General features: G+C 48.9%; 1 protein-coding gene across 1 annotated transcript; it reads right to left on the reverse strand.

Moving 5' to 3' along the window:
- Window positions 1–339: 339 nt before the first annotated feature.
- On the reverse strand, window positions 340–59,620 carry DLGAP3 (DLG associated protein 3). Its single transcript, XM_070404688.1, is given in 13 exon segments — window positions 340–1,212; window positions 1,911–2,054; window positions 2,286–2,377; window positions 3,184–3,668; window positions 20,715–20,800; window positions 21,209–21,522; window positions 21,791–22,004; window positions 31,558–31,630; window positions 32,291–32,496; window positions 36,597–37,457; window positions 37,459–37,755; window positions 39,219–39,301; window positions 59,515–59,620. Coding segments are annotated over 11 exon segments (2,940 nt in total). The 5' UTR covers window positions 37,705–37,755; window positions 39,219–39,301; window positions 59,515–59,620; the 3' UTR covers window positions 340–993.
- Between the last annotated feature and the right edge of the window lie 4,015 nt (window positions 59,621–63,635).

Raw genomic sequence — 63,635 nt, forward strand, 5'->3', positions numbered from 1 at the left:
GAGGGAACACCGGGCCCTCAGGGGAAGGGAAACCAATATTGGTCCATATCGAAGAATAACCACACTCCCTGTTTATTGAGCACATGCTGTGTGCCAAGGCACTGGGCTCTGGGCTCCCCTCCCTGGGCGCCCTGGAGGACTGGGAGGCAGAAAGGGAAAGGCCTGCAAAGGTGGAAGTCCTCCTCTCTTCACCTCCAGGAGGGCCGGGACCTTTCCCCAGCTGGCTCAGGCGATCTTTGCTCTCCCCTAACCGAGAGCTTGGCTCCCCGCGTCTCCTCCCTCCACCCCCAGCCCCCATGCACAGTGCAGAGGTGGCTTCTTCAGGAGAGAGCGGATGGCTGGAGTGCAGTTCTGCCGTTTTATTATTTCCTGGGATACTCAGGGGATGTGGGAACAGCCACAGGTGTGGTGAGGGGGAAGCCCCCAGCTCCCCTCCCCAGCAGCTGGGACAGGGGAGAGGCCCAGGCGCCCCGGTCCTGGGTTGGTCCAGCCACTGTGGTCCCTGGGCCCGGTGGGCTGAGGGCGGAAGGTGAGCCCCCGGGAGGGTGGGGCGGGCTCCTAGGCGGGGTTCGGGATTCTTCATAAAAAGCCACGAAGCTGATCCCCACGAAGCCCAGCCCCGCGGGGTGTGGGGGGGACGCAGAGCCCAGATGGGGGACCTGGCCCGGCCTGGCCCGTGGGGGAGTGGGCGGGGGGAAGGAATGGCAGAGATGGTGCCCGTGGGAGGAGGTGGGGACGAAGCGTCGGACCAAGAGAAAGGAGGGTCCAGGTGGGGGCGCAGGGCGGAGAGGCACGGCCCCCGGCCCGGCCCGGGCGCCTTCGCGTGGGGTCAGGAAGGTAAAAAACCCACGAGAGAGCGGCGGGCAGGAGGGGCCGGGGCGTGCGGAGCCGGCGGGGCGGGCGCACGGGCCGCCCGCGTTCACAGTGACCTCGACGCTGGGTGTACAGTACGGGTAGAAAACCGCGGCCGGGCCGGGCGGGCGGCCGGGCGGGTCACAGCCTGGTCTGGGCCTCGGGGATGTAGATCTCGATGCTGTCGGCGCTCTCGGTGGCCGAGCTGTGGCGGAAGGAGGCGGCGCGCTTGGCCGCCAGGAGCCGCTTGCGCGCTTCCTGCCGCTGCCGGTCCACCGAGTCCAGGGAGCGCTCCTTCACCGGCACGCCCCGGCCCCGCGACGGCTTCTTTGGTATCGGCGGAGGGACCTTCTTCTCCTCCTGCGCGACAGGGGCGGGGCGGGGCGGCGCGGCCGCTGAGTGGGGGGCGGGGCCCCACCGGGCTCCCCAATTCACGCCCCTCCGCTCCGAGGAGGAACCCCGCCCCCGCCCCCGGGGCTCGGCCAGGTGAGAGCGGTTACTAACCGTTAGACGCTGCTCTCTGTGCCTGCACCCCAAGCCCCGTGTGTACCTGTTCCCACAAGGTCAAAACGCACATTTTTCTTTTTAAAGAAATATTGACTCGAACGCCCCTGGGTGGCGCCGTTCGAATCAGTGTTTGCTTCACTCCAGGTCCGGAGGGACGCGGGCAAGGCAATGGGGGGTGGGGGCGCTCACACACCAGGCTTCTGGGCCCATCAGGACAAGGTCTAGTGGGATGACGGCTGAGGGGCCCCTCTAGGTCAGCCCGCCCTTCGGAAGCTCTAGGTCTGCGCCCTCAAACTGCAGCTGGCCCAGGATGGCTGCTGCCCCCTTTGGGTTGGGTTCTGGCAGCTGCCGCAGCGATGAGCACTCGGGCCAAGCAGGCAGCAGTGACCAGGGCCGTCATTTTGGAAGAAGGTGGTCACCAGCACCTGTCCAGGGCTGCCTTTGCTGCGCACGGGTCTCCTCCTGGCCTCCTACCCCCACCCCCAACATGCCTCCATGGAGAAGGGCATTTTCCAGGGTCTGCCTCTTGGCTTTAAGGGACCTGCCCCCACCTTAGGCTCCAGGAGTTTCCAGCTGTTGGCCTTGAGTTGCTGTAGCTCCAGGAACTTGAGGGTCACATCCTCGATAGAGAGCTGCAGGAGGTCCCAGAAACCCGCCAGGTCCTGGAAGGTGGGCACAGGGAACGCAGTGGGGTCCTGCAGAGGAAGGAGACATAAGAGAGGTAGCCAGTCAGGAATGTCTGCGCCCCAGCCAGGACCCGGGAAAGCCCTGCCCACCCTCACTGTCAGGAAGCTCAACTTGGGAGAGTGGGGTGGGGTGGTGGGAGTAGGAGACAGGGAGGCAAGAAAGCCTTTGGGTACAAACGCCTGGTCCCACCTCCAGGCACACACACACGTCTGATAGGCTCTGCGCCCAGGGGCACTCACCATGCTCTGCTGACACAGCCTGAAGAACTGCTGAACCTTCTGGGACAGGAGAAGCTGCGTGCTGCCCACAGCACTGCGGATCTTCTCCAGGACTGGGGAGCAGAAGGAGATGCAAGGAGGGGAATGGTGACTTCCCTTCCCCCGCCTCCAGGAAGTCTGCCCTGATTGACTCTTGCCCTTCCATTACCTGACATTTTCTATGTGTGTCTCCACCTGTCCCTCCCCATCCTATCCTCGGGTTCCTAACAAGCAGCTCCTAGCCTACTTCACCCTGACATTTCTTCCTTCATACAACCTACATTTCTTAAGTGCTTATCCTTCCGGGTCAGAGAACTGAGAACACCAGTCCCAGGCTAGCCCGGCAGCCCTATGGCAAGCAGGCACTCGCTCCATGACCACCAGTGTGCGGTCTCCTTGACTCCTTAAGAATCACTACATTTCATGTATATGACTCCTGTCTCACACGTCACTATCCCATCCTTGGGGTTCTGGGGTAAGACTATCTCCCCTCGAATTGAACTTGCAGGGAAGGACCATGTCTTCCTGCTTAATCTTCAGGGGTGCCTGAGACATGCCCTGACATTGTGCACGGCCTGCCCCTGGCTTACGTCCTGGAGCAGGCCCAGACCCCCACACCGGCGCAGATGGGGAGAATTCCCTTGGCTGCCATGCGCTGCCAGCTGTCGCCTAGAAGGCCCGGCCTGGTCACTTTCCCCAGTCCCAGCCCTGGCCTCTGAGCTGCTCCCTGCTTCCTTCCAGGAGCTCCAGGAACGCCCTGCTGCCAACAGGGACCCTCCAAGGTTTGGTGCTAGAGAATCGAACCCTTAGGACGGCACCCTCACGTCCAACCAGAGAGCTCCCAGCCGTGGATCCCTCCACGCAGAGGCCTCTCACTCACTCTCCTCGGGCAGCTCATAGTCCTCCGCCTCGCGTTCCATCTGCTGGCACCAGTGCTCCAGCTTCTCCACTTCCGCCCTCAGCATCTTGATGAACCACTCGCCGTCCCGCGGGCAGGGGGACGTGCGGCCTGAGTCGGGGAGGCTACGCGAGCCGCGCTCCATCCAGGAGTCCCGGCGGCCTGCCCCGGGGCCTGGGGTGGGGGCCGGGGCAGGGCCTGGTGACCCATCGGTGGCCGGCGGCTCGTACGGCAGTGGGTAGCCCTCGCGGTAGGCCCACTGGCCCTGCGTGTGGACCGTGCGGAAGACTGAGTAGGTGGGGGCCCGGGGTCCGGGCTGGGGTTCAGAGGCGTGCCTCTGGAAGGAGCGTCCGAACTGCAGGGCCTTGTCTTCTGTGGCCACCGAGGCCAGGCCGGCCAGGCCCTCCAGCTCCAGGTCTGCCTGCACGCCAGCCGTCACACTGTTGGAGCGCTTGAACCTCGCCCGCCTGGTGAGAGAGGTGGCTGTGATCTCTGCCCTCCCCCCCCGCCCCCCCCGGCCTTTACCCCCACCCCAGACTAAAAGGAAAGGGGACGAGAAAGGAAACCTACATGACCTTTAACTATATTAGTCCTTGTAACAGGTGGGCACATAATATACCTACCTGTGGCATCGCCTCTGGACAGGGTGATACTTACAATAGTTCATCTGTACAGAATAGCTGCTGGCATATGCCCATGAAAACAGACACAGCCCCCGTGCTAGAGCATCTCCCTGCAGAATCGGGGTTGGGGATGGGGTACCAAAGGGGCCAGGGAGGAGCTAGGGTATTTGCCAATGAATAGAGAGGGATTTCAGCACTTTAACAAATGCTGCGTCTGCTTATTTACACCAGCTGTACAGGTAGGTCCTCAGCCCTGCAGACATGAGTAAATTACAGCCCAAAGAAACCCATGGGTCCCCAGCTGTAAAGAAGCAGAGCCAGCATTTGGACCAAGGGCTGCTGCTTGCTCCACAGCCCAAGCACTTCCCAAGGCACCAGCTGCTGGAACATCAGGAAGAACTGCCTTGAGCAGCTGGGGGGAAGGGAGGTGGGAGCAGCTGGGAGGACTTCTCCTCCTCTAGGGACCCCATGGCTCAGCCCAGAGCCTGGCCAGACACAGCCAGCCGGTGCCAATGGAGTTGAATTAAGTTGTTGGCAGGAATGGCATAAGGCCTGGAAATTTCTTCTTTGAGTTAATAAGCAAATCATATGCAAAACAGAAAGTCAGTTGGTCTTGTTCTTTTCCCACTCTGGGTTCTATGAAGAAATCCGTGGCCCCTGAGGTGCGTGAGGCTGGGGTCGGACCATACTTGAAGTGGGAGTCAGGAGATGTAGGGGTGGGTGGAGAAGTGAACAGAAGTTTGAGGTCTGGAATTTCAAGGATCACAAAAGAAAGGCTCTTGTGTCCTAAGCAAACTCTACTCATATTATCAGGAGAGAGGGGCTGGGGACCAGCTCTAGGGGCCCCTCCAGCTTCCCAGGAAGGTCCCCCAACCCCCACAACTTCAGCCTTCCTCTTGCTGCCCAGGCCTTCTCTCCCTGCCTGCCTTGCCTGCCTGCTTTCCTCCAGTTGGCAGGCTGCCTGCTGGGAGCTGTTGCCATAGAAACCAGGCCCAGAAGGATGCTGCAGGACCCAGGAAAAAGAGATGCGCTCATGTGCAGTCTCCAACAAGCCCTATGTCCCAACCCCCACCCAGAGAGAGAGAAAGAGAAAATATATCACATTGCCTCTCACATGGTCTTCACCTTGGTGTCTGCCCTGTCCTGCCCTGGTCAAGACTGCTTCACTCTCTGCCTTGACTGTTGGATCAGCCTCCTTTCATACATCTCTGCCTCTACTGAGTAGGGCACAGAAGAGCACTGGATCAGGAGTCTGACCTGAGTACTAATGCTGGTACTGGTGTTGTTGCTATGTGCCTTTGGGAAGCCACTCACCCTCTAGCTAGGCCATTTAACATGTGTGCGTATATAAAACATGATTATATATGATATATAAATACACACACATTATATAAAATGATAGGAATGGACCAGTAATTGCCAAGGTTCCTCTTCTCTCTAAAATTACACCTTGCATATTTTAAGATCTGGTACTCAACACTCCCCTCATCAATCCACCCAGGACTGGAGTAGTCTTCCTAAAATTGACCTCTGCTCAATTCATCCCCCTGCTCAAACCTTTTCCACAGCTTCTTCATGCCAGCCAGGTATAGTTCAAGCTTCCTGTGTTAGCATCTATCCTAATGCTAGCATATCCTCTGGATGCAGTTCTCTTCAACCTCATCTCCCCTGCATTCTCCTTGTTCCCCACGTGATTATACTGGCCCTGACTCTAAGCCTTTGCCCATGCTATTCCCCTGCCTAAAATGGCTTCCTCCTCCTTGCTCCCTCTCCATTCTCTGCCCAAGTCTCCTCTTCCTCTGTGAACCTCCAGACTGCCTCCAAGACCATCCTCTGTACCGTACCTCCCTCAGCAACCTTCTTGCATTTGGAGGCAGCCCCACTGTTTGGTTACACTGTTCTCTGTTTCTGGTGAGTCTTATCTAACTGAACTGTTTGGCTTCCTTTGAATATTTTTGTGCCTTTGAGCTCCAGGTAGCCTTTGGCTCCTTCAGAGCTCCAGCTGTTGCAAACTACACGAATAAAGGTGGGGTTTGCCCCAATAAACACAGTATTGAAGACATGCCTTCCCTGCTTGCTTTCCTGTTACTCCCATGAAACATGGATCTGTCCTTTGGCACCACTGGGTTTGCTGCCTTTCACCTGTCCTCGCAGGGGTCCTGAAAGGACCACACATTCTTGATGGAATAGGCCACACAGTCTGGAACGAAAGCATAAGTGCCCCAGGCTTCATGGTTCTCAAGTCAGCACCCACCTGAAGGAGCTCTCTCATTGGGTCTACTTCAAGAAAGACCAACGAAGAAGTGTGGGACAAGATCACCCAAGAGAAGAGCAATGGAACAAAGATGCAAAGCCCCAGGGAACACGGACATTTCATGGGTAGGTGGAGACAGTGTACCCCCTAAGGTGCCTATGCCAGAAAGAACAAGGAAGAAAACCAGGACAAAGACACTTAAAGGCAGATAGGGGACAGATGGGTCTCAAGAAGGAGTGAGCAACCAACATGGAAAATGCAGCCGGTTAAGAATGAAAGGTGTCCATTGATTTGGCAACATGGAGGCCAATGGTGATCAGGGCAGGTCGGTCTGGTGGAGTATGGGGGCAGACGCAGATAGCAGGTCGTCAGGAGGTGGAGAAAACAAGCCAATACAGCTCTTGAAAAGAGCTTGTTGAGAAGGGAGGAAGAGAGAAGATAGTGTACCAGACCTACCAGACCGCTGTACCGATTTTTAGGTAATTTCCACACAAAAGTGGAATATTGGTGCTAGATGAAAGACAGATGAAAGGTAGACCTATTTTCTACAATGTCTCCAAGTTCCATCTTATTCTAACCACTTGTTTGCATGTAACTAACATTTTTCTATATCATGTTGGTTTTTTCTCTTTAATGCTCGGGAGCCCAGGTATAGGGGACAGTTAGGTTCAGGGCCTCAGGACTGAATATATATATTCTTATTGACTTGAGAGAGGAAGGGAGAAGGAGAGAGAGATAGAAATATCAATGATGAGACACAATCATTGACTGGCTGCCTCTTGCACACCCCTACTGGGGATCAAGCCCACAACCTGGGCATGTGCCCTTGACCGGAATCAAACCTGGGACCCTTCAGTCCACAGGCTGATGCTCTATCCACTGAGCCAAACTGGCTAGGGTGACAGTGTACCTTTAAGGGAGAGATATTTTTCTTATTTGTCAATTACATCTCAAAAATCTGGGGAAAAGAAGGGAGGGGTATTTTGTTTAGGATGGTTCTCACAAGCCATATCTCAAGTGGGGAGAACTTTGGCGGGGGGGGGGGGGGGGGGGGGGGGCGGGGATAAACAGAATAATGGCTGTCCAAAGAGGTCCATGCCCTAATTCCCGGAAGCTGTGGATGTTACCTTCCATGGCAAAAGGGACTTTGTAGATTACTTTAAGGATCTTGAGATGAGAAGAGACTGGATTATCCAGGTGTGTCTAATTTAATCACAAAGGTCCTTATACATGAAAGAGGGAAGCGGGAAAGTCGGAGTCAGAGAAAAAGTTGGGACAATGGAATCAAGTTGGAGTGATGCCATGTGAGGACAGCCTGCCATTGCTGGCTTTGAAGACAAAAGTGGGCTACAAGCCAAGGAACGCAAACTATCTCTATAAACTGGAAAAGGTGACTAAATGGATTCTTCCCTGTGTCTCCAGGGGGATCAGTCCTTGATTTTAGCCCAGTGAAACCCAGTTCAGACTTCCAACCTCTAGAAGCGCACTGACCACCACGGGGCAGATGCTCAACGCAGGAGCTCCCCCCTGGTGGTCAGTGTGCTCCCACAGCCAACCTCCCGGGGCCCCTCCCCACCGGCTGGCCAACCTTCCGCAGTCCCTTACCTCTACTGGCCACCCCCACCCCCCCATAGGCCCCGATCAGAGGGCCAGCCAGCCAAACTCCTGGGCCCCTCCCCCCAGCCAACCAGCCTCCTGATAGACCTTGATCACCAGCTAAGCCAAGGGACCCCACCTGTGCACAAATTCGTGCACCGGGCCTCTAGTAAAATAATAAATATGCACTATTGGAGGCCACTAAATTTGTGGTCATTTATTAGAGCAGCAATAGGAAATTAATACAACTTGTAAAGAGAAATCAATTGAAGGTAGAGAAGAAAGTAGTCCAAGGAACCAGAAAATAGGGGAATCCTATATAATAAAAGCCTAATATGTTAAGTGTCCAACCATTTGTTCAACCAGTCTCTATGATGCACACTGACCACCAGAAGGCAGACGCTCTGACCAGTAGGTTAGCTTGCTGCTGGGGTCTGGCCCACCAGGACTGGGCGAGACGGGCTGGACATGCCCTGGAACCCTCCTGCGGTCCCTCCCTACCCCGATCGTGCACCAGTGGGGTCCCTCGGTCTGGCCTGCGCCCTCTCACAATCTAGGACCCCTCAGGGGATGTCAGAGAGCCGGTTCGGCCCAATCCCTGCAGGCCAGGCCAAGGGACCCCACCAGTGCACAAATCCGTCCACCAGGCCTCTAGTAGATAATAACTAACACCCAGTGAGCACTTGGTATATGCTGAACACTGTACGTGAATAAACACGCTCAACCCTCACAAATAGTCCCATGATAAGGGTGTGAGTACCAACCCTACTTACAGATGAGAAAATAGAGGCTTAAAGAGGTTAAGTGACTCCCTAAGATCAGACATTTATCAAGTTAATACAATATGGCTGAGAGGCCAGCTCTCAAACACTCCACTGCCCACCTAGGATTGATGGAGAGGGGAGGCTTTAATCAGCAAGAGAGATGACTCCCCCTTGAGGCAGGACTGGTGGAGAAAGAAAGGGAAGAGATGCAAGTAAGTTAGGAGTTGGTCCAGAAGTGGAGAGAAGTCCCACCAGATGACCTCAGCCATTATAATAAAGTGAGCAGAAAGAATGCTGGATACTTGGGGGTGGGGAAGAGGGGGAAGGAATGAAAACAAGCAGCTTTAGGGGAGTAGCCTAGCAGAGTGGTTAAGCACCCTACTCTGAAGCCAGACTTCCTGGGTCCAATACCCAGCACTATGGCTTGTGCCTCACTTTCCTTACATATAAAGAAGAATGATAATAGTACCTGCTCCTACGATTGTTACGAGACAACAAATGTAAGAAACTTAGAGCAGCACCTGGGCTGCCCATTGTAAATGTTAGCTACTATACGGAGAGGCAGAAAGGATTGCAGCTCTTGCTGAAAAGAAAGGAAGCTGGACAAATAAAATCATGGGAATGTAGCACTGAGAACCCAGCTAGGGCATTGTAGTTATTCATTATTATGATTGCTGTTGATCATTTCCATCTGTTCTCCCACAGCACTCTGAATAAAACCTCTTTTATACTCCATATCACATTGTATTGCAGTAAGTTATTTGCATATCTATCTCCCTTACTAAATAGGGCAGTTACTCATCCTTAAATGTTAGCTGAACGGTTGGCTGAAAGAAAGGATGGTAGAGAACACTAATAATCCCCACCATCCATTCTTCCTAAGTAATAAAATCCCACGATTTTAGGAAGGACACATGGCCACTCCTAATAAAGATTTGTTTACCAATCTCCCTTGCAGCTAGATGTAGCCACATATGGCTAAGTTCTAGGTCACAGGATATAAGCAGAAGTTGTATGTGCAACTTCCAGGAAATGTTCTTCTTTTTTAAAAAACATTTTTTTTTTTATTGAGAGGGAGAGAGAGAAACATCAATGATGACAGAGAATTATTGATTGGCTGCCTCTTGCACCCTCCACACTGAAGATCGAGCCCGCAACCCAGGCATGTGCCCTGACTGGGAATTGAACCGTGACTTCCTAGTTCCTAGGTCGATGCTCAACCACTGAGCCACGCTGACTGGGCCAGGAAATGTTCTTAAAAGGAGAACATGCCCTTCTTTGTTCCTTCCTCCACCCTGCTGACCAGAATGCAGATGTGATGGCTGGACCTCAAGCAGCCATCTTAGAACATGAGATGGAAATCAGGATGGAGGAGCAATAAAATAGTGGGAGCCTGGGTCCTGACACTGTAGAGAACCTAGCAGCCCCTCTGTTGACTCTCTCTCCGGACTTCTTCTAAGCAAGAGAGAAATAAACTTGTATTATATTTAAGTCACTGTCATTTGGGGGTTTTCTATAACTCATAGCCAAATCTAATCCTAACTAAAATAGATGCATTTTCAGGGTAGTGAAGTTCAGGGCTTATGTCCCTATTTAGTTTTGCATTTGGCAGTATCCGCTGTGGTCCTCACCAATGCTGCACACATAGAATAGAAACTGGCTTCAGTTACGATCTGTCACTAATTTATAACAATGCCTTTTCCAATATTTTCTCCCCAAGCCTTTTGACAAAGTTGAGGAGGCTTCCTCCCCTCAAGTTTTTTAAGGTCACAATGATCACATTTCTGATTATTCTGGAAGTTGCTATCATGGTTACTTCAGGGAGACATTTCTACTGTGATTCTCTAGGGGAAAACACAAGAGGCTCTGGGAAAAAAACTGGCTCATCCCAGGAGACACAGTGTCTAATGCTCAACATCCAGGAGTTGTCAAGAGGTTTTGCCAAGACTACTTGGCAGCAGGCTGACAGGGGGTGTGGGGGAGTGGGCAGGGAGGAGTAAGGGCAGAGACATTTCAGCAAGGCGCAGCCATTGTGCTGGCTCCCACTTTGAGAAAGCATCTAGGAACTTAAACATAAAATCAATTGGGGTCCCTGAGTCCCCCCACTCCATCCTGGGGGGCTATGATAGGGTGGGAGGTTTAAGTAGAGTCATGATGGTCAGTCAGAAACCATCTTGGAGTTTGAATGGAGGCAGTGTCCATTCTTCAGCGATCAGGGCTTGTGGTCAGTTAGCAACTCATTGTTTCTGCAGGACTGTTATTGGAATATAGCTTCATGAGGATGCAAGCTTCCTTCCCAATGCACAAGGGGCTCTGTTCTTTCAGCACACTCCCTTCTCAAGGTCCCAAAGCCACAAATGACCATGATCCTAAGGAAAGATCATGAGTATAAAATGGCTTTCCTACACAGAGTTTTCCAGACGGCCCTGACTGGGCACAGTGGGTAAAAGTAGGGTTGTCAGAATAAATACAGGACTCCAGTTCAATTTCAATTTCAAATAATAACAATTTTTTTCCTACTTCATCTATGAGGTTCTTAGGTGAACATGGCCATAAGTTTCACAGGGCAGGGGCTGTGTGTTCTGCTCACCTTTGTATCCTCAGTGCCCAGCAGAGTAATCCTATATAATAAAAGCCTAATATGTAAATGACCACACAGCAGAACAACAGGCAGAACGACGGGTCGCTAGGTGCACACTGACCACCAAGGGGCAGGCGCTCAATGCAGGAACTGCCCCCGTCTGCAGGCCCCAGGCCAGCCAAGGCGGGTGCTAGCAGGGGCCCCCCGGTTACCCCACAGGTCGCTCCACAGATGGGCCCTGATCACCAGCCAGGCTAGGGACCCTACCTGTGCACGAATTTTGTGCACCGGGTCTCTAGTTGACCAATAATAGGGTTATAATATATACTTGGGTGGAGGTGCAGTGGAGATGGAACTGAAGGAGCTCCAACTCCCACCCCTGTGTATTTCTAAGCCAAGTCAACACTAATGATGGACAACTGGAAGGACCTGCAGATGACTTCCAGGTATCAGAGGCAATAACTCTGAACTCCTCACCCAATAGGTTAGCAAGGAACAGTCTGAAAGGCAGAAATAGAGACCTTTCCTCCCTGGCAAGTTTTAAAATGAAAGGGGACAAAGAGAAAGGTGGGGGGTGAGATAGAAAGAGATAGAGATAGAGATAGAGATAGAGATAGAGATAGAGATAGAGAAAGAGATAGAGATAGATACTGGGACCAGTGAGACAGGAGCAAAAACCAGAAAGTCCAAGAAAATGGGGTTGGCAGCGGGTGCAGGGAGAGGGGCAACTAGTCCTCAATATTTGCCTAGAAAGGCTGTTGGTATTCATGGCTCCCTTTTATGTACCAGTTGGGGCATGGTGTGTGGTAAGTCAGACTGAAAGCGCCAGGGACATAAGGGACAGAAAGGACCGTGCAGGTGTATAACTAAGGATGCCTTCAGCAGACAAGCAAGGGAGCCTGGCCAGAAAGATGTGCCAGATTTCTTCTCTCCCCACCTGTCACCCCTGAGTTTCCAATGTGATCACCGCAAGTAACTCAGTTCTTTACACATTTACCCAACACCATCTCACTGGCCCACCCCACCAAGACCTCCCTGAATACCTACACAAGAGCAAAGAAGAACTCATTGCCTGTCCCTGCCCTTCCTGAATTCACTCCAAATGCTTCTCACATTGGTCCACTTCTCCCTGGATCTGCTGCTATCAGCCTAGTCCAGACAACTGATCAATATTGTAGATGGAACCAACTTGGGAAGCTCCTTCCCACCCCTTAAACATACAGAAATGCTGGCTAACATAAAGTGGGAAAGGTGGATTTGCTATAATGCCAAGCCTGAAATAGAAAAGAGAAATCTTCAGGTACTAGAAACAAAAAGGCAATTCGAAACACGAGTAGTGAGAGGGGATCTAAGCCAAATGAGCCACAGGAATATCAGGTCAGACATAGGCTAGAGGCTGGATGGTGACACCCAGGGAGAATAAGAGAGAGACCCCAAACCTGTGCATCTGGGGAGCTGGAAGGAGACCCTATGCATAAAGCAAGCCAGCAGCCAAAAACGGTCATTTCATTTAAAATTTGGACTTGAAAACTCACATCATGATTCAGGAAAGTGGCTAAGAAGTAAGATGCTGAGAAAACAAAACATTAAGGCAGCTTTTTGTGTGGGTGTGGGGTTCGAATGAGTACTACCAGTGAAATATAGAAATCTCAAGCTGAGATACTAACTCTAAAACTGGTCTCAAGCTCAAGAAGTACTTCAGCATAAAGGAAATTGAACCCATGAGGAAGGAGTGGGCAGTAACAAACAATAGTGAACACATAAATTGTTAAAACATGTTTGTAAAACTAAATATTAAACCATAAAAGATATAACAACAACTGATTTAGAAGGTTTTTTTTTTTAAAAAGGTATAATCAAAATACTAGATAAATATATAACATGGAAGATGGGAGGAGAGAGTTAAAAAGGAAATTAAAGTGTTCAAGGTACTTGTTTTGTACCTAAGAATGATAGAAATAATGACAAAATTTAGACTATTAGAAAAATATAAATTAAGCATATTTGTTACAATTTTGAGAAAAATTATCACTAAAATGTACTTCCTACCCAGTGAAAGGGGGAAAAAAGACATATAAAATAAATTTGATCACTTCAATAGAAGGCAGAAAAGTAGGAGAGGGGCACAGCAAAGAAAAGCATATCAAATGGAAAATTTTTAAAGAGATGACAGAAATAAATTAAATAAATCAGTAATCAAAATTCATATAAGTGGATGAAATATGTCTACTAAACTCTAGGTCCATACTGCTTACAAGCAACACATCTAAACAAGGATATAGGAAGGTTGAAAATAAAAGATGAAAAAGATAAATTGGAAAATGAACCAAAAGAAAGCAGCCATAACAATAAAATCAGACAAAACAGAATTCCAGGCAAAAGCCATTAGTAAAGATGAAAAGCAGCCTATCTATATATATAAAAGCCTAGTATGCAAATTGTCCCCTCAGGAGTTCGACTGGGAGACAGGGAGTCCGATTGCTCGCTATGACATACACTGACCACCAGGGGGTGGCGCAGAATTAAGGAAGGCCCCGGCCACCAGCCAGAAGACCCTAATCGGCCCTGATCACCAGCCAGGCCTAGGGACCCTACCCATGCACGAATTTCATGCACTGGGCCTCTAGTTTCATAATAAAATGGCCAACCTACCAAGAAGATACAACAATCATAAGCCTGAATACTTCTAAATAGCACTTTATCAAACTAAAAATATTAATAAAATTACCAGGAAACATGAAAAGTAATGGAGTCATTTTAACACATCTTTCTCAGAAATGGTAGCTCAACCCCCCCCCCGCCCCAAAAAAAAATTAAAGATAAAGAAACCAAAAAAATTTGAGGATAAACATTTGAAAAATGTTTACATGTGTGATCATATGTACTTATATGTGCATATGAGGGAGGAAGCCTCACCAAACTCTACGGAATAAATATCATACAAAAGGCATACTATGACCACAATGTAGCAAATTTAGAAATCAACAGTAGAGGGAGAACCAAGATGGCGGCATAAGGTAAACACCGGAGACTGCTGCCGCAAACAACCACTTCAAAAATACAACTAAAAGACGGAACAGACATCACCCAGAACCACAGGAAAGCTGGCTGAGGAGAGACTCTTCAACTAGAAGGAAAGAGAACAGCAAACCGAGGCTCAGAGGAGGCGCAGTGTGGAAAATACAAAGGTACCGAGGTGCGCGCGCAAAGCGGGCTGGTGGCTGAGGGCGCGGTTGTCGTTTTCAGTCGGGAGGGAGTCTCAGACTCTGGGCTCCAGAGCCGGGCGAGTCTCTAAGGACTCAGACTCAGACGGGAGAAGCGGGAGAAGCGGGATTGTCCGGCATCAGTTGGAATCTGAAGGCAGCTTTCTCTCCGAGGTTTGCAGCGGCTGCCGGGGTTCTGAGAAGCAGAGCCTCTGGGAAGGGACTGAGAGCAGCCATAACTGCTCCCTCCACCCACTCGCCCTGTTGATCCCGCCCCGCCCAAGCCCTGCGCAGAGCCATCTGCCGATTCGCCTCAGGCAAAGGCTAGATTAGCACCTCCCCAGAGGACAGAAGTTTTCCACACAGCAGATTCTCACAGCCAGTCAGCCTGGTGGTCAAATCCCTCAGTATTAACTAAAAAAATCAAGGCTTAACTAGAGCAAGACTGCGCACAAAGACCACAAGGAGGTGTACCAAGAAAGCATAAAAAATGCAGAGACAAAAAAACATGACAGAAATGGAGGATATGGAGCTAAAAAACGCAATTTTGAGGACTTGCAATAAACTTGTGGAGAGCCTCACAAAAACTAATGAGACCCTCGATGCTACGAGAAAGAAACTAGAAATTAAGCATACACGGACTGAAATAAAGAATATTATACCCAATAGCAGACCAGAGGAGCGCAAGAATCAAGCCAAAGATTTGAAATTCGAAGAAGCAAAAAACACCCAAACGGAAAAGCAAAATGAAAAAAGAATCCGAAAATACGAAGATAGTGTAAGGAGCCTCTGGGACAGCTTCAAGCGCACTAATATCAGAATTATTGGGGTGCCAGAAGATGAGAGACAGCAAGATATTGAAAACCTATTTGAAGAAATAATGACAGAAAACTTCCCCCACCTGGTGAAAGAAATGGACTTACAGGTCCAAGAAGCGCAGAGAACCCCAAACAAAAGGAATCCAAAGAGGACCACACCAAGACACATCATCATTAAAATGCCAAGAGCAAAAGACAAAGAGAGAATCTTAAAAGCAGCAAGAGAAAGAGACTCAATTACCTACAAGGGAATACCCATACGATTGTCAGCTGATTTCTCAACAGAAACTTTGCAGGCCAGAAGGGAATGGCAAGAAATATTCAAAGTGCTGAATACCAAGACCCTACAACCAAGATTACTTTATTCAGCAAAGCTATCATTCAGAATTGAAGGTCAGATAAAGAGCTTCACAGATAAGGAAAAGCTAAAGGAGTTCATCACCACTAAACCAGTATTATATGAAATGCTGAAAGGTATCCTTTAAGAAGAGGAAGAAGAAGAAAAAGGTAAAGATACAAATTATGAACAACAAACATGCATCTATCAACAAGTGAATCTAAGAATCAAGTGAATAAATAATCTGATGTACAGAATGAACTGGTGATTATAATGAATCAGGGACATAGAAAGGGAATGGACTGACTATTCTTGGGGGGGAAAGGGGAGTGGGAGATTCGGGAAGAGACTGGACAAAAATCGTGCACCTATGGATGAGTACAGTGGATGAGGAGTGAGGGCGGAGGGTGGGGCGGGAACTGGGAGGAGGGGAGTTATGGGGGGGGGGAAAGAGGAACAAATGTAATCTGAACAATAAAGATTTAATTTAAAAATAATAATAATAAATAAAAAAAGAAAAGAAATCAACAGTAAAAAGGTAGACCTTCTCCCCCCAAAATACAGTTAAAAACTAAAAAAAAAAAATGCCTAAATAATTCACAAGTTAAAAAGGAAATTATGATGAAAGTTACAAACCATTTCAAATTGAACAATGAAAACAGTGCATCTCAAAACTTATGAGTGGCAGCTATAGCAGTTAGTTATAAGGGAATGTATAGCTTTAAAAGCACATGTTAGAAAATTATGTTCAAGAGGCTGAAAAAAAGACAAAGATGGCAGAAGAAAGAATATAATAATACTGAAGTAGTAGATGGCAGGAAATATTAATGATAAAATAGAAACAAACAATAGAGATGCTCACTGAAACCAAAAGCTAGTTTTTTAAAGACTAATAAAATATAACCTAATAAAAATATTTAAATGATAAAATATACAAACCTCAGACAAGATTGATCAAGAAAGGGAGGAAGGGATGAAAAGAGGCATAACCTTTAGATACAGTAAAAGTTTATAAAATTGTAATACTATAACAGAATATTTGTGCCAAAACTTTTGAAAATTGTCAATTTTTGTAAATTGGTCCATTTTTTAGAAAAATATAAATCACCAAAATTAACTCGAGAAGGAAAATGAAACCAGAACAGTTCAATAACCACTAAAGAAACTGAAGCTGTGGTTCAAAAAGTTTCTCCTGCCTGGCCTGTGTGGCTGGGTTAGTTGAGCAGTATCTCATGCACCAGGAGGTTGCCAGTTTAATTCCTGGTCAGGACCCATGCCTGGCTTATGGGCTCAATCCCTAGCAGGAAGGCAGCCAATGAATGTTTCTATCTCTCTCACCCTTCCTCTCTCTGAAATCAATAAAACATTTTTTTTTTTAAGTTTATCCTATTCCCCAAAGGCATCAGGCTGAGGTAGTTTTATGGGCAACCTTTACCAAACCTTTAAGGAATAGATAATTCCTACTTTACACAAATTGTTTCAAAGAACAAAACACAGAGAGTGCTGTCAAACTCATTTTAGGAATCTAGCATAAGCTTAATACCTGAACTAACAACAATAAAAGCAAAATAATAGGCCAATATCACCTATGAACACAGATATAAAAATCTTAAATAAAGTAACAGCTATTCAAAAATCCAACAAGGCATCTATAATAATAAAAGCATAATATGCTAATTAGACTGGATGTCCTTCCGTCCTTCCTGACGAAGCCGGGGCTGTGAGGGAAGCTCGGTCCCGGGTGCTAGAGGGAAGCCGCTGCTGGCAGCCGGGGGAAGGAAGGCCTACTCTTGCACAAATTTCATGCATCGGGCCTCTAGTATAAAAATAATCCAGCAAGTCTGTGACCAAAACTGCTAGAGTTCAATATATCCATTCTTCTCTTTGTCTATTCCACAGCCTCCCTTGCAGCTAGATACCACCAGGTGATGAGGTTTCAATGTGATGTAGGTGAAAGTGTTGTGTGTAACTGTCAGAAAGTCTTATTAAAAAGGAAAGATTGCACTCCTTCTCCTTCCCTCCTACTGCTCAGAATGCAAACAGACTGTCTAGAGCTTGACCTACAGCTCCTTGAATATGAGCTGATACACAAAGGATGGAAATGCAGCAAGATAAAAGAAGCCTCAGGTCTGACACTTCACTTCTATATCCAGACTTTTAAAAAATAAATGTTTTTTATTGATTTCAGAGAGGAAGGGAGAGGAAGAAAGAGAAAGAAACATCAATGATGAGGGAGAATCATTAATCGTCTGCCTCCTGCACATCCCACACTGGGAATCAAGCCCAAAACCCAGGCATGTGCCCTAATGGGAAATCGAACCTTGACTGTCTGGTTCATCGGTCAACACTCAACCACTGAGCAACACTGGCCAGGCTGGGTTTCTTTTTTTCTTTTATATCGAGGAAAAACATTAAGGCACTATTGAGGCCCTATTACTCACAGCCAAACTTAATCTCAACTGATAATAGTATCACGTAGGGTTTATCCCAGGAATGAAAGAATGGGTCAACATGGAAAAATCTATTAATATAATTCACCATGTTACAAAGAAAAAGAGAAAAATCTATGATCATCTAAGTAGTTTCTGAAAAAAAGCATTCAATAAAATTCCACTCTCATTTTCTATTTTTAAAAAAATTAAAATAAAAACTCTTAGCCAAATAGGAATAGAAGGGAATTTCCTCAACCTGACAAATAGTACTCATCAAAATCTGTAGCAAACGTCATCATACTTATGAGTGGGAACTGAGAAGATATCCACTAACATCAGGATTGGGACAAGCATGGTACCCTCAACAGCGAACTAGAAGTCCTATTCAATGCACTATTACAAAAAGAAATTTTTTTAAAAAAAGATTTAAATAAATGTCCTTATTTGCAGAAAAAAAAATAACTGACTATATGGAAAACCCATCATGATTGTCAGGTAAACTATGAATCCTAATAAAAGAGAGCAGCAAAGTTGCTAAATATAAAACCAATATATAAAACTTAACAGTGTCCCCATATACTAACAGTGCCCAATTATAAAGTACAATAGAAAAAAGATCCCCAACACAAGATCTCCCATAATGCAAAAGACCATCACCTTTCTCCCTCATATCCACTATTACTTCCCTCAAATTCATTCTCCACTCAGCAGCTAGTGATCTTTTATAAACATAAATTAGATCATGTCACACTCCTTTAACCTCTTAATAGCTACTCATTAGTTATCATTAAATTCTACTTCTTTATCATGGCCATGCTCAGCATGACCTGGCCCCTGCCACTGCCCCATTCCACACCGGCCACAAAACCTTCTTTTAGTTCCTGATGCAGGTCAAACTCTTTCCTGCCCCAGCACCTTCACATATGCTGTTCCATCTTCCAGGAAAGATCCGCACCGCCCGCACCCCTCATCACCTGAGTGTTTCTAGTCAATCCACAAGCCTCAGCTTAAATGCCTCCTGCTTAACTTAAATAAGGTCCTTTCTCTCTCAGCTCCTGCTTCTTTTCTTTCATACTCCCACCATAATGTGAAATAATACCCCATTATATGTTATACTGCAATGAGTAATCATATTTTTATTCATGGATGATTTATTCATTGCCTTGATTCCTCTCTAGACCATAACTTCTATGAGGGCAAGAGTAAGGTCTTTGATATTTCCCTGAGCATTTAACAGGAGCTGTCATATATTTAACAAGTATTTTCTGAATGAATGACTCAATGAATGAATGACAGAATTTGCTGGTTTAGCCAGAGTCTCAGTAAAATGCCTCCTGCACTCTTCCTAGGATTCAGGCTTGTTAGGAGGAATAGGAGGACCCCAGAGATGTATCTGTGTGAGAGACCAAGAAGCCTCATTAGGAGTGAGGAGCACATGGGCTTAGTTTATGATCCATGGGGCAGCATTAGACGGGGGCAAGGGTTCTGAACACAGAGCTGTACCCATCTATACCTCCTAACACACCTCTCAAGAAACTCAAGTCATAGACTATAAAGTTGGCCATAAAGTGCTACTTTTCTGTGATCTCTGTGAAATAATAAGGGTTTAGAGCAGCGGTTCTCAACCTGTGGTTCGCGACCCCGTTGGCGGTCGAATGACCCTTTCACAGGGGTCGCCTAAGACCATCCTGCATATCAGATATTTACATTACGATTCATAACAGTAGCAACATTACAGTTATGAAGTAGCAACGAAAATAATTTTATGGTTGGGTCACAACATGAGGTACTGTATTTAAAGGGCCAGAAGGTTGAGAACCACTGGTTTAGAGGATAATAGCTTTCAGGAGTGATGGGGGCAACAAAAGCAAATTTTTGCCATCCTTGATGGGGGCATTTACAGTCTCAGCAGCATGATAGAGCTGCAGGGGGAGCTAGAGTAAGAGTAGAGAAAAACACTTTATCAGGCACATACACAAGACACTCCAGGAGTTCCCAGAATAGTTGGGGAACTTTAGGGGAGGCCCAATAATGGCAACTGGAACAGCGCTGCAAGGGACTGCTACTGGGACTCTAGTTTTATTCCTCCAGTGGGTATGGCTTGAACAACACGGATTACCATGTAACTCTTAACAGCCAGCCTCAGGCAGAAACCATACTTAGGGCCACCGGCTTGGTGGCATTGTAGCCCAGAGGGCAGATGGGCCACATGGACACTGCCACCTGGTCATCAAAGAAAGCACCTTCCCACAGGAACTCAACAACAGAGGGACTTCTCCCAGTATTCCCTCCAGAGCTCACAATGCAATTTTCCCATGAGAAATTACGGAAGCAATGTTTCTGAGGCCACCTAATGCCAGAATGCTGGCTGTTGGTAATGCCACCATCTCGGGTACACCAATGACTCAGGCATATAATAGGTACCCCCAACCGGTTAAATGCTGTGTGAGCCAAGTGAAGAAGAGTGCTATATGTGCCAGGGGCCCCTGAGAGGCAATCTTCAGATTTATTTGCTTTTCTTTGAGCTCACATACTTGTACACCACAGGAAGTTAACAAGGGATTGGCAAAATCCTGTTATCCCCTGTAAAGGACAATTGTTGGAGACCTGCTCGGCACCTACCTGTTACCTCTCCCTACCACTCCCCGCCCTCAACCTCTGTATTGCTCCTGTCCACCTCAGACCACCGGGGACAGGCACGGGTACAAGGAGAATCACTTTAGATTGGATGACTGCCCATTCTCTGTGGATAACCTAGTGGCTGCTCTGACTCCTCCCCATTAAAAGGGCTTGGTCTCAGCCAGGAAGAGAGGGTGCCCAGGGAGACCGGGCCAATGAAGTCCATATGCAGCCTTCTCTCCTCTTCTCCCCCAAGGAGGCTTAAGATGGCCCCACTCAGACCTACCTCTTGTCCTCTTCCACCTGGACGCCTATGGAGTGGAACTCTCTTCGACTCCTGTTCTCCGTGTCCGAGTCAGAGATAGTCTCCACCTGGTGGCAAAGTAGGGGAGTCAGGGCGGGGGCTAGACCAGGGACGCAAGCCCTTCCCAGGGAGAAAGGCCAGCAATGTTGGACCCCGCCCCCTCCCCAGCCAGCTGGCAGATCCTGCAAAGACAATCTGCCTGAACAAGATGAGAGACTCAAGAATCAGCGGCATCAAGGTGGCAAATTCTGGGAACCACTCTCCACTCGCCAGTAGGGATGATGGTGCCAGGAAGAGGGACAAGGGTGTGGGCTCCGGCTGCTTGGAGCAGCGCTGTCCATGACCAGGCCCGGAGGCTACCTGCAGCTCAGAGTAAGCCAAGGAAAAGGCCTATGCATCCAGAAGGCCCCGATGGCCCACTCCACCCATCCCCAACCGACTCAGCCGAGTCCCTGGCTGCCCGCCTCCTTCCATACCTGCACCCCAATGGACGGCCGCCACTTCCGCTGCCGCGCCAGGCTCCGCAGCTCCTCCCTGCCAGGAATGGTCTTGATGATGAGTGTCGGGGGCTTGGGGCTGGCCCGAGGTGGCACCGGCGCCAACTCCAGAGTGCGCGCGCCCATGGCGGGGCCATCCAGCCCATCGGCGGAGCTGCAGCGCCGGGCGGGGCCCTCGGCCGCCGTGAAGCTCTCGTGGGCAGAGTCGGTGCTGCTCTGGGCGGTGATGGAGATGCGGGGCGGGGCCTGGCTCCCCGGCGGGATGGGGGGCGGGGCCTTTCTGAAGTTGAAGGCTGCGGCCAGGGACGCAGAGACGCAGCGGGTGAGAAAGGCGTCCCGGCTACCTACCGTCCGTGTCCCGCCACCCCACACACTCACGCGGTGCCCAGGACTCCACGTGCTGCCACGGAAGGAGCCAAGGGTTGTTCTCCCCACCATCCACCCCAGAGGGGCCAGCGACCTGCCCAAGGTCACAGCGCACGGCTGCGGCGGGGGTCAGAACCAGCACCCAGGGCTCTCTCCGACCTAGGGCCCAGCTGGGGGCAAGCGAGGCGTACTCACAGGAGCCGGGCCTCCCTGAGACAGAGGCAGGGGCAGCAAGGAGGGGCAGGCAGTCGTCGTCTTGAGAGCAGCCGGCCTGGATGGCCCGGAGGTAGCTGTGGCTCCGCATGCGGAAACAGCCGGGCAGGTCCAGGGCGTCCACGGCTTGGGACTCAAGCTCCCCAAACACAGACCCGCACACAGCCTCCAGTTGCTGGCTCAGCTCCTCGCTGAGCTGGGGACAGGGGCGAGAGGAGAGTTACCGGGGTGGAGGGGTGGGGGTGTCTCCGAGGCACTCTGCCATAGGACTATGTCTAGATCTGCAGAGGCGGTGTCTCTGTGCGACTCTTCTACATTTGGACTAAAAGAAACCCTCATTCTCTGCAAAGAAAGATGAAGACGCCTCTGTCCTGTGCTGTTCCCCAAACTGCCTTAAGGCCAGACTTAGGGGTCCAGTCTTGCCTCTAAATACTCCTCCCTTTGCCCCATCTATGCCTCTCCCAGATGTGTGGCTGTACCTCAGCCTCCAGACCACCCCATCTTCCTCTCCACCTGTGCTCTGGGTGTAGGGCTAGCCCCTCACGTTTCTCTCACCTGACCCTGACGTGACAGGCACCCTCTTGCCCACTATGGGGGTGCAGGGCTGCAGGGAAGGCTAGCTTTTATTTTATTGTTTATGATCCACGATGTTTTAAATCTGATTGAAAGCAACTTATAGAGAGATACACCATGTGGCAGGACAGAAATAACAGGTAAGGGATGGAGCAAAAATTATTAACTTTCAGGTTTCCAGGACTCCCCCACCTTCTGCCCACTAACTAGGGCTCTGGTTTGGCCTACTGGTTCCTTCCCTGCCCTCCAGCTCTAAGGGAAGTTCAGCCATTGTTGAATGAGGTTCTTGTTTTTATTTTTATTTTTTTAATCCTCACCTAAGGATATTTTTCCATTGATTTTTAGAGAGAGTGGAAGAGAGAGGGAAAAACAGAGAGAAATATCGATGTGAGAGAAACACATTGATTGGTTGTCTCCCGCACGAGCCCCAACCAGGGCCGGGGCCAGGAAGGAGCCTGCTACTGAAGTATGTGCCCTTGACCAGAATTCAACCCGGGGCCCTTTGGTCCGCAGGCCAATGCTCTATCCACTGAGCATTGTTCTTGTTTTTATTTCTGATATTCTGTGGTGCAGAATCCATAGTGTTACCAAAAAAAATTAATGCAACTAAGAAAAGAGCAAAACAAAAATGTTGTTCACAGAATCCTGTCACACAACACTGCACTAAGACTAAATATACCACGGAGGCTGCAGCTTCGTTTGCGTTATATGAGCCAACTGGCTCAAAGGAAAAAAAATAAAGGTAGGAAAAGGAAGTGGTCCAGTGGTAAGCTCTATATATCCAGAGCACAAAATGGGTGCACATTTGACCCTGAGCTTCAGAGCAGCCAAAGCATCGAGGGGTACAGCCTATGGGTTGCCCACACCAGTTATGAAGTGAGACCAGCTGAACTCAAGTGCTGGCCCTCCCTATTTCTTAGCAGTGTGGCCTGAGAAAGTTAGCGTTTTGGGGCCCCTGTCAAATGGGAATGCTAATGGTACCATCTTCGTGGTCTGTTTGAAGGAGTAAAAAACAAAACAAAACAAAAAAACCCTGTGAGGCACTATGTGCAGACACTGGCACACAGTCAGCACTCAGTCAGTGGCAGGCCAAGGTCTCAGGGCCTATCTGGTAAACACAGGCCCTAGCTCATGAGAACCACAACTCTTCCTGTCATGGAGCCCAAAAGAAATTCCCCCAGGAGTGATTATGTGGAGGCCCTGGAATGAAGCCCTGGACAAGGGCCTCAGTAGCATCCACATGGTGAGTGTGAGAGCAAGTATCCCATGGCGGCCACTTGTGACATCTCTCAGCCTCGTGGCATCATATTTATGTGCAGTCCACAGAGGCCCAAAGGAGTGGCTGATCCATGTGTAAAATACAGCTCAGTGTTTCCATAACTTAGCCTCAAAAGCATAATATGCTACCACAAGATTCTACATCAAATGGAGGAGGAATTTTTCATCCCGTTCTACCAATGGGCAAACTAAGGCCCAGAGAGGGCAGATGAATTATCTGAGGATGCCCGACTTGTACGTGGTAAAACCAGTGAAGTGCCAGGTCTCCTGGCTCTCATGCCAGGCTGACTGAACCGCAGACTCTCCCAGAGAGCTTGTTAAATTGACATGAACTCAGGCCTGCACCTCAAGGGTCTGACCCCAGGGCTCTTTTACTCTATGCCTCTCTCTGCTTCGAAGCTCAGAGCCAAATTAACTGGAGATCCCAAACTCAGTGGTTCTAACGTGGGGCCAGTCATTTAAAAAAGGACTGTCTGGACTTCTTCTGGCAGCTTTTTCTGAAGGAACTTTATTACAAGTGTACAAAAGTCATAGGCCATGGAAAAATCAATCCATGATCCTGGGAAGTTCGCCCACATTTGACTGGCATAAGCCCCACCCCTGGGCAGCTGTGGCTTCACCATGACTCTTATGAGCCTCCCTCTCAGTTTCTTATCTGTGGGCCTCTGGGGTACCAAGGACCAGCAGTAGCAGGGTATTTCCTGAGGCTCAGGAGCTGATCTAACTCCTGCTACTTCTAGGCCAGGCTCAGGATACTCCCCCACTAGAACCAATCCAGCCCAGAGGGTCCCTGGTGGAGCAGAGAGCAATCTGGTCTCCAGTCAGGAATCCAGTGATGGAAGAACTCTCACTTAGCGGCTTATCTCTGTACCTCCAGCCCTCTTCTGTGTGTAAAGCACTAGGCATAATAACTGACATGCAGCAGATGCTCAGTGAACATCAGCTACTATTATTAGTAGCAGGAGGTTCTTAAATCGCCATGGAAATACCTCTGGGAGACCTCTCTTTCCCAGGGGTTCTGAAGCTCTTGAAATCCCAACCATATGTTATCCCCACAATGAACTCTATGGCAAGGCAGAGAGAGAAAGGGCGAGAAGCTCCCTGGGGCCACACACCTCCCATCTGTACAGGCCAAGAGGAGTTTCTGGAGTTGAATAGGAGACCAGGACCCAAGGGAAATACAGAATCATATAGCCTCTCAGAGGAATATTACACCTCAAGTTGGTCTTTACTGTATTACGATTATGAAATGGTAACATTAGTCTTGGAATTCTCCTATGATTCCTGGACTGCCTTCCTCCCACCCTGTTCCTTAGCTCCCACTTTCAGAAGAGTCAAGGTCAAAAGAAACCTCTTGGGAAATAAGAATCTGAGCCTTTTCTCCAACCCAGATTCAGACTCAATAAACATTTCCATGGGAGTGGGATATTTAGAAGAAAATACTTTGTTGGGACTCATTGAAAATTGTCCGTGGTAGATTGTCCAATTGGGGGCTAGGCTGTATACTTTATATATGGCATATAGTTTAGATAACCTTGAAAAACCCTCCCATTTCAAAACACTCTAAAACACCGGATAAAATATAACAAACGTTGCTTTATATGCATAGCTGAGCTCGCAAGAAAGCAAGATAAGTCCCCAGGGGACAAAAGCAAAGAGGAAACTGGAAATTCAGAATATTAACTGTGTGAGCCAATGCTGCAAACAGCCTAGTGGAGGTGGAAGGGGAAGGGGGCGTTGCTGGTCTCAGTAATCAAAGGGCTTAGGTTTTAGCACCCACTTGGGGGCAGCTGTAAGGCTCTGGGCCCACATGAAGCACAGAACCAAATGAGAACCTGCATAAAAGTAGGAAAAGAGAAAACCTTTGATGAAAAGTAAACTAGGGAAAAATATTATTAGCACAGATGGATGAGAAGGAAGCTAGCCCATAGTCTAGGCACTGTGGGAAAGGGAAAGGAAGCAACCCTTTTAAGAATTTGTACCTACAAGCTAATCTTCTCACAGACACAGGCTTCTGTGTCTGCATGGGCCTGCAGGGGCCAGACCCACCTAAATTAAAATTTAACATAAAATGGTCCCAGACCAAGAATTGTCTAATTGTCTAATAGAAGCCCAAAATATTTTCTGGGGGAACTACTCCTAACCCAGGTTCAGGATTCTCACAGATAAAGCTCCATTGAAGAAGAGCTAATTTTTTTTCTAAAGATGAGCTAATATTAAACTGAGAGACAGACAACCTCTGACATGGCCCCTAATGATTTCCAACTGCTGGCATTCACACCCTTATGCATCCCCTCCCAGTGAGTGTGAACTAGACTTATTGGCCCACTACTAATTAATAGAATATGGCAGATACAATGGAATGTCACTTCAAAGATTTGATTACAAAAAGATTGTGGCTTTCATGTTGGATACCTTCTCTCGCTCTCTCTCGGAGCCTTTGCTCTGGGGAAAGTAAGCTGTTAGGTTGTGAGTAGCCCTATGGTGAGTCCCACATGTCAAGAAACTGATGCCTCTGGCCAACAGCCTGCAAGATCTGAGGGCTGTCGACAGCAAATCTTCCTCCAGTCAAGCCTTAAATGACTGCAGCCTTGCTAACACCTTGACTGGAGCCTGTGAGACACTGACCCAGGTGGCACCCAGCTATGTTGTGCTCAGATTTCTGGCCCACAGAAACTGTGAGATAAGAAATACTTGTTGTTCTAAGACACGGTGCTTGGGGTAACTCATTATGTAGCAATATATAACTAATACAAACTATGACACAAACAAGAACTAAACTTCCTGAGAATTCAAGGTTTACCTGTAACAGCAGCTAGTGTTACCTTAGCTCAAACAGATTAGCTTTTAAACTATGCTTAAAATTTCTAAAACTTAAAAGATAAAACTGAAAATATAAGAAGAGACTAAAAGCTTTGGGAAAAAAACTATGAAGATTTAAAAAGGAACCAAATCAGATTTCTAGAAATGAAGAAAAAAAAAAAAGACAGTGAAATTAAAAATGCAATGAGTTAAACAGTAGATGAGACACAACTGAAGAAAAGTTTAGTGAACCAGAAGATACCTCTGAGAAACTTACCAGATGGAAGCACAGAGAGGCAAAGAGGTGGAAAAAATGAAGGAGAGGTTAAGATACGTGGAGGAAAGAATAAGAAGTCCCACATACAACTAATAGGAGTCTCAGAGGAGAGACCAGATAGAATTTGGAAGAGGCAATACTTGAAGAGATAATAATGATGGTAGTTGAGAAATTTCTAGACTTCCAATTTCAGGCATGACAGAGAAAGGAGAACACCAAATCCTATCCCACATGGAAAAAACTGCCAAAAACAATTATTTCATCACTCTGAAAATCAATCAAAGAAGCATTTATCAATGAAAAGTACTGAACTTTGGGTAAGAACAGCATGAATCTGTGGTATCCTTGCCTGGAGCTGCGCCCATTACCCCCAGCTCCCAGCTCTATTAGTTGCAATAGTTCAACAAGGGTGGAGCAGGCTGTGAAAACTAGCTGTTTCAGTGCTAATGGCGAAGGGACCTCACCTAATTGGAGCATCGTCCATAGACTGGAGTGTCAAAAACAGGAATAGCCAGCAGCATTGGGAGGCTGAGGTTTTGGCACTGTTTGGGGCAAGCTATTGACTGGCAGACTAACCAGGAATTTAATGGGGAGTTCCAGGTGGGGGGTGAGATAGCCATAAGCAGTTTGATAAGCTCTCCACATATCCTGGGTTAACTAGAGGCTGGGTGCATGCACACCAGAAACCAGAGAGGCCCTGAGTCAATGGAGTCTTGTGCACATGTGCAAAGGAAACACAAGAGAGCCTGGTGAAAAGTAAAAGCCAGGGCAGACCTGAAAACAGTCTGGAGATTATACTTCCCAGGCCATACATAGAATCATAGCAGAGAGAAGAAGTCTTACTGGCGTGTGGTTTTGAGCATAGGCTCTCACCAATTTCTGGCTGAACAGTAAGCTATGCAGACACAGGGGCAACCCCTGGGAAACCAGGTTTAAAAACAAAAACAAGAATAAAACTGATGGAGACAGGAGAGTTTGCATTTGGCAGGGAAGATGGATTTTACATATTTAGTCTTGAGATTAACAAATAAACGAAACAATAACAACTTTCGAGAGGTAAAGTAAGAATCTAGAGTTGCTATAATATATTACCTAAAATGTTTAGTATTCAACAAAAAATTATGAAATATTCAAATAAATAAGAAAATTTGCCCAAATGTTTGATTGATCAAAGACTACAAAGCAGCTATTATAAATATGTTCAAAGAAGTAAAGGCAGTCATGTTGAAAGATTTAAAGGAAAGCACTGCAACAATGATTTAATGAACATAAGATCCTAACAAAAAGCTAGAAATTATTTTTAAAAGAAGAAAAAAATAAACAAATGAAAATTCAGAAGCTGAAAAGTACAATAATGGAAATGAAATAATTTACTAGGAGAGCTCAGAATAAGAAATAATCAGTAAACATGAAGCTTGATCATTATAAATTACCCAATCTGAAGAATAGAGGGGAAAAACACTAGAAATGAACAGAGACTCAGAGACCTATGGGACAACATTAAGTATACCATGTACATGTAATGAGAACTTCAGATGAAGAGAGAGATAAAGGGGAAGAAAAAATATCTGAAGAAATAATGGCCCTGGCCAGTTTTGCTCAGTGGATAGAGCATCGGCCTGCGGACTCAGGGGTCCCGGGTTCAATTCCAGTCGCGGGCATGTGCCTTGGTTGCGGGCACATCCTCAGTGGGGGATGTGCAGGAGGCAGCTGATCGGTGTTTCTCTTTCCTCGATGTTTCTAACTCTCTGTCCCTCTCCTTTCCTCTCTGTAAAAATTCAATAAAAAATATATTTTTAAAAAAAAAAGAAATAATGGCCAAAGAAGTTCAATGAACCCAAAGTGGGTTAAACCTAGAGATCTATATCCAGGCAGGCACATTACAATCAAAATGTTGAAAGTTGAAGACATTAATAGCAGCCAAGAGAAAAACAATTCATCACATACAGAAAAGCAATATGATTAACAACTTGCTTTTCATCAGAAGCTATGACCTCTGAAGGCAGTAGAATAGTACAAAGTGCTAAAAGAAAAAAACTGTCAACCAGGAATTCTAGATCAGCAAACTATCTTCCAAAAATGAAGTAAAAAGACATTGCCAAATAAATATAGAATAATAACTGCCAGCCACTGTGATATTTGGTGGGAAGAAAAATGAAGAAAACTCAACTGACCCAAAAGAAGGCAGCAAAGGAGTAAAGAAGCATCGCCCAGGCCGGCCGGCCAGCGTGGCTCAGTGGTTGAGCGTCAACCTATGAACCAGGAGGTCAAGGTTGGATTCCGAGTCAGGGCACATGCCCGGGGTTGCGGGCTCCATCCCCAGTAGAGGGCATGCAGGAGGCAGGCGATCAATGATTCTCTCTCTTCATTGATGTTTCTATCTTTCTCTCCCTCTCCCTTTCTCTCTGAAGTCAATAAAAATACATTAAAAATAAAAAGAAGCATCACCCAAACTGCAGGATACATAGAAGGCACAAGGTAAGATGACAGAAATAAATCCAAGCATATCAGTAAATCACAATAAATATAAATGTACTACACTCTCAAGCAATTGTCAGAATGTAGATAAAATAAAATCTAGCTATGAACTATTTACAAAAGATATACATAAAACATAAGGAGACAAAATTCTTTTGAAATATAGAAAAAGAATGTTCTGGGAAAATACTAAAGCAAAACATAGACTTAAGGGCAAAAAAAATTATTATAGATAATAGAATGACATCTCTAGTGTGTTAAACCTGTTTCTTCTTCTGTAAAGCAAAGATTATAAGCTATACCTCCCAGGAGAAATATGAAATGTATACACAAAGTGCTAAGAAGAAAATAAAAAACAGAGAAGAGGAATAGGAAGTTTGGGGGTAGGAGAGGACTAAAATTTAGATTTTACAACATTTGGGGAAATACTTGAAAGAACTGAGAGAGAGATCCAGGTAGAAAGACCAGTAGATGCAAAGGCTCTAAGACTGGTGTCAGAGGAGCAACAAGGGGACCAGTATGGCTGGAGTAGGTGAGGGGAGGGAGCAGTGTGAGAGAGGAACTCAGAGGTAGCAAGGGCCAGATTATGCAGGGCCTTATATGTCATAGTAAAGTCCTTGAATTTTCCTCTAAGTAAGGTGAGGGTTTTGAGTGAGCATAATTCTATTTTTAAGTGATTGTTCTGACTATATTGACAGAGAACAAGTGCAAGAGACACACTAGAAGGCAGTGCAACAGTCCAGACAAAAGAACATGGTGGCCTGGACCGGAGTGGTGACAGTGGAGGCAGTGGGGAGTGGTGGGATCCTGGGTGCACTTTGAGGGTGGTACCAAAAGGATTTGCTGCAAGATTGGATGTGGGATGGGAGAAAGAGAAGGAAGTCAAGACTGACTCAAGGTTTAGAGCAGAGCTCCTGGAAGGATAAAGTTGCCAGTACCTGAAATGGAGAAGACATTGGATGGAGCAGGAAATTTGGGGAGAAAGGGTCTCAGCAGTTTAGTTGTAGACATCTTGATTTGAGATGTCTTCTAAATATCCAAGTAAGATTTTAACATACCATTAGATATACATGCCTGGCATTGATAGGAGGGTTTGAGCTGGAAATATACATTTGGGAGTTATCAGGCTCTCGATAATAATCAAAGCCATGAGCCTGGATGACAGGAGCTCACCTATGAAGTAAGTGTAGAGAGAAATCGAAGAACTAAGCCCTGAAAAACTCCAATGTTCAGATCCTGGAGAGTTGTAGGCACGGACTGAGAATAAGCCATCAGAGAGAGAAGAACCTAAAAGGTGTGGTGTCCTCAAAGCCAAGTGAGTAAGGTATTTCGGGAAGGAGAGAGTCATCAGCTGTGTCAGATGTTGCTGATGGGTCAAGTAAAACAAGAATTGTGCATTAACTAGCGGCTTTAGCCACAGAGGCTGGTCTGATGTGAAAAGATAGCTGTGCCAATCAGATTCCCTGATTCAGGAAATGTAACAAAGAGACGCTGAGAGACTGCAGCAGCCGACAATAGGAGCCAATGGGACAGCCTTTGGCATTGCATTGCCTTGGCATTGCTTTCCCCCCCAGCAAACAGTAGAAACAGCTAACCTTTATGGGCTGTTGGCTCTGTGCCAAGAACACTATTATGATGTCTATTTTTAAATAGGAAAAATGGGGCTCAAGAAAGTCAAGTAACTTGCCCCAGGTCACTCAGCTTGGTAAGTAGCTGAGCTGGAATTCAAACCCCTCTCATGCATTTAATTACTAAACTGCATTGCTTCCCTTTAGTCAAGGGAAAGTCTACACTTAAATATAGAACTCAAAATTATAAAACAGCAATTTGGGGCCAGGTACCTTGGGTTTGCATACATTTTCTCACTGAATACTCACAAAACCCCTGCGAGAGAAATACCACTACTCTTGTCATTTTACAGATGAGAAAACAGAGGCCTTGAGAGAACGTCTTGCTGGTAGTCCCACGGGGGCAGGTGGTGGGGAAAGCACTCAAGCCCAGATCATCTGAGACTGCAGCTCTGCCTGTCCCATCTGTACAACCAATCCTGCCTTTTGCAGGGGGTGGGCTTGGAGCAACCAGGCCAGGGCAGGGCTGGAGAACTGAGAGAACTGAGGGTGCTCTTACATGCTCATCACTTTGAGGTCACTCGGTTTTTAAGAGTGACTCTGAGATCCCCAATCTAAGTCAGTTCCAGGAGTCCCAAGGCCAGCTTCCCAGTTCCCCCAGAATCAGACCTGCACTCTCTCCTTGGCCAGACTTCTGATTTTAAGGCCAAGGCTGAGCATGGACGGAACCCCCTTCCCACCCTTTCCTCCAGGCATGCTGGGCCTCCCCTTACCTGTCCGGTGGTGAGGGAACGGCTGTAGCCAGGGATGGAGCTCCGGGGATGGATCCGGGGTGGGACGCAGCAGCTGGGAAAGGTCAAAATTCCAGATTCAGAATGGGGGTCTGTGAGGAGGCAGGGGAGGGGAATGAGAGGACTGGGGGCCCTGAGCAGGTTCTACCCCTCAGAAACCCCCAGACAAGATCCCACAGAAGACTCCTGGGTAAAGGGACTCTCCCAAAGAGGCACCCAGATAGCGGTTATCAGAAGGACCCCTTCTTTCTTTTCTTAGTATAATTATATATTTTTTAATTTAAATTCTTAATTGTTTAAAGTATTGCATAAGTCTCCTTAGAACAGTGGTTCTCAACCTGTGGGTCGCGACCCCTTTGGGGGTCAAACGACCCTTTCACAGGGGTCGCCTAAGACCATCGGAAAACACATACATAATTACATATTGTTTTTGTGATTAATCACTATGCTTTAATTATGTTCAATTTGTAACAATGAAATTGGGGGTCACCCCAACATGAGGAACTGTATCAAAGGGTCGCGGCATTGGGAAGGTTGAGAACCACTGCCTTAGAAGGACCTCTTCTTTCTATGGAGCAGACGGATACTCCCCAGTTGAACCTTACACAGGGAGCAGACTGGTACTCACTCTACACACACCTCCTGCAGGGACCCAGGATCAGCTTCCCACTCCCCCTGCCCACCACCCCACCCTCCCTCCCCTCCCAGTCCTTACTTGATCCGGGCCTGGTCCACACTGGAGGAGCGGCGGGAGGCAAAGCGCCGGGCCAGTGCTTTGGGAGATGTCTTGGGACTGCCATCCGAGTCTCCACTCTCCTCATCCCCCATGGCTTTGATGTAGCTGCCGCTCCGCATCCTGCGACAGGGGATCTCTCCATCCTTGCCCCCAGTGGGGTAACCCCCCCAATCATCTTGCGGCACCTGCAGGAACAGGGGCCTCTGTCTCTCAGACACATCCCTACGGAATCTGAGGCCAGGACCCTCTTCTCCACTGCCAGTGGGAGGCGCTCTACCCTGGCTTGGGCAGGCCACACTCGGGAGCATGCAGACTCAGAGCAGGAGGCAGACCTCCCTTCCAGGAGATGCCTCGTTATCCTGCATGGACCTGGTGCTACTTAATTGAGGGCAACCTAGAGCAGCGGTCGCCAACCAGTGGTCCGTGAGGTCCGAAAGGTTGGTGACTGCTGCCCTAGAGAGTCTGGGTGGACAGTGACATGTAGGTGCCAAAAGGTCCAAGATCAGAGGCCAAAGTGACCTCTGTCAACCCACCCTCATCAGCGAAGTGTCACCTGACCTCCTCAGTCACCTTTCACCTTTCCTTGCCCTTCATCCTCATAAGCTGCTTATATCCCCAAATCTCCATCTCTCCTCCCTTTCCTCTGTGAGGAGCCATAGAGGGTTTTACGGAGGGGAGTGACATCAGATTTGTGTTTCAGAAAGAGCATTTTAAGAGTCCAAACAGAGGATGGATTGTGAGGGCCAGGAGTAGGGCAGAGGCACAAGTGGCAGAAGAGACCCATTAGGAGGCTGATGCTGTTCTCCAGGCAAGAGATGATGAGGCCTAAATTAAGACAGTGGCAATGAGGGGAAGAGGAGATGGAACTGAGAGGTGTTGAAGAGCGTCAGTGAGCCTGATTAGATGTGGGGGATGAGGGGGCAGGGAAGAGTTGAGGATGACTGGAGGCTGCTGGCTGAGGACCTGGAGGATGGTGCTGCCGCTCACTGAGCCACAGAATCCCAGAGAAACAGGTGGGGGAAGGTGAAAGCTCGGGGTTGCACATGATGACTTTGGCAGAGGACTGTCGAACAGGTGGTTGGATGTTTGGTTCTGCAATTCCATGGAGAGATCTGGGCTGGCGGCAAACGTGTGGGAGTTGTGGGCAGCAGCTAAATCCACAGGAGTGAATGAAAGTACCCAGAGGGGAAAAGAAAGAGCTGGGGAGGAATTGCTGACATTTAAAAGGGGGCTGCAAAGAAGGGAAGAGGAGCCTGTGAAGTCACCTGAGAAGGAGTGGGCAGAGGGGTAGGAGGGAAGTCAGGAGAATGACATGTCATGGAAACAGGAGACATTTCAAGAATAAAAAGAGTTGATAATGTCAAATGTCAAGTGCATTCAGAGGTTAGTAATTCAAGCTCAGGAGTTAAACAGATCTATGTTCAAATTCTGGGCCCGTGACTTGCTAGCTAGGTGACCTTGAGCAAAACTGATCAATCTCTAGGCCTCCGTTTCCTCATCTGTGAATTGGTAATGATAATTATGCCTACATCGCAGGGTTGGTGGGAAGGATAAATGAGCCGTATGGAATGCCAGCACATAGTAAGTGTTCAATGTGTGTTAACTATTATTATTATAAGCATTGGAAGATACCTTTCAAGGAAGGCTGGCAAGAGACCACCGTCAGGACATTTGAAATCCCTTTTTAGATGTCAGTGGATTCCTCTCCAGACTGTAGTAAAGGAGAGGATGAAAAGAAGTGAAGAAGTGGGGTCTATGGTCTCATAACCTGGATATGAAGGGAAGTTAGGAGATGGAAGGGGGAATAATGCTGATGAAAAATGTGTGGTTGTTTTTGTGTGTGTTTTTTAGATGAGAGACTTGACATGTTTTCAGGACCAGTGAAAAAGCCAGTAAAGATAGTCTTTAAATGTGGGGAGAGGGGGGACAGACAGTTCGGGGATGGAGGGGACCCTAGGGAGACTGGCTTAAGCCCACTAGAGGTATCAGCCCGGGATGGGTGGTCCTGGCGTCTCTTGAGCCAAGAAGGAAGGGATGAGGGTGGCTGGGGATCTACATGAGTGGGCTGACAGAAAAGTGAGGGAGTCCATGATGGTTGGCTTACACTGTGAAGAATGAGTGTAAATTAAGGTGTGGAGGAGACAGCTGGGGCAGAGAGGGAAGATTTAAAACACCTATTATTTAAAAAAAAAAAAAAAAGGTTAAATTGGGGTGGGACTGGAGGTCTGAGGGGTCAGGGTTCAGGGGAGGGACACAGACTCTGGGATGAAGTTAGGTGAGGGGACAGAGACCAGGGATGGGATGGGACCCCATGAAGGAACCCACGCAGAGACGGGGTTGAGGGAGAGCTGGAGACTGGTGAGAGGAACAGGGTCTCAATAAAAGGGCTGGGAATCCATCAAAGACACCTACTCTGATGGGGTCAGCTTCTCATTTTTGTGTCAGGGGAACACCAAGCTGTCTGGAGGGTCCCTGCATCTCCTTGTCCTCCCCAAAATGAGTTCAGACCTCCTAGTCATAAGATGCCCTAGAACCCCAGACCCTGATGGATCATTCACCTTCTCCATACTCTACAGAGAGGAGCCACAGGCAGGCAGAGAGAGGCAGGCTAGCAGATGGGAAAGCCAGGGCGCGCTCTGTCACACTGCAGGGCTCCCACTCCATAGCCGCTGCTGCAGGACACTGTGAGGTGCATATTAACAAGGAAGCCCCCAGGGAGGTCAGGGCAGCCCTGAAGTAGCAGCAGGGAGCAGCGGAGTGGCAGTGAGGCTCCAGAAAGGACGAGGGCTCGGTTAAGGGAGAAGGGTCAGTACTCCCTCCTTGGCCCTTTTTGTTGGACCCTTCAACTGCAGCTTAGAGAACCTCTCTACCCAGGGAGGGGGCAATCCAAGGCCAACCCAGAAGTCCTGAATCCTAGCAGTCTCCAACCTCCCTTCTGCCTCCCACCCCTTCTGGCTTCCACTGTGACCCATTTGTTCCCTTGAGCTTTCATGAGCTCTCCACCCAGGAAAGTCCTAACGTGTGAACAACTTACCAGTAAGACCAGTGACACCCAAGAGACACATGCAAGCTCAATTCCCATCCCTCTGACCGTGCTGTGGCTTCTTCCTGAAATACCCTCAATCCACTTCTGCACTGAGATTCAGCTCAGAGGACATTCTTCCCAGAAGCTGCTTGGCCACCATCATCCCGGGGCAGGTGAGATGCCTCCTCTGTGCTCTCTCCCATCCCAGCCTTCTTTCACTGTACGCTATCTGCTGCCTTATCTGTCCCACCTCTAAACAGCTCCTCGCAAGCAGCAGCTGTGTTTTCATCTTTGTCTCCACAGGAAATGCTCACTGAATGAATGGCTGTGGATTAACTATATGGAATGTGGGCTTGGGAGGTAACCCTAAGACTGCTGGACTTCAGAATTTGTATTGACTTTTCCTCCTAAAACTATTGGAAGGCGCAAGAAAAGAGCTCAGGTGTTATGTGAGGGGTGTCTGAGACAAAAAAGAACAAGGTTGATGGTGAGATGAGCCCTGACCCCATCTCAGTAAGAAGATGGAGAGTAGACAGTCTGGGATGGATGAAGGCTCCATAAGAAGAAGGGGTCAGAGCTTTTAGCCTCATCTGCAGAGACCATGGACAATGGTGAGATGGGATGGGGACAGCAAGCCAGCTATTAGCTACACCATCCAATCCCAGGAAGCCTTGTTCTTGGCTCAGACTCCGGTGTGTCCCCCAGCCTAGGAAAACCCAGGGGACAGGCTCCCAGAGCTCTCCCACAGCCTCACGGGTATCCTACCACAGGCACCCCAGAATGACAAACTCCACAGAGGAACATTCTAGAAATGACCTTCATATTCAAACAATATCTGGACCACCCAGATTTGAGAGAAGGCCTGGGGCAGGAGAGCTACTTTCCAACTGCTGACCTCCAATCTTAAGGGAAGCTACAGCCAGGGAGCACCATGCTGTCCTGTCCACGGCCTACCCTCAACCTCATTCTGCCTCCAACCTCACAAAACAGGCCAGCACAGCTTGTCCAAAACAGCAAGTCAAGGGGAAGCCCTCCTGGCACTGCCACACATCATCAAAATCAAAGCGCCCCTTCATTGCACAAATGGGGAAACCGAGGTCCCAAAAGTGGCTCAGGGTCTTACAGAATGAAGCAGGGCAGAACCTCCCTGCATCTAGACGCTCTATCATGGCAACAGCTGGCTCCCATCCAACCCTTTCCAGAGCTTACTGGGTGACAACACTATGAGGGCATTTGTTCCCCACCCCCACCAAGCCTCACCTGCAGATAATGATAAGTCCTGGTTTTGGCCTTGGCCTCTGGACCCAGGAGCCCCTTGCCTGGCCCAGCCCCTGGGTATCCATCCCGGCCCTGGCTCACCATCATGGTATGCCAGGCATTTCGCTTAACTGATTGTCCATCCAGTGACATGGACATGCCAGTGCAGGCCAGACAGCGGCCTTCCGACCCGCCTGAGCGCCCCTTGAAGCTCAAGTCCCGGTAGGACCCATCTGGAGCCTCCAAGCAGAAGGGACCACCTGGCTCCCCAGGAGGCCGCCCACCCGCTAGGAAGCCGCTATCACTGTCCAAGTTGTCGTCGGAACTCCACCAGCCCCCGGCCTTGGCCTGGTGCCGCCCATCACCCTTGCGGTCCTTGCTCTTGCTCCTCTTGCCATGCCGGGACTGGTGGTGGTGGTGGTGGTGATGGTGGTGGTGGTGGTGGGAGGTGTGGGGGCCTCCGGAGCCTGGGCCAGAGTAGCTGTCTCCCCCAGAGCCACCTCTTCCATCAGCCTTGGGCCCATTGTAGTCCCGCTTCCCCGGGGCCTCCAGAGAGTGGGACTTGGCAAAGAGCTTCTGCACGGAGTGAACAAGGTGCCGGATGCGGCTGGGGCTCTCGCTGCGGGCCTCCGGGGCAGAGCCAGACCCCGGCCCAGGCCCGGGCCCGGCCCCTCCTGGACCTCGCTGGTAAGGTAGAGTGTGGAAGCCATCTTGCTGAACTGGCAACTGCTTTTCAAACTGGTCCAGGAGTGTAGGAGGCAGGCGGGGGGCACCCTTGCCCTGTGGGTGGCCCACACAGTCTTCACAGGTGTCGAAGGGGCCCTGGCCGGGGTACATCCTGGGGAAGGTGCTGCTACCCCCCCCCAATTCCAGTCCCCCCTGGCCCTCCCTCAGGGCCTACCGATGGCCCCTCACTCAGGCTCAGGGGCCCTTCCGGAGAAAGGTGTCCCAGGCCAGCTCTTGGGGCACAGAAGCGGGGCTCGGTGGAGAAGGCCTCCCCGGAGCCCAGCAGGTACGGGGCCCTGGCAGCTGGGCCCACGTCCATATGCTGCTGGTCAGCAAAGCGGGTTGGGCGGGGATGGCTGCCTCGGTCGCCATGGTAACCCCTCATGGCCTCAGCAAGGGCTCTTCATAGTGTTGGGGGCCAGGCCCCAAGAACCTCCTGGGAGACAGGGAAAAAAGGGATTCAGACTGAACAATAGGCCACTTTACCTAAAACTATCTTTTATTAGGATTCTGGTATCCCTTTAGGTAATGCATATCAATTTATGGAGATTAATTGTACTATCTTTCCACAAATGGACTTAAAGTCCTTAAAAGAATCATGCTAGACAAAGACACTCACAAGGGCACAAAATAATACTGTCATTCATCAAATGCTGCAAATCTGATAAATATTTATTCACAAAAGGAAATGCCTGCAGCCAAATGGCTGTGTTTTTTAAAAAAAAAATCCCAGGGTTACCAGAAATAAAAGGATACCCAAACAGATGTACAACACATTCAAAGAAACCAGTCATTAAGTGAACTGGCTTTTAACAAGCTGACTTTAGGCAAATTGATCCAGGGACACACCTTCTGACCCATCCCTACCCACTTCCACTGCTGTGAAGAGCCAGGCCCCAGGGTTGCAACTCCCAGCAGCAATAACCAAAGAGAATATACAGACCCAAATCTAAATATCCAGCTTGATTATGCAGGAAAACCCCTCCCCTTCCTTTCACACCCAGTTCCTTCCATCTGGCTGCAGGCTCATTCTCCCTCTCACCAAGACTGAGGTAGGAAGGAATAACCTAAGATGACTCCTTTCCTCTTCCGGATTTCAAATATTCCCCCCTGGAATTTCCCCTTTGGCCTGTTACCCCTACCTGCCACCCCCATTCCACTAAAGGGGAATCATGAAGGGTGCAGAGACCATAAATGGGAGGAACGCTGGCTGTACAAGGCAGCGTCTGAATCCTAAACTGGGATTGGAACCCAGGAGTTCCACCTCCCAGGAACAGCGGGCTCGCAGGGTAGGGAGTGATGGAGAGAAAATGTTGAAAGCAGTACCCCTGGCCCCCTTCCCAGGCTGGCCACGGCTACAGGACAGAGAGGTCAGCTCTCAGCAAGAACTGCCTCCAATCAGGACTCCAGAGCTGCCAGGACAGGAGCTATGGCAGGAGGGGGTGACAGCAGGAGGAACGGGGACTGAGATGCTGGCAGACGGCGCCCTCCCTCATCCCAGACCAAGCTCCTGGGCCATCTGCTGACCAGGAGGGGATGACAGCATCAAAGACTCCAGACAACAGCCCCTTCAAGACTCATCCTCCCTTGCTCCCCACCCACCACCTCCTAATATCCATCGTGTTTCAGCCTTCCTCCAGATCCTACTCACAGCTCATCTCCTACTATTTCCCAAGCACTTGCTATGTACCAGGTGCTGTGCATAATATTCTCTAGTCCCACTGAAATCCTGTGTGTCGATATTATCCACATCTACCTTTGAGAAGACCGAGCTCAAAAGGTAAGTCACAAAGCCAGTGAGTGGGTGAGTCACTTTAAATCAAGATTCAAACTCAAGTTAATTCTGGTTTGAGAACCTCAATCTAATCCCCATCTCCCAGACTCTCCCACCAGACTCACCATCCTGGGTGTCCCATCCTTGGTGTCAGGATCCTCACCACCAGGCAGAATCCTAACTTCAGAAGGCTCAGGACCACTGGCTCCTGATGAAAAAGAAAAGGATGGTGAAGAGAGCAAAGGACAGTCTCCCAGAGTCCTCAGAGAACCAGCCTCTGGCTTTGCCCATTTCCGTTCCCAACCCCCCAAACCAGGACTGATTGTATCTCCCATGATGCAGAGCCTTTGGACCCCTAGGGAAATGTGGTTGGCTTCATTATGCAAATACATGGAAATGAGCTTACAGGTTGGACTACCTCCAACTGCAGGTGTCTTAGTGATCTGTCCATGGTGCTGAGCCACTGCATTTTCATTGCCCTCCAATATGATTCCATTTCACTAAATTTTGTTCAGCCGCTACCATAAACCAGATTCTGAGTGAGAAGTGTATAAAGGTGATGTAAGTGTGATCCCTATCATCAAGGGGCTTATAATCTAACAGGGGAACAACCTCTTACATAACGGGGTTATTTTAGGTCGTATTTTCACACAAACTGGTCCCTCCTCCTAGAATTTCCTTTCATCCACCTCCCTACCCCAACCCTTCCCCTTTCCCACTTGCTCATATTAAGCCCCACCTTCCCTCAAAGACTTTCTGTACTCTTATTCTGGGTTATGCCTCTCTATTGGGCTTTTATAACACCCCGGGTTCCCCATGAAAGCAGCTATCATACTGCATAGAAATTGTCTGCTTCCGTTTCTGTCTCCCCCCAACTAGAATGTGGTCTTCTGCAGGGTAGGAACCAAATGCTATTTATCTCTGGATCTCTAGCACCTAACTCAGGGCTTTGCCCAGAGCAGGCCCTTAATATTCACTGTGTAGATGAATAAATGACTGTGCTGGAAAGAGGTACCAAGATGCTAGAATAGTTCAGATGAGAGCAAGACCAGATGCAATAGGGGGAAATTGAGGAAGACTTCCCAAGGCAGAGTGTGTTTGAGATGGGAACAAGATGGCCCTCCCAGCTCCAGTCTCAGATCGCTGTGTGTTCCACAGACAAAGGTGGGGCAGGAAGATAGAACTCCCAGTGGTGGAAATAACAGGCACAAAGGCAGAAGAGGGGGCCAAATAAGGAATTCTGAGGGATGGGGTAGGAGGGTTCCAGCAGACATTTAAGGTTTGGCAAATACTTTCAAGAGGTGGGAGAGAGAGAGTCAGAAAGAAAGACGACTCTAAATTTTGCAACAGCCGTGACTGGAAGACTAATGATGCCATTATTAGGCACAGGGATATCAGGGAGAGCTAGCTTTTCGGGCAAGATTAATAGTAGTGGAAGAGCCCTGGCTGGTGTTGGTAAGTGGTTAGAGCATAGGCCCAAAGGGTCTCAGGTTTGATTCCCTGGTGAGGTCATGTGTGATCAATGTGTCTCACATCGATGTTTCTCTCTCTCTCTCTCTCCTCTCCCTCTCTCTTTCCCCCACCCCCTCAAAACCAATGGGAAAAATATCCTCGAGTGAAGATTAACACACATGCAGAAAAAAGACTGAACTGATATAGATTTAATTACATAGGCTTTCTCCTTTGTATTATGTTTTACAATCACATTCCTCCTGATGCCATCTTATTACTAAACATAATCAATAAGAAGGAAAAACAAAGAGGAGATTAATAATGTGATCCATCACCAAGTCCTCTGGATTTTGCTTCCTAACAATAGATCTGCTCACTTCTTTCCATATCCACCAAATCACTGTTAGCTGAGTAGCTAAAACTCACTCTCAACCTCCTTTCCCAGCCTTCCTTGGAAATAGAGGACATATCATTCACTTTTGGCTAATGAAATGTATATAAAAATCGAATGAGTGTTTCTAAGGAAGATTTGGCCTTTGTGATAAAAAGGGTGAAACTCGCTAGTATCATCTTTTCTTCTTGGCTTGAATACAACCATGATGCCAGAGCTAGGGCAGCTGTCTTGACAACAGGAGAGAAAAGCCTAGAGAATTGCAGAAACGCTAGTCTTGGAGTCATTGAGCCTGGGAACCAACACAAGCAGTTCCCTTCCTCCAGGCCTAAATGTGGTAAGAAATAAACTCCTCTTTATTTAAATCACTGTTGGCCAGATTTCCTGTATTTGCAGCAGAAAGCACTGCTAACTAAATCCAACTACCTCCGAAACATCACCTCCTGCCTAGACGTCTGCAAAAGCTCCTAACTGCTGCCCCTGCTTCTATTCTTACCCTGATCCAATCCAAATGGTCATTTGATAACACAAATCTGATCATGTCGCTTCTCTGCTTAAAACTCTTCATTGGCTTATTGATGTTCTTAAGATAAAACACCCTAACCTGTCCAACAAGGCCTGCAGGTCTGGCCCTTCCTACTTTTCCACCTCCTCTCACAACACGCTCCCCCTTACTTCCTCTGCTCCAGCCAGGCCAGTCTTTTGCAGTCCCAGGATCCCTCCCATCATGGGGCCTGTTCCCCCTGTCCAGAAAGCTTTGCCTGCCCACCTCTGCCTTGCTAACTCCTACACACCCTTCAGATCTCAGCCCAGTTGTTGCTTGCTCAGGGAAGCTTTCTCTGGCCTCCCTGACTAGGTCAGATCCCCCTGCTGTTTGCTCTCAAGGCACTATGGGCCTGGATAGCTCTTAAATCATTACCATTTTCAATTTGAGTGATGCAGAGATTGTCTGTCTCTCCCACTAGAATGTAAGCTCCATGTAAATGCCGGAATATCATCCATCTTCTGCAGTGCATCATCCCCAACCACTAGAACAATGCCTGGCATGTGGCAGGTGCTTGTTGAGTGAATGTGAGCCTACAAAGTACAAGATCCCTCCACTTAGGACATTTTTATTTCATTCCCACAACTATTCCAAGGGAAAGATATTATCCCCCTCCCCAATTTACCGAAGAAGAAACCGAGGCTTAAAGAGGCTAAGGTCACAGAGTGGGTGGCAAAGCCAGCATGGCCTCTCCAATGCCTTAGCTTTCCTCTCACCTGGGATGCCAGCCCAGAGAAGCCAAACGTATTAAACACCGCTCTGAAGTAAACACAGAAATGAAAATGAATTCTAGGAAAAGGAAACAAATAAAAAAAAAACCCTCCCACATACCACATACTCTAGAGCTAACCAGAGTGTGGTTTAGCCTTTTCCCCTGTGTGGTGAGTACTGAGTTTGTTCCAAGTCCAAGGTCAGGTAAGTACAGAGTAAAGGAAGCTCTCTGCAGCCCTGTGACAACTCTGGGTGCCGGTGTTATGTTTCCCGTTTTACTGCTCCAAGTCATCTCTCTACAGTCCCAGGACACAGAGCGCTGCCCACATGGTGAACCTCTGGGCCCAGGGAAGCAGTCACTTCTGCAACTGCCTGTGGCTGGCTGGTGAGTGGGGAGTGATGGCGTCTGGGAGGGTGCCGCATGTGACAAATTCTCTGATGCAGCTCGAATCTATCTGGGAATGGAAGAAGTGGCACACATGCCGTCACCAAGAAATTACCCAATTTAGCACCAACTACACAATCCAGCAATTATTTCCTAAACCGGAACTTGCTGGGGGCTGCCAGGCTGGCGGGATTGTTGTTACAAATCTCACTGGGAAACCAGCTGTGTAATTCACCAGGAGGTTGTCACTGCCCCAAGCAATTACCTTCCAGAAAAAGAATGGAAAATGAGAGAAGGAAAAGGGTTGCAGAGGAAGAAGTCAGGGCGGTTTCCTCCCCCGGGGGCCCTGCCCAGCCAGATCAGTTGATGTTCCTTTCTTGAGACCTAGGTGACTCACGAACTCCCTGGATCAAAGCAGTTATTGGTGTAGACTCTCTGGGTCAAGTCCCTTTCCACTCACTTACTCGCTATGTGTACTTGGGCAGATGATTCAGCTCCCTTAGCCTATTTCCTCATCTGTAAAATGGGGATAGCCAACCAGATGGGAGATGATATTTGCAAACAGTAGCTCCAACAAAGGTTTCATTTACAAAATATATAAAGAACTCATAAAACTCAACACCAAACAAACAACCCAATCAAAATGTGGGCAGAGGGCCTGAAAATACACCTCTCCCAAAGAAGACATACAAACAGCCAATAGATATATGAAAAGATATTCAACCTTACTGGCAATTAGGGAAAAACAAATCAAAACTACATTGAGATACCACCTCACACTTGTTAGAGTGGCCATTATCAACAAGACAAGCAATGGCAAGTGTTGGAGAGGTTGTGGAAAAAAGGGAACCCTCATCCAGTGCTGGGGAATGTAGACTGGCAAAACCACTATGGAAAGCAGTCTAGTGATTCCTCAAAAAATTGAGAATAAAGCTACCATATGACCCAGCAATTCTTCTCCTGGATATATACCCGAAAATCTCAAAATCATGTCTTTGCAAAGATATATGCACCTCTGTGTTCATTGCAGCATTATTTGTGGTGGCCAAGACATGGAAGCAACCAAAGTGTCCCGAGATAGAGAACTGGATAAAGAAGCCCTAAGCAGTTTGGCTCAGTGGATAGAGCGTCAGCCTGCAGACTGAAAGGTCCCAGGTTCGATTTCAGTCAAGGGCATGTACCTTGGTTGCGGGCACATCCCCTGTAGGAGGTGTACAGGAGGCAGCTGATCGATGTTTCTCTCTCATCGATGTTTCTAACTCTCTATCCCTCTCCCTTCCTCTCTGTAAAAAAAAATCAATAAAATATATATATTTTTTTAAAAAGAAGAAGATGTGGAACATATACACAATGGAATACTACTCAACCATAAAAAAGGATGAAATAGCGCCATTTGAAATAACATGGCTGGACTTTGAGAACACTACGCTAAGCGAAATACGTCAGTCAGAAAAAGCTAAGAACCATATGATTTCACTCATATGTGAGATATAAAACTGAAACTTGTGAACACAAACAGAAGTGTGGTGGTTTCCAGAGGGAAGGAGGTCGGGGGGAAAGAGGGCCCTAATATATGGTGACAATATAAGATTTGACTTTGGGTGGTGGGCACATGGTGCCATATACAGATCTTGTAAGACAGAAACCCACACCTGACACCTATATGTTCATGCTGACCAATATCACCCCAATAAATTTAATAAAGTAAATAAAATGGGGATAATAATAGAGCCATCAGAAAGGTACTAATGATATGATGGTTAACAAGTTAAAGCATATAAATCCCTTAGTACTGCACCATGCTGAATACTCAATAAAGGTAGCAATCATTATTTGTACTTTCATGTTTATGATTTCCATTGGTTTATAGTGTGTCTTTGGGTAGGTCATTTAATCTCTCTTGGGCAGCCATATAAGACCAAAGGTGTGTTTGACAAATGTCAGCATCTTAGTGGTTGACACACAGTGATGCCTTGGGCAGAGATAAAGATTTCAAATATGAACTATTAACTGATTTACTCTCCTTCAGGACGCTGTCTGGAGAGCTATAAGCTGGACATGATAGTCCAGACGGCAGCAAAGGGGTACGGTTGCTCTCTTGCTGGGGATCAGCCCATCTAGTCCCTTCACACTGGAGCCTATGAGGTCATCCCCATACCAGTTCCAACACAACAGAACTTACAGCAGGTGAGGCCTGGAACTCATTTGGATGCTGTAGGCCTGGGCTCTTCCATGCCTGTGGGTGAGCCATGTGGGCCCTTGGGACCCCAAAGTTTCAGGCTTTGCCTATCCATCCCCTTTCCCTGTGTTGGCTTAACCACAATGGCCAGAATTCTGTTGCAGTTTCTCTGTCCAGTCCTCTACACCCCACCCCCCAACATCCTGACGCAGCTGGAGTGGCTGGGGCTGTATGTCCACTGTGAAAGGGCCAGCTACTGGGGAGCCTTAACACAGAGCCTCGGCCCTGCAGCCCACAATCCTGAGCCCATGGATTATCCTCCTCCCCTAACCCCCACTTCCTCCTGAATCCACTTCTGCCTGAGCCCCCTTGACCATTTCAACACTGGCTTTGCCCAGCTGCCTTTGGCAGGATCTCTGTAGCTGGGCTGGTGTCCTCACCCCTGGCTTCTCTCAACCCCCCTATCCAACCCTGTTGCTGAAGACTCCATATATCTTGTTCCCCACCCCAACCCCTAAGACCTCAAAGGAAAACCTCCTTCTACTCTCACTGCACCCAGAAAAATGGAGAAGGAAGGAGAAATAAAATAGGAGGGAGGTCTAGGGTCTTTTTTATCCATCGTTTTACCGTATTTAATCAATTCTTTCTAGGGGTTTAAGGTAAGAATTTCACAGAAAATGGACTTACTGCTCCAAAACACTCAAGACATTTAGGCAGACCCAAATCTAAATCTATCTCCTGAACCCATTGGACAGTGCTCAGACTGTGAATAGCCCACACTACCTATAATCTCTTTGAAAGTCCCACCTCAGGGGGCTTTGCACTTGATGTTCTCTCTGCTGGAACACTCTGCCCCAGATATTCCCATGGCGGCGTTTGTCTCATCTTCTGGGTCTTGGCACAGAGAGGCCTTCCCTGACCACTGACTAAAGTCAAGCTCCATCCCCCATGTACTCTCTACATCAGCTGTTCCGTTGCCTGCATAACACTTATTGCTCTTTAAAATTATTTTCTTTATCTATGACATGTTTATAGTATGTCTCCCCAAGGCAGCGTATAGGCCCCAGGAGGGCAGGAACTATGTCTGCCTCATGCCTGTAGTATATTCTCAGTACCTAGAACAATGCCTGGCATGAACAGGTGCTTGAAAACTACCTACTGCATGAATGAAAGTCTTCGCTCGCTGTCCTCAATTACTCTACTCCTGTGCCCAACAGCCCACAGAAAGGACCTCCACTCCTTTTCCCCTAGAGCAGTGGTTCTCAACCTGTGGGTCGCGACCCCTTTGGCGATTGAACGACCCTTTCACAGGGGTCACCTAAGACCATCCTGCATATCAGATATTTACATTACGATTCATAACAGTAGCAACATTACAGTTATGAAGTAGCAACGAAAATAATTTTATGGTTGGGTCACAACATGAGGAGCTGTATTTAAAGGGCCAGAAGGTAGAGAACCACTGCGGCCTAGAGGCTTCAGAGAGCCCCTGGAGGATTCCGTATGGAAATCCAGCCTGGGTTTCTGTTTGCCTGGACTTCTTTTAAGAACTCCCACTCCTTGAGCATGCCAGAGACTGCATAGTAGCCCTAGTGGCCAAAGATGGTGGCATCTGAGAGAACTTGATTTGCAGACCCCATCAACCTCTTCAGCTGGGGTTGGTGGTTCCTCTTACACCTCCAGGGATCTGGAAGGGAAAGGCCAGCAACCTTATTGCTGGGTGTTGGAAAGACAATCATCTGCCTCCAACCATTATATTGCAGCCTACCTGCATGACCGTGAACAATTTGCTTACTCTGTCTAAACCTCAATTTTCACATCTGTAAAATAGGAATAACAATACCGACCTCCTACGTTTGTGGCAATGAGTAAATAAACTGATCTACCCAAGGCAACTGGCACACATATCTCCATATGTTGACGTCTCCTGACTTTAGCATCCTGGTGCCTTCTTTCATTTGTATGTATTTTATGAGATTTGGGCTGGTGCTGCCCTGGCTTCCAGGATGCTGCCAGACCTGAACCTGTCAGGACCATCAGAGAAAAACAGGTAAGATCCAAAGTCAACAGCAAGGTCCACTGGGCAGCAGCTTCTCATCCAGACTAGGCCATTGGCCTTTCCTACTCTCTGGCCCAAATGTCTGGTTCCCCTATGGAGTCCAGAGCTTAGAGACTGCCTCCTGGGTTAGCACACTCTCCTATAAGCTCTTTCTGTGAGCTGGGGCAGAGGCTGCCTACACCAGGGCCTGTCTCCTCTTCTCGGCCTCTCTCATTGAGGAATCAAGCACAGGGATGAGCCTCACAGGATTCCTTGGAGCTAGTGAGTGGGCTGACTGCTAGGTTTATGGGGTGGCACCTTCCACCCCTTGGCACTGCCTGATCCTGCTCCAGCCTTCAGTGTACCTTAGCCCTGCTCTCCTCTGGATTCTAGACTTAGCAGTAGCCAGGACCACAATGGGAGAGAGCATGGGGAGAGATCCTTCCATATGGCAGGCCTGTCCTCCCAACTTTGCCCTCTGATGCAGTTCAGGTCTTCTCTCTTCTAAAAAAGCTTCCCCACAAGTGCCCTCCCCATCAACCCCAGGGCACAGCAGTTGCTACCTCATCTTGGTTCACCCATACTTCAACACAGTCAGGTAAATATTTGCAGGCCATGAGCTCCTTGAAAACTAGTATTCATCTGATCTTTCTCTGTATGGACAAGACTGGCATATAGTAGGTACTCAATACATTCAGGATCCATGACTGAGCCATCAGGAAGTAGTACCCCTCATCTGGGTCATAGGGAGAAGGGGAGAAACAGGAGAAGGCAGGAGGGAAATGACTTGGTGCAGCTAAACCAGAACTCCTCACAGGCAGAGCTGATCCAGTGTGATGTGGGCTCCCCGTAGAGCTGGGAGTATCCTGACCAGGGAGGCATGGGAGCAGAGGTTGGAGGACCACTTTGGAAGTTGGATGGATTCAAGCATTGGACACATTTCAGACCAGACAATCTCTGAAGTCTAAGGTTCAGAGTGGCTACAGCTGAGCAGGCATTATGCTCAATGCTTTCGATGCACTTCTTTCGTGTAGTCCTTGCAAACTATCATTAGATACCATTATTACTCCCACATTATAGATGAGAAAATTGAGGCTTCGAAATGTAAAGAAAATTGCCCAAGGTCACAACAGGTGATGGAAGAGGAATTTAAATCTGGGTCTGAGTACAGGCCCTGGCACTCTCAGCACTAAGAGACCAGGTCCTGGCAGGTCTAAAGTAGTGTGTCTCTCTGACCAAATTGGTCTGATAAAGCCACCAGATGGACCCCCAGTGAGCCCTGACTCATCACTCAGCCTCCGGAAACCTCCCCCCCTGCCATCCCTCCCTCACACATGGGCATACATATTCCCAAAACTGCTTATTCTCAGTCGAACACGTGTTCATCCAGAGGCCAATTACAAGCCATGCAGAGTTACCCAACACAACTCACGTGGTATCTGCCCTCACGTATACAGTCATCATCACATAATGCAAACGTTCCCAAGGGGTTCACATGCGTGTGCATTTTCATCCAATGGACACGCTTGTGCACACAGAAACTCCACAGCTACAGAACCTTATATACATGTCCACATGTTGATACCCATGCAACACATATACATTTTCATTTCGCATCACTTAGGCACTCACATCTCAATATCACACACCAAATCCTCCCCCAACAAGAACTTTATCCATTGTTCCCAGATCCAATACTAGGCCCAGGTGAGCAATGATGCTCCCTCCCTCTGGGGCTAGCCAGGCAGCCCTGAGAGGGGTAGAAGGCTGTGATGGATGGAATTAATCTACTGAGCTGGGGAAACTAAATAATTAAATCCCTAATCACCCCCAAAGCCAGCCAGGCCAATATAGCTGAGGGAGGGAGGGGGCTCTGAGGCCCAGACCAATATCATGGAGACGGGGGAGGGGCTTGGAAAAAGAAGCACAGACAGAACCCTCCAGCAGGGTTCCTTGGGAGGAGCTCTGACAGGCAGACAGACAGACAGACAGTCAGACACACTTGGTTCTCCAGTGCTGCAGGCTCTCCTTTTCCAGGTGGAAATGGAGCAGTTTGGGATGACAGCCCATGACTATCCACTAATAGAGAGAGGAGGGCTACAGTCCTCCCACCATACCCAGGGCCCAACCTGCCCCTCCACAAAGTCAGTCCTGGGAGAGTATGGAGATGCTGGACAGGACACTCAAAGTGCCCAGGACTGTGGCCTTTGAAGGGATCTGCCCGAAGTGAAGCTGAGGGTAGGATCAGTCTGGCCCTGGCCCACGCCTGCTCCATCAGAACAGACCCCTCCGCAGCCTGGCGCAGGGGGCAGGGAAGGACCCTTCCACATAAGTGCACTTGCTTCCTCAGGACGTGGGTCCAGCACGTGGCTAATGGGCTGAGGATGGGGTAGAGGCCTGGGCAGGGGGGCTAAGGCAATCAGCCTGGGAACAGGCTCCAGTCCGATTGGCTGAAAAGTGGGTCGTTTTCCTTTTGAAAAATAGTGAGGAAATGGAGAAGTAGGTCGGGCTCTCGTCCCCTCAGCCCCAGGCACCATCCAGGACTTGCCGGGTGGGGAAAGGAGAGGTCTGCACAAGCTGAAGCCCCATCTCCCCCAGGACCCTGCTGGCCCCAAGCACAGGAGACCAAGGTCATCATACTCAGGACACCCAAGGACACGCACACTCTGAGGCCAGCACTGGAGCACAGGTCCCACCAGGCCCTGGGGGACTGGGGTAAAAGGAGCTAGGTCGGGCCAAGCTGGAGGGATGGGGGATCCAGCACGCAGGACCCCTGAGGAGCCCCCTCCCATCTTCACGTCTGCCTTGATGTCTCCTCTCCTCTCTTCTCCTCCCTTTCCCCATCGTCCGCGTGAACAGAGTCGTTGCCATGACACCGCGGGCAGGTGGGCGGCTCTGGCGGCTGTTTGGTCCCAACCCCCACGCTCAGAGCCCAGGTGGGAGGGGAGCGGCTGCAGCGCCCCTGCCCCTAGTCCAGATGAGAGAGATTGGCAGAAGGCCCCCTACACCTCAGAACCCGCAAAGGGGCTCTAGCACTGGCGTCTTGGGAATGAGGCAAAGCAGAAGCAGGCTTAGAGGTCTGGGAAAGGAACTCTCAAAGAGGATCCTGGGTCTTGGCGTCCCCCATCCCCCAGAGGTCAGGGAATGGCCGCGGGAGGGGCTGATCCATAACTCCCTTGTCTTCCATTTCTCATCCACTCTGCTCCCAGCTTTCCCCACGTTCTAAGACTCAGTCCCTTCATGCTAGCAGCGGACTGGTCCTGCCTGGGGTCTAAACTCAGGTTTTCATTCTGAAACACAGGTTCAATTCTCCAAGCTCTCTTGGGAGAGAGGAAAAAGAGCCAAACTTGAGACTCAGAGAGATTCCTTCCTTACCACCAAACTCCTAGGCTGTCCTCTAGAAATTGGGTCCCTTTTCTCTGAGTGTCCCCCATCACATCACAGACTAGGGGGACCACTCACTCCCTACTAAGCCAAGCCAAGGCACCCACCCCATCAGGAGAGAGGAGCAGGAGTGGGACAGGGAGAGGAACAGAGGAGCGAAGGAGGTAGGGGCTAGACTGCAGGTGCTGTCTGAGGATGCTGTCCTGTCTCCCACCGCGTCTGGCCTCAAGAAGTCTGGGCCCTGAAGTCTGGGCCTTGACTTTGAGCACTCTTCTCAGGGTCTGCATGCCTCGGTCCATGTGTCTCTAAGCCTCTGCTGGATCTAACTTCCTAAAACCTTTCCACTGTTCAGGACCCTGCTCTCTACCCCTGCTGCCTGAGTGGGAAGCCCTGTATCATTAACTGAAGAGAGCCAGAGGGACCTGGCTGGCAGGAGTAAGCATATGTGGGGTGGTGATGACAAGACCCAAAAGGGAGAGAGAATGCAGTCACATCTTGGCCCAGCGCCACCCATTCTCTTCGCTGGCTACCAGTGTGATCTACCTGAAATTGGTGTATTCGGTAAGTATGTATTGAGGGCCTACTCTAAGCCAGGAACTCCTCTGGACACAGTGGATGTAGCAATACACAAAACAAATGAGGCTCCCATTATCATGAAATTTATGTTCTAGTGGAAAAAAATGATAAACAAATATATAAAATAATGGAGGTGTAAGTGCTAAAATTTAAAAAAAAAAAAAAAAAGTGCCATGAGGGGATAGAATGACAAGGGGCTATTAAGATAGACTTTGGCCTCTCAAAAAAGTGACTTCTGAGCAAAAACTTGAATAAAGTGAGGGAGCAAGTGACGTGGGTATCTGGGGGAAGAGCATTTCAGGCTGAGGGAAAAGCCAGTGCAATGGCCTCAAGGTGGGACTATGCTCAGCATCTTTGTGGAACCACAAGAAAGCCAGTGTCGGGGTGGCACCTGAGCCCAGGAAGGTCAGTGGGGGCATTTTACACACAGCACTTGTCTTTCGGGCCCCGCTAAGCACTTTGTATTTCTCTCTTAGTGAGATGGAAAGCCATTGGAAAGGCATTACCTCATCTTACTCTGGCTGCTCTGCAGGAGAATCTGTGGAGGAGGGGCTGGCAAGGGTGGAAGTAGGGAGACCAGTTGGGACATTTCCTGTCACTGAAACTCCTTTTCCTACAGTTGCTCACCTGAAGAACACCTGTTCAACCTTCAAGCCTTGGCTCAAAGACCTCCTCTCCTCTAGATCCTTTACCAAACCCCTTCCTTCCCCACTCCAGAACTGACCACCCCCTTATCGGTCCCCACTGCCCCTGATGAACACATGCCCTCCTACCTTCCTTACTTGGTTCCAGGTATTTTGCCTTCTCTACACTGTACGTTACCTGAGGTCAAGGACCATCCCCAGTGTCCAGCACAGTACGTGGCACATCACAGGCATAAAATAAACATTGGCTGCACTGGGTGAGCCACATGTGATGGAAACAGGACTATTTACAAGCTGTGATTAAGCAGGGTGAGAGAGGTGCACATGTATGCAGTCACAGGTTGCAATCAGGCCAGTGTTAGCATATGCCCACATATTTCTGCATGCTTTCTTCAAACAGATACGTGTGCTAGCATACATGCACATGCTAACATATCTTTTGGATTTTTCATGTGTTTACATGTTAGAAAGTGTATTTACTTTGAGATATGCATACTAAGGCACTGACAAGTAACATACATGTACATGTACGCACATATTGCCACATGCCCCATATGTGTGAGGATTATGAACACACTTGGGCCTACCTACTATGCCTGTCCCTTTCATCCACTAAACACAACTGGTTCCGCTTGATTCTTGAGACCTCTGTAGTGATGTGAATATTTAAGCTCCCAAACTCTTTCCCCATATATACCCCTGAGCACCCTAGTATCTGATCAGCCTTAGTCTCAGCTCCTTTCCCAGATGTCCCCAAGGCTGTATAGGTTTCTCTTCTACAAACTCCCTTCATATGGATGGTGGTGGGGAACAACTGGGTCCCTGTGACAAGAGAATTTGAGAGACTCAGGAACCTGCTTTCTGAAGAAGAGCCACAGGCATCAGAGTAGATCAAGTTCAAGCTTGTGGGAAACAACTTTTGGACAGCCTCAATGTTCAGTCAGAATCAATCTCTCTCTCTCTCTCTCTCTCATTCTTTCTTTCTGTCATATTAATTCACATGCATGACTCAACTTATGTACATATATTCATATGTGCATAAATGTGTTCCCACATGTATGTTCACATGCATACTTATACTCACATATATGCATCACTGGATGAGCACCACACACATAGGTTTAATTAAGTAATTGCCTCCACAATCACCTATGTGCATGGATGCATACATAAGCCATACATACGTATAAACATGTATATATGTCCACTTCTACACAAACTTCTACATAAATATGTTGGTACACATTCATATAGCATCCTCACACATACGTATGTGCATATACACAGTGGCATACCCACTCACAGGCAGAAATACATATGCACATGTGCTGAAAGAGCAGAGATATCCAGACCCTCTCTGACTTTTGTCCTGTGCACAAAGCCAGGAGTCCCTATTCTCTCCAAGTGACACCGCAAGTTTGCATTTGCTCTCTATTCTTGCCAGTCTCCCACTTCTACACTTGGAAAGTCATTTCTATTATCAATAGAATGTGCCCAAGAGGCAGTCCCCACCCCCTATATGCACAACTCTTTTATTCTAAAAGGGAAAATGAAGAGAAAATATCAAGGCCAGAGTTCTTCCTGCCAGTATCTCTGGGTATGTTCTACTGCTCCCAGACTCCAAAACAGTTACTGGAACTGGGCACAAGGAAGAAGCAGTAAGAAAATTACCCCTGGGCCCTAAAACCTCCTGGGATGCCTCCTTCTTCCCTAGAGGGCAGCTTCGTGATTTTCAGTGAACCCCTCCCAGCCCAGCCCAAGGGCCTTGCCAAGGAGAGGGTAGGAAAGGGAAGCTTAAACATGTAAAGGAGGTGACCTGGGCTCAAGATAACAAAAGAAGTATTTAAAAAGAAAAAAAAACAGGAGCTGGGTAGGGAGAGGGGAGGCAAGCAGAAGACATCTCCCAGCAGGAAATCTGCTGCTGGAGTACTGGATTATGAATAGCAGGACTCTACAAGAGGCCAGGGAGAAGGGGGTGGACATCCAGCATTCCACGTGGGGGTGGAGGGGTGACTGCTTCAGGCAGTAGCAGCCGCTCCAAAGTAAAGTCTTATCAAAGCTGTTATGTAACCAAGGGAGCTGAGTGAAGCACAAACACCTCCCCTCCCCAAACAGGCACCCACACCCACGCCCACCACCTCCCAGCACCCACAGCATAGGAAAGCTCCGCTCCTCCCAAGTGGCTACAGAATGGAAGGAATCAACTTGATGAGTTACATCAAAAACACGATGGGTGAAGGGTTCCTTATTACCTAGAAGTCACATCTGGGAAGGCCTGAATTGGTTCAGTTTATGGTCCCCAGATACCTCTTTTCTTGAACTTCCTGCCACACCTAATTGTGCCCAGCATCATCTGGAAACCCTCTCATTCCTCTCCCCTCAAGAAGGATCCCATTTGAATATTTGATTGTGCTCATGAGGATGGGAGGCAGCGCTGCCATCAACCCTTCCTGCCTGTTGTTCCCCCACAGTCTCATCTGCATGTCCTGACATTTGGCTCTCATCCCCCTGGGAAGACAAGGGAAGGGGCCTGGAGAAATGTCCCTGCTCTATTCCCTTCAGAGTTACAAAGACAGAGTGTAAAAACCCAGAAAATTGAGATAACCCTGACCTTAGGTTGGTGGGGAAAAGATTTACAAGGGAACTTAGGATTGAAACCAAGACCTTGTCCCCAAATTTGATTTTTTTCCTTCTCTGCCAGCTCTTCCTCTTTTTCATTGCCCCATCTCCAGTAGCCTCCTCCTTCTCTGCTCCATGGCACTGAACTACCCCACCCACTCCTTGAATCCTTTGCTTGGAAATCTTCCTCCCCAATAAAAGCCTCCCCAAATGCTGCTCTGAGCTGTGGTTGGGGTGGGCAGAGCATAAGGCAGGCTTGCAGGATATTTTACTGTACCCTGTCCCAAATTCAAAAGTATGGTGGGCAGGGGGATGTCACATAGTCAATCAAATTATCCTAAACTTTCGACCTCTAACCACCCCAGGCCTAACCAGCAAAACCTAAGCTCTCCTAATCCAAAACTGCCTTGAGCCTGAATTTCTGGGACCCAGTAGGAGAAAGGCTGGTGCCAGTACCCCCAAGATTACTGGACTGAAACCATCTATGCGAAGACGGCTCACAGCCACAACATCATCCTCCATCCCTTCCCCCACAGTAACAGTAGGGTAATTTTGGAAAGGGGAAGGGGAACTGAAACAGGGGAAGAGAAGTCCCTTTCCCAAATACCACTAATAACTGTGAGGCCTAAAGCCAGAGGGAGGACCCCCAAATCTATGTTTCCATCCAGGAATTCTGTCCTTGAAAAGTGGGTCATCTGGGAGAATTTTTCTAGTGAGCCCTCAGTACTGCCCAGCCGCCTTTTCATCATCGGGCCCCAACGCAGGCCTATTCAGGACCCAGGACAGTTCCGAATGAGCAAACCCCCTCCGAGTCTCTTTCAGCACTCGGGACAGCTCCCAAGGATTGCAGGACGCCCTGCCAGAAGCCCAGCCTGTCAGAAAGGAACAAGCTTACCCTAACACACACCTCTTTAGAACAGAAGCCCCTCTCCCCCAGCCCCTCCCATACTCGCTCCCATCCACCGGAGGCATCTGGTAGCCCTCCCTTCAGTCTCTGTCCAAAGAGAGAAAAGAAACCCAGACAGGAGGCTTCCCTGAGGGAGCCTAGAGACAGGACCCCACCCACCTCCTTTCAGCCCTGAGCCTCTTAACGCCACTCACAGCTGGTTCTAAACACCACTTTCCTTCCTAACCACCACCCCCCAAAATAAAAGACATACTCACGTGGGGGCTCCCAGCCCTGCAGGCAGATGTAGTGAGGGAGACAGAGAGAGGTAGCTCCCCACACCCAGTTCTAAGCCCCCTTCCTGAAGGAGCCAGCTCCCATCTGGACTGGGGGGAGGAGAGACATGTGGAAGCACTGAGTGATGGGGAGAGGAGAAGGGAGAGGGAAGGAGGCAGGAGCGGGGGACTGCAGGCTGGGGGTGTTGGGATGGGGGTGAGGGAATCCTTTTTAATTTCATTCTCTCCCCATGTCTACATCAGCTCTGCAGGCTCAGCTCTTTAATATTTACACACAGGACGAGGAGAGGATGAGAAAGAATAGAGAGTGAGGGGGCAGAGGAGACCTGAGCTCAAAGGGCATAGAGGCAGGGGCCTTTGGGAGCTGGGAGCTTAGGGCCCGCACACCATCCCCAGCCCACTCCCATTCTGAGCTCTTGACTGGAAAGAAGGAAGAAGAAACCCTGGGACTGTTCTGTCCTTTTGTTAACAAGACACTTTGAAGCTGCATCAGAAAAAGATCAGATCCCAACCCACATACCTGGACACCCCCACAAACCCAGATTTCTCGGGTGCCTTATGTGCAGATGGTAGAGGCAGTATTCATACACAAGCATGTTCTGACGCTTGGAAACATGTGTGCATGTGGGCTGCTGTGTAAAAGCACATGAACATGTCATCTTGCATGTACAGGTTTATTCAACTATGTTCTGAGTGTACTGACATGTAACAGCCTATTACATATGCAAATTATGTAATCATATGCATAAACCAGCCCCCAAGTGACCTTCCCGTTTCTTCAGCTACAGCCCCAATACAAGGCCACCCACCTCCCCAGACTCCCTTATTCACAGACCTTTCCCTCACAGCCTCACTGTTTCTTTCTGTGACATGGGGAGAAGGGCTGGTGGGAAGGCATGCTGCATTTGAGCCCAGGGACTTGACAAGTTATTAGCAACGATGAGCTGGCAGGTCGTTACCATAACAATGGTACCAGTGCCTCACCCCAGCTCAAACCCAGACTCCCCAGACAGCAGGAGGCCCGCTGAGCCAGCAGCCTTCAGACTGGAGGGAGGGTGGGTAAGGGGGGAACTGAGACAAATGCTTGGATAGTGGAGGTTTCACAGCTGTTCTTCCAACCCCCACTGAGAGACACGCTTTGAACCCACCAAGTGGGAAAGAAGTCAGACCCTGAGGAGGTTTCCTGACCATGGGAATGGTAAGACACTGGACCGGGTCTGCCTGTACAAGCTCCTCCAGACAAAAGCTACTGTTGTCCTTTGCTCCCTTTGTCCCCTCACTTCAGGAACCTCTTCCACTACTGATCTTAGTAGATTAAGAGAAAACCAAACAAACAAGAAGCCCCTCTTTGAATTTCAGTCTTCCCATCTGTAAAATGGGAACCATTGTCATTATAATTTATCCGAGACTCCTGGAAGGTTTAATTAGAAAGGTTAAGGGTAACATCAGACCTTTCCAAAATCGAACAAGCCCCAGAAGTTTCTCTACCCAACAGGAACCCATAAAGTAAGGAACTGTCAGGCCGGCCAGAAGCAAAATGCATCAGAGATTGGGTAGGATGAAAGAAAATGTAGCGCAGCCAGCTCAAGCATCAACATCAGCAGGAAAGAGATGATGTGAGGTGCCAGGCAGCAGCAGCAGAAAGCGGGCGCTGTCACAGAATAAAGTCTGGGAGCCTGGCCTGCAGCAGCTCCAGCCCCTCACCAGCAGGAATCAAGACAAGCCCATGGTCTACATTGATGGTGGGTATGGCTAGGAATCCCCATCTCCAGAAACATCTGTAGCTCCCTCTCTTTGGAAAGGGGTCCCAGGTTGAAGGGATCCCTTTAGTCTTAGGTTTATTGAGTCTTTAATGCTTCTCCCCAAATCTCTGCTCAGTTCTGATGGGCATGGGGAGGGGAAAGGGTTTCCAGGAATAGAAAGCAACATGGAGGGTTATAAAGTTCCTGGGCTAAGACTAGCCAGGAACCTACACATTGTGACCTTGGGCAAATCCCCTCCCTTCTCTGGGTTTCAGTGTCTTCACTTTATAATTAAGAGGTTGGACAAGTTAATGCTAAGCTTCCTCCCCTAACCATCATCTTATAGTGACATACAAGCTCATTCCTTGGACATGAGCCCCCTGGCATAAAATGCAGTGGGCACTGCCTGTCAGAGGAGTGGGTTAATGGGGGTCGAGCATGCAGGGGTAGTATGTAAAGTTGTTCATCCTATGTTCATGTTCTTTTTAGAAACACCTGCCACCCTAGCCCTCCCAACTCCCTTTTTAGACCCTGATTCACTGCAAACTCACGAACTCTCTCCCCCCCTCTCTTCTCATCTCCTCCTTTCTCCCTTTTAGGCCTTGGCAGCTGGGTGCAGAAGGAGCCCCAGCACTCATGAAATGCTGGGCAGAGGTGGAAGTCAGTGCCCCCAGGATCAAGAGCACACAGCAGGGAGTACCACTCACTAACCTTGGCCCAACACAGCTCCTTCAGTCACCAAAAAACCTCGGTTAGAGCCTTTCTGTACCACTGACTATGGATTACAGAAAATACAATTTACCTCTGAGCCTCAACATCTTCATCTATAAATTGGCATTATATTAGGCTGAGCTAGATGAATTTGCTGTTTTTGTAAATAAAAAACAAAAGCAGTCGAATATTTGCAATTTCACGTGGCTTAAGCTGGCTCTGGTTCCCAGAGCTGTTGGGGAGATGAAAAGAAAGACTTGAGCCGAAACCGGTTTGGCTCAGTGGATGGAGCGTCGGCCTGCGGACTGAAGGGTCCCAGGTTCGATTCCGGTCAGGGGCATGTACCTGGGTTGCGGGCACATCCCCAGTGGGAGATGTGCAGGAGGCAGCTGATCGATGTTTCTCTCTCATCGATGTTCCTAACTCTCTATCTCTCTCCCTTCCTCTCTGTAGAAAATCAATGGAGTATATTTTAAAAAAAAAAAAAAAAAAAAGAAAGAAAAGAAAGACTTGAGAGGGGAGCATGTTTCAAAAGTCCTGGACTGATGGAAAGGCACTGTTTTTATTTATTTATTTTTTATTTATTTCTACTACGACTACTTCAGAGAGCTTCAGCACAGACCCACCTAGAGCCAGCAGACTGAACCAGTGACCTAGAACTTGTAAATTCAGGGCTGAGACGGCTGGTGGGACATCCACCTGCTCCGGTGACTAGGAACAGGGCAGGCGCTTCTTCCTGGCCTGCTCGGTTCCCGTTTCTAACGGTCCTTTGGTGAAACAGGACTGAGACAACACAAGTTCCTGGGCCCCAAGAAGAAGCACACATCCTCTAGCTCACCCGGGGCCCCACTACCGCCAGGGGCCCCAGCATGCAGCAAGGACACAACCAGAGCATCACAGAAAGTACCCCTGAGGTAGGTGAAGGTGGGGCCGAGTGCAATTCAGCTCTTGCCTGAGGAGACACAGGAGGAAGAGCCCCTGGTGAGAGGGGTTGCTCTGACCTCTGAAATCCCCTGGGAGAGGGAGGCAGAGAAGGAAGCCCAGATGTGGGCGACTCAGAGTGAACTCTCCTCAGATACATTCTCACACAGCCAACACACACACACACTCACACACACACACACACACACTCACTCACTCACTCATACAGGCCACAGATACCAGGAGCTACTCACAGAGACACAGTCACACCGGCACACACACATACACACTCACAGACACATACACAGGCACATGCCGTGACAACACACACTCATTCGCACACATGTCCACAGATATATATATACACAGTAACACCCTCCATAGTCACACTGCATACACCCACTGACACGCACACACACTCGCCCACAATGACACACACACACTCGCTGCATACACTCGCTGGCACACATCCTCACCCACGGACCCACACGGTGCCACACTCACACACTCTCACAGACACGCACTCACACTCACACACCTGCAGAGGAAACTTCTCTCCGGATCTCCCCAACACCGCCACTTCCCCCCACCAGCCAGCTGGTGACTCCCTCCCAGACCCGAGCTTCCATCCCGGCCAAGCCCGACAGGGGCTGGCCAACCCCCGCGGCGCTACCCGGAGAGCCGGTCCTCGCTCCGCGTGGTCCCTCCGCGCCCGTCTTCGGGTCAGGCCCGCGGGCCACCAGGCCAGGGCGAGGTTGGGGGGGGTGGGGGGGGAGAGAAACAGGGCAGCGGAGGAGGCCCAGCCTTCGCACCTCCCCGAGCCCGGAGCCGAGGCCGCCGGAGCCCGGGGCGTGGGCGGCGCCGGGCCGCAGCCAGGCCGAGGATGGGGGCGCTGCAGAGGGCGCGGCGAGCGTGGCCGTCCCCACCCCTCCCGCGGCTTACCTGGCCCGGCTTGGGCTCCGGCCGGGTTACATGGTGCCGGCGACTCGGGCTGGGGGCGCTGCGGCGGCGGGCAGGCGGGCAGGGACGCGCCCGGCACTGCGGAGCCCCCAGCGGAGGGGCCGCGCCGGCTGCGGAGCCCCGAGCGAGCGCCGAGCGGCAGCAGGCGCTGGAGCGGGAGGCGGCCAAGCCGCGGAGGCTGGATTTCCCGGGGACCAGGAAGGGGAGGCGGGGGGATCCCGCCCGCGCGCTCCGCCCCCGCCCCCGCCCCCGCCCCCGCCCCCGCGCAGGGCTGCCGAGCCCGGAGCCCGGAGAGGGACGCGGACCGAGCTCCCCGCCCCCGCACCGGACCCAGGAGGCCGAGGTCGCCGCCGGGGTCTCCGAGGAGCGCACGCCTCGCTGAGCGACGGCGCTGGGGAGGCCCCGCTGTGGACCACCCGGGTGGCGTCCGCGGGGACCAGGGCCACGCTCAGCGGACCTAGGCTCAGCGCCCCAAGCCCAGAGGCGGGCCGTTGGGGAGACTGTCACACGGGTTCACAGACACGGTCTCGCGCCCCGTGGAGGCAGGCACACCCTGCCGGTCACACACAGCCCCCCAGGCACGACTCTCCCTCCGGTTCTCCCGGTCAGCTCCCCGACTTCAGTGCCTGGCCTCGGGTCCAGGAGCCCGCTTCCTCGGCTCCAGCCCCTGCCGGTGTGGGGCGCTGTGCCGGGCCTCAGAGCCACTGGCGGGCGTCCCCCACCCACAGTCCTCACCGCCGAGGCAACCCCAATGTGGAGGGAGAACCCCGCTGTACCTGCCGACTTTGCGGGGGCCCCACCTGTCCCCACGGTGCCCGCCCACCTCTAGGCCCCGAGCCAAGGGTGTGCCGAGGCAGAGGCGGGGTGGAGGAGGGAAAGGGACTCTCCGGGGCACAGCCGGAGGCTGCGGAGCCAGGACACGGGCTGCAGGAGCCAGGAGAGGCGGAGGAGAGCGGACTGCAGCAGTCCCTGGCTGGAATCCGTCTTGGCGCCCAGAGCGATGCTGTAATGGGGGGGAGGGGGCCGCCCTGGGGAAGCCGCAGGGGGAGGGGCTGAAGGTGTGGGGGAGGGTCTGGTTCTGGATTCTTATTTTCCACGGGGGGGAGGGGGTGAGGACACACGGCCTCAGGCCCCCGAAGTTGGGGTGGAGAATAGTGTGCGTCCTTAAAGACCTGTCCCTCTCTCCCTTCCTCCACCTTTTCTGATGTGGACAGCTCTGGAGTGGTGAGGTGTGAGTTTGGAGTCTGACGAGATCTCTTCCTCTCTAGGAACAGACCTTGGAGTAGTTCTCACCCAACAATTTCTTTCTCACTGCCCCACTTTGTGGCCACTGGCTCTCCTTGTGTAAAGGGGGACACTGAGGTGCAGAAAGTAGAAGGCACAGGCCCCAAAGGGTTAAAACGGGGAGCAAACATTTCCCTACGGAGATGTTTAAAGATGCCATGTAACATAAATGACAAGAAGGAGTTTGGAGAGCGTTTCCCCAAGGAAACCTCCAATTCTGGTGGGAGGTTGGGGGTCACCTGTCGTGCTGCCTACAAAACCAGTTCAACCAAGACTTTTCAATCCTGCGCTGAGGTCGTAGATAATTCCCCACCTCGGGGATCAGTTAAGAGCAGATATCAGAAAGAATAAGATAGAAAGTTGGTCCCAGGAACCCACTTTAGAACTTAAAGAAACACCTCCCTTTCCATGAAGCGTACGTACAGCCATCGTGTAAGATGCTAACAGGCACCACCATGTTTTCTCTAAGATGTACATTTTGTTAACTATTTGGAAATTGGGAAACAATCTTAAACCGGAGAAGGGCATTTAATATGATTTTTCTACTTTTTTCGCAAAGCTGTTATCAAAGAGTTGATGTGTTTTAGATCATAGTGCAGTTTTCATTTGTCCATTCAGCAGCCATTTACTGATTGTACCTGGCACCCTGCTAGCCCATTTGGGGCATAAAGATGAAGCAGACAGGCTTCCCTTGGAAAGTGTTCTCTCCTACTCATCCAGTGACATATACGGAAGATGGAGATGTAAATCAGTAATTACTATCTGGGATCGCTTCATGGGCGTGTGTGCTCTGCAGTCACACAGAGCCCGTACTTAAAAAGGTTCCCACTTGCCCTGGCCGGGTGGTGCAGTTGGTTGGGGCATTTTCCCGTACACCAAAAGATTGTGGGTTCGATTCCCAGTCAGGGCACATGCCTAGGTTGCAGGTTCGATTCCCCCCGGTCAGGGCACAACTGATCCATGTTTCTTTCTCACATCAATATTTCTCTCTTTCTCCCTTCCGCTCTCTCTCCAAAATCAATTTTAAAAACAAACACATCAACCTGGGGTGGGAGCAAACCGGCAACCTAGGTACATGCCTTTGACCAGGAATCGAACCCGCAACCCTCTGGTGCACAGGACAGTGCTCTAACCAATGAGCATGCTGTTCAGGGCTCTTTTAGTCTGTTTTGATAAACTGCATTTAGAGTTTCCTAATATTAAATATTACTTTCCTGAGATAAGCCCAACTGACTCAAGGAGCTTTATTACTTACTAGAGGCCCAGTGCACAAAATTCAAGCATGGGTAGGGTCCCTCATGACTGCTGGCTCCCAGCCAGAGCGCCTCCCTTCCCCCAGCCACCAACCGCTGCTGCTGGCCCCGCCCCCTGGTCGAGCTCCCAGTTGAACTCCCAGTCAAGGGGACAATTTGCATATTAGGCTTTTATTATATAGGATTTTACGAGACCATTGGATTTGATGTGCTAATATTTCGTTTTGGATTTTTTATCTATTTGTATTAATAAATAAAGAAAACCTAATACTTTCCTGTCTTTGTTATTTAGGATTTGTTATCTAGTTATTCTAGCTTCATAGAATAAGTTGGGGAAGTATTATCTATTTTTCTTTTCTCTGTAAAAGTTTGTTTAAGATTGGAATAATCTGATATTTGTAAGTTTCCTGAAACACATCTGGAACTGGTGTTTTCCTTATGTGATGGGGTTTTTGTTTAGTTTTATTTTGCTTCACCAAATATTTCTATTTATTTAACAGGACTATTTAAAGAGCTATTTTGGCCTTTCAAAACATTTTTTAATCAGTCTTAATAAGTTACATTTTTCTAAGACTATTTATTTTGTCCAAGTTCTCAAATGTATTGCCATAAAGTTGTTGATAAAATTCTCTTATTTTCATCTCTGCTTCCTTTGTAATTCTGCCCTCCTTTACAATATTTATCTGTGCCTTCTTTCCTTTTTTCTACTTTCATTACCATAAATTTGTCCATATTTTAATTTTAAAGAATCAATTTCTTAGCTTTGTTGAAATTCTTTTTTTAAAAACATATTTTATTGATTTTTTACAGAGAGGAAGGGAGAGGGATAGAGAGAAACATCGATGAGAGAGAAACACCAATCAGCTGCCTCCTGCACACCCCCTACTGGAGATGTGCCCGCAACCAAGGTACATGCCCTTGACCAGAATTGAACCTGGGACCCTTCAGTCCACAGGCCGACGCTCTATCCACTGAGCCAAACCGGTTAGGGCTGTTGAAATTCTTTATAGTACTTTTTTCTAATTTCTTTATGTTTGCTTTTATTTTTATTATCTATTTCCATCTGCTTTCTTTGGTTTTACTCATTCTTTAACTTACTGCTTACATTGGAGACTTGGTTCTTTATTTTTTAATTTTTAGCTTTTCTTGTTTTTTAATATAAATTACTCTTGAATAACTGTTTTATGTACATCTCACACCACCTATACTACACCATCAAGGAGACCAATGTATTGTGGGAGTTCAAGAAGACAAGAAAGAGAAAGAGGCAGAGAAAATATTTGAAGAAATGCTGGTTGAAATTTTCCCAAATTTGATGATAGACATGAATACAAACACCCGAAAAGCTCAACAAACTCCAAGTAGGATACACTCAAAGAGAGCCACACTGGAACACATTACAATCAAACTTTCAAAAACAAAGAGAGAATTTTGAAAGCAGTTGGAGATTGTCACATACAAGGAATTATCAATAAGATCGTAAGTATATTTCTTATCAGAAACTTTGGAGGCCAGAAGAGAGTGGCCAATATGTTTAAATGTTAAAAGAAAAGAAAAACTGTTAAC

Source organism: Myotis yumanensis, unplaced genomic scaffold (assembly GCF_028538775.1).
Source record: "Myotis yumanensis isolate MYYU_CA2020_CCGP unplaced genomic scaffold, mMyoYum1.0.hap1 SCAF_2, whole genome shotgun sequence".
NCBI classification, from domain to species: domain Eukaryota; kingdom Metazoa; phylum Chordata; class Mammalia; order Chiroptera; family Vespertilionidae; genus Myotis; species Myotis yumanensis.